The sequence below is a fragment of the Schistocerca nitens genome, chromosome 2 (genome assembly GCF_023898315.1).
Source record: "Schistocerca nitens isolate TAMUIC-IGC-003100 chromosome 2, iqSchNite1.1, whole genome shotgun sequence".
NCBI lineage: Eukaryota > Metazoa > Arthropoda > Insecta > Orthoptera > Acrididae > Schistocerca > Schistocerca nitens.
In genome coordinates, this window is record NC_064615.1 from 658,177,631 (window position 1) to 658,249,719 (window position 72,089).

Sequence of the window (72,089 nt, forward strand, 5' to 3'; positions counted from 1 at the left end):
TCCGAAAAGCAAAATGGTTTGGCATGTCAAGCGATTGTTTTGCCATGGCAGCGATTTATTTCGCTTTCACATGGTGGGATATAGGATAAAAGTAATGGGAACCAATGTCGGAGCCCAACGGAAACAGAAGAAGCAATCAGCAATAAATTTTGGACAGTGTTAGAGTGTATCTCTACATCTGGGGCCACAAATTGGCCATATGATGCACCGTCTTCGCCATTCGGAACAGAAGATCGATAAAGGTGGGTAATTTGAAAGCAAGTGCGTGAGACCAATCACGATTAACCGTCTCGTCAATACATAGTCCTAACTAAAATCCTTCTCGGTGTACTACGTGTTATCTTATAAAATACTTACATTACTACAATACGCCGATGTTTCGACCCAGATGCAGTGGCCTCCTTCAGGACAGTGTCACTAGACGACTGATCTCACAAGCGCTAGATTTTATTATCCCCAAAGCAGTAGTAGTGAGTTTTAGTAAAGAAGGATAAGATATTTAACAAGCTATTTGTTGGTAGCACGTCTTGCTGGCAAGTGGTAGCCCACTACGAATCAGCGAAACACGACTGACGGCCAGGTTTCGCTGATATTATCTATAGAGAAATGGCGCCAGTTGCACATACACTGTTTATTTAGCCGGTCGCGATAATGTTGCTGCACTGCGATCGCACGTGGCACATCGTATCGGAATTACTGGAAGTCAGGACGCCGGTAGTATATAACCTTCTCCCCTGCTGATGTTGTCAGGCTGCTTCAGGAATTAGATTGTCTCTCTAAATTTGCGTCTACCGGTTCACGGCTGTGTTGAAACTACTGGTGTTTTTGAAACTCCGCGAGAGCCCATCTGTTATGCTGCTTCTACTGGACGCAGCGCTCATGCTCAGCTATGAAGTTACCAACAGGCCTTCTGGTTTCTCGAAGACAGGCGTCACCGTGCTCACACTGTATCTCGTATATACCGGCGGCACTGAGCGCTGTTACTGTGTCATTAGTAGACCCCACCAAGTCCTTGATCCTATGTCCACTTCGAAAAACGAGTTTGACGCCTTCTCGGTGAAGTACCTTGTCTATTCGATCACTGACTCCTTTGCCATGATGTAAGTGCGCCACCATAATCCCTTTGTTTCCTAATTTGTATCCCGTTTCCTGCTGAATAAAAAACTATTTTCACTGTTTTATTGTCGTACCCACTGTTTGGTAAGGTATCACGCCACTCCTTCAATTCTTGTTTGATATTGTTTTTCTTTTTTTCAGTAATATGGTGCATTTGAGAGGTCAAGGTGTGAACTAGATGGTGATAGGATACGGATGGAGGCATCGGCTGGTGTGGATGGGTTTCCAATAGATATTGTGTCCTAGTTTCCGTTGGGAGTTCCCTAGACGTCACCATCTCTACTTTCCTGTGTACGCGAACTAGGCGTTCTCATGCAGGCTTTTAATATGACGGTAAAATTTGTGTAGCCCTGTATGTCCATGTGGCGAAACGAAGAATGTGACGTCCACGTATCACAGCCGATGGAATTTCAGGGAGGTTAAGGCAGCTTCCATTACCACTCAGTCTATATGTTCCTAATAGGTACCACGTCAGGTGAAATAGGTTGATTATGAACATAGCCTCACCAGAACACAAATATAGGTTATACTCGTTCTTCAATGATTTTCATAGTCTCTGCCATGTGTATGTTGGTGAAGGGATACTGTATGTCACAGCCGATCAGTATATCGATTTGCTGTACAGCTACCACGATTCTGTGAGTCCCGTAAGAGGACAGTTTTCCAACTACGTACTTAACCTGAGGGGGCACACTTCCTGAAGCATTTGAAGTTCTCCATAAATTCTTGGTGTTACCGCGACTTTGGTAACCTATCCCCCGCCAGTGTCATTGTAAATTCTTGGGCTTGGATTAAGGCTTGCGCCTTCTTAAACACGTTTGCCGTTATATCACTTCTATGTTAGTTGTTGATCAGCAATATTTTATTAATACCGTGGAGTATCCATTACAATATATAGCGGAGTACCCACTAGTCGGGTGATTAGTCCTTGAACTGATGTGATCTGGGCAAAATAGCTAAAGCCAGTAACTGTAACCTCGGCTCTGACATTCCAGTTAAAAGCTTGTTAAGAAGCTTCTATTATGATGGACCTGTAAGCCCTACATATAATATTCTTCCGGGCATCGACACATTTAGTTGTGAGACCTGACATGTGTCTTTCTTAGTCATGAAGCAAGCAACAGTGAATATATTCCTCACAAGGATTCTCTGATGACTGGAAATGATATTTTGTGGTCCACCCAGTATAGTAACAATACAATCTCTGCTCGATCTATTTTTAGGCTCCCAATATTTTACTCTGGAACAAAAAAAAACATATTTAGTTATAAGTTCATTGCACGATTGTGTGGGTGGGCATTCCGGGGTTTTTCCTGTTGTTAATATCGAGGGAAATTTATTCTCTAACTTACGAGTTAATAATATCATGCAAACATAAAAATGCGACTACACTTAGTAAACTCTATGAAGGTGCGCATGTTGGAAAGACTAAGGGTAGGAGGATAGTTGGGAGGATGCTTAGTTCTTCACCCATGCAAAAATTAAAACACTTCTGTCTCATTTCTATACTTACTCTGAAAATATTCTCAAGGGTCCGTAACTGCAGTGAAATAATATGATTAACGCCGTGTAAATATGTTTTCGCCATTTCACAGTTATCAGTTTATTGTAATGGACCACGAAAGCCAGGATCAGAGATGACTGATGGAAGAATCTAGAGAATGCATTTGGTGTCCCTAGCTAAAGCGATAATTAGTTCATAGAAGAAGAATGGATTCGTAATATTGGAGAATCGTTTCAGAGGGCTTTTGTATCGTTTTACGCACACTGCTGCGAACGACAATGAATGACTTTCTATAGTGATTAGAAATACAGATCGCTGTACTGATAGCTAAACGGAGAACAGAAACAATTCTCTTTTGTCTGCCAGTTGACTTGTTGCTGTCTGTAACACGCACGGGGGTACAAATGGGGGTGAGAGACACTTAAACTGGCTTTTTCACTTCTGGATCGTGCGCCCCATCCACTTCACGTACCTGGTAATCCCGCGGCGGTCGTACTGTTCTGCTCCACACTGCAGCTGGCTTGCCTGAAATTATCCATCGAAATATGCAAACGAGTAAGGGAAGCCACTCAACGTTAAGCACAACACTGTTCAGCGTCTGGTAGGAACATCTATGTTTTGAGACGATATGGAAACCACAGGTTGCACTGTTTACACTCTAAGTCGTAAGTGTTTATCCCAATTGACAGTCTTGATGATTATCTGTCCACAATATTACTTGGACGAGCGCGTACCGAACACGGCGCGGATGATTGTTGATGATACAAAAGCCGAATCATCGAACGAAAGTTCTTAGCTCCCCACGCATACACAGATTGCTTTGGGCACCAGTCCTCCTAGACACTAGTAATTATACATCACTGTCCGCAAAAGTTAATTTTTCAATTCTCAGTTCTCACTTGTACGAGCGTGCGCGTAACCGTCGCGGCGCGGCTGATTGTTGATAACACGGAAACGCGATGATCGAACGCGCGCTCTCACGCTCACTACAAGACACTGGCACTTTATTGCGCTCTTTTATGGTAACTAATTTCTACTGATTCACATCAGTTCACTCTGGGAGGCCGAACACGGCGCAGATGATTGATGCTGTGCGACACGCAACGAGAGGATACACAAATACGTTATCAGCAGCACTGTTCATTTTTAAAATACTTCTTGACTCACTTTCCTCTGAATCATTTGCTTATATTATCACTTTACTGTAATAGCACTTGTAGCAATACTTCAACTTCCATACTAACAATGCGTCTCACATGCAGAGCTACACAGAACACAACATAACAATTCCGTGTCCCGTGCTCGACTCTCTACAGGCGTTGCTGCCCGCAAAGATACTCCACAACTAAGCCAGCGATATGACAATACGCTTACATGTCGAAGCACAATAAAACTTAATTTGACTTGGACAGCAGGAAGAATGTCTGACAGCTGTATTACTCCATTTTTCAGAAAAGTTCCAGGACAGGTTTTCTTCAATAAAGCTGTACTTATCAGGTAATGATCCTACGTCCTGTCGAGATAGTGCCCTTGTATGTCTCTACACCGATCCCAACGTTTCTAGAGTCTGGGAAGCAAGCAGTAAAAGTTGCAACTGCGATTCTTGTAAGCTCATATGTGGAAGCCCGTTGGATGTCTGCAAATTCCTTTCAGTCTCCTTCTCACTCACGGGAACAAGATAAAATCGCAAGGCGAGATGTCGGGCGAATATGACGGGTGTGGAATGGCATTAACAGAATGTCTGGCCATATAATCGGTAACAGATGAAACACTATGGGGTCTTACATTGCCATGATGTGACCACATGTCCTGAGAATGCCACAGATCAGGGCGGCGACGTCGAATTCCTTATCGCAAAGGTTTCAAGACATTGATGTATCTTTCAGTAGACATTCAGACAATTAGCAATGCAACATGTGACTAACTGGGGAACTAACTAGCAGTTTCATCTACTTACATTTTGTCACTACACGTTTCGGTGGTTCACACGGTCAGCTTTAGGACTGAAGTTCTTTAGTTATAGTTGTGCTAGGTTAGGTTGGCGTTGTTTAACGTCCCGTCGACAACGAGGTCATTAGAGACGGAGCACAAGCTCGGGTTAGGGAAGGATGGGGAAGGAAATCGGCCGTGCCCTTTCAGAGGAACCATCCCGGCATTTGCCTGAAACGATTTAGGGAAATCACGGAAAACCAAAATCAGGATGGCTGGAGACGGGATTGAACCGTCGTCCTCCCGAATGCGAATCCAGTGTGCTAACCACTGCGCCGCCTCGCTCGGTATATAGTTGTGCTATTTACTTTCACTGTAATTTTATTTGTGTCACGTGACTTTCGATTTTCTATTAATAGAAGTCGATACGCTAGCTGGGCGAACGCCGTGAGAAAGACAGAGTCGAAACTGTGGTGTCACCGCCAGACACCACACTTGCTAGGTGGTAGCCTTTAAATCGGCCGCGGTCCATTAGTATACGCCGGACCCGCGTGTCGCCACTGTCAGTAATTGCAGACCGAGCGCCACCACACGGCAGATCTAGAGAGACGTCCTGGCAGTCGCCCAGTTGTACAGCCGACTTTGCCTGAGATGGATTACTGACAAATACGCTCTCATTTGCCGAGACGATAGTTAGCATAGCCTTCAGCTACATTTTCTACGACGTAGCAAGGCGCCGTATTCAATTGATATTGAGATTCTATTAATGTATCATCAAGAGCGATGTTCTACAAATGTGGATTAAAGTTAAGTATTCCAGAAGCTACGTACTTTTCTTTATAGCATTCATTACGTATCCTGTTTCAGACCTCACGCCAGCCTGCGTGAGTTTAAGCGCGTGCCTTTCGGCTTCCTCTCATTGTGTCTAGGCTGTATTGTCTAGACACAACATATTTGGCGACGAGTCTCAAAAGAGGATTTAGCGTTCGTATTGCCCTAATTTACTTGTGACATGGCTTCGTCACAATCTCCGGATGTACTGTCCGAATTTTATCGCTTGCAGAATCAGCAGACGCAGGCGTTATTGGATGCCCTTGGACACCTCATCCAGGGTCAACGTGCAATGCAAACCGATGCGGCAGCCGCCGCTCCACCGCTACCGCAGCCACAACACCCAGTTGCACCACCTTTTCGTCCATTCGATGCGGCGATGGAAAGCTGGACGGAGTGGTCATGCTAATTTGGATTCCATCTCGCCGCCTACAGAATTCAAGGTAATGAGCGGCAGCCTCCTTTATTATCATGTGTCGGCGTCCAGATGTACCGTGTGATAGTGAAATTGTTTCCCCGACGCGACGTAGCAACTCTGTCCTACGACGACATTTTGTCTGCATTAGATGCATATTTCAAAGAATCAGCCAATGTAGTTGCAAAAATGTATACTTTATTTCGTACCAAACGTACGGCCGGTCAAACTAATCGAGAGTGGGTTGCAACTTTGCAAGGCCTTACTAGGGATTGTGCTTTTGAGTGTGAATGTGGACTCCCTTATTCAGATACTATGGTGTGTGATGCAATTGCACGGAATGTTCCTGATGTTCGTATACGGGAGCAAATTTTGAAACTAGTCAATCCCTCCCTTCAACAAGTGATGGACATATTGGATAGGCAAGACACACTTGACTTTGCTCAGGAATCATTTGAAACTTCGCCAGCCGTGTGTCACATTAACCGGCCCGCCGGGCGAGCTGCACGGAACAGTAAACGGCCCTCGCACTCATCCGCGCAGCTGCCGCCAAGCACTCAACCACGTGTCCTGCGGCAGCAAGCAAATGCAGTGCTAAAATCATGCCCACGGTGTGCAACCAGACATTCGCGTGAAAATTGCCCGTCACGCCAAGCTATTTGCTTTTTCTGTAATAAAAAAGGACATGTTCAGAGTGTTTGCCAGAAAAAGCTCACATCGGACACTCAAAGCGATTCCAGGCCCTTTGCTTCATGCCGGAATCGGAATCGAACCAAGAATACTCAGGCTCTTGAACCTTCGCCCATGGACATTCATGTAGTTAATTCCACTCCGCCCCGTGCCTCTCTCTCTAAAAGTGACTGTGTGCGTCCCACAAAAAGTGTGCATCGCCGCCGCCGGAATTCACGTCAATTAGCAAGTGCTTCTGTACCAGTGTCTGTTCAAATTGCACGAGACAGTCGCTCTTGTCGTCAGCAGGACAGTAAAATTTTTGTAGACTTGTACATTAATGGCAACATGATCCCATTCCAGCTCGATACCGGAGCTGCAGTTTCATTGATCAATAAAGACATGTACAAACAACTGGGCACACCTCCGTTGCGTGCCACAAATGTTACGTTAAATATTTATTCAGGTCAGAATATCCCTGTGTTAGGACAGTGCAGCCTTCTTGCAACATACAAGGGACAAACAAAACTTGTGTCTTTTTACGTCCTTCGTTCTTCTTCTGCAGTGAACTTGTTTGGTTTAGATTTATTTCAGTTGTTTAACTTGTCTATAGTAAATCAGGTCCTATCAGTGAACCAGACTGTGCGTTCAGCCAGTGTTTCTCGTCTATGTGAAGAATTTGCAGACATTTTTGCACCGGGCCTCGGTTGCGCTAAGAACTATAAAGCACATTTGGAACTGAAAGTAAACGCGCAGCCGAAATTTTTCAGAGCGCGCAATGTTCCTCACGCATTGCGTGATGAGGTCGCAAGAACATTAAATGCTTTGGAATCACAAGGTGTGATTGAACGTGTGCAGGCTTCTCTCTGTGCATCACCCTTAGTAATTTTGCCAAAACCTTCCGGAAAATTGAGACTTTGTGTGGACTTCAAGGCAACAGTGAAGATCTTTTTGACAAACTGTGCCCGGGTAAATATTTTTCGATGTTGGAACTAGCAGATGCGTACTTGCAAATACCAGTGGACGACGAATCCCAGCGCGTCTTTGTGGTTAACACGCATCTTGGTTTGTACCGATTCAAAAGACTGCCATTCGGGTGTGCATCCGCCACTGCATTGTTTCAGCAATATCTGCAAACTGTTTGTGCGTCGGTCCCAACTGCAGCAAACTATCTGGACGATATTGTGATCTCCGGAAAGACGGAAGAAGAACATTTAGCCAACCTCCGAACATTATTTCAGGTCTTGCGACAAAATGGTCTTCGCTTGCGGTAGGGCAAATGTGTGTTTTTTGCTCGCGACTTACCCTATTTGGGACATGTAATCAATGCACAAGGCATACATCCCAGTCCCCAGCACCTCCGTGCCATACAAGACTTGCCTTCGCTGCAGAATTTGAAGCAGCTACAGAGTGTGCTGGTAAAAATTAATTATTATCATCGCTATGTGCGCCACGCCTCTTCCATTTCAGCTCCACTTCATCGCTTACGCCGTAAAGGTGTTCCGTTCGTCTGGACGACGGAATGCGAACGCGCCATTCGCCAGCTGAAATTGGCGTTGCTTTCAAATACTTGCCTTACGCCATTCGATCCCCAGAAACCACTTTTGTTGATGGTAGATGCATCGGATTTCGGGATCGGTGCTGTGCTTACGCACAAAGATAGCTCGCATGATCGCCCTATTGCCTTTGCGTCCAAATTGCTCTCGTCTGCGCAAAGAAATTATTCACAGATAGAGAAATAAGCTTTGGCTCTCGTATTTGGTGTTACAAAGTTTCATGATTTCTTGTATGGTCGTCACTTTACCATCATCACAGACCACAAACCTTTGACATCGCTTTTTCATCCAAACAAGCCCGTACCTCCACGTACAGCACAGAAATTCATTCGCTGGTCTATTTTCCTCTCGCAGTACCGCTACGATATCTTGTATCGGTCCACTGCTAAGCACGGAAATGCCGATGCGTTGTCCCGTTTGCCTGTTGCTGAGGATAGAGCATTCGATTCTTCCGAACTTACTTGCATGTTCATCCATGCAGAAACCGATGACGTGATCGAATCGTTTCCGATTGATTTTCGTCGTGTAGCTACAGCCACAGCTGCTGACCCTGTCCTTGCTACCGTTATGCGTTTTGTTGCTACGCAATGGTCCTTGTCAAAGTCACGGATCGGGGATCCGTTGGTTCGCCGATTTTTTGCTCACAAGGAGAGACTTTTTGTACGACGTGGTGTTTTGCTGTTGCGTTCTGATAATGATCAGTCCCGGGTCGTGGTACCACGTTCGTTACAGTCCTCTGTCTTACGGCTTCTCCACCAAGGTCAATGGGGTATAGTGCGACCGAAACAGCTTGCTCGTCAGCACTGTACTTGGTTCGGAATCGATGCTGCGATTATGAACATGTGCTCTTCTTGCATGGCGTGTGCCGAACAACAATCCGCACCACCGCAGAAATTCTTTGCATGGCCAAAAGCCACTTCCCCTTGGCAACGCTTGCACATAGATTTTGCTGGTCCATTTTGGAATGCTCGATGGTTGGTTGTTGTCGATTCATTCAGTAATTTTCCTTTTGTTGTCCGGATGGCTTCCACGACGTCATCTGCCACCATCCAAGCGTTATCCGCTACCTTTTGCATTGAAGGTCTTCCACAGACTATTGTTTCCGACAATGGCCCACAATTCATGTCCGCAGAATTTCAGTCATTCTGCAAGGCCAATGGTATTCAACATCTGACATCCGTGCCGTTTTCGCCTGAGTCAAACTGTGCCGCTGAACGATTTGTCCGGACTTTCAACTCGCAGATATTGAAGTTGAAAGAGTCGCATTCTCCTGAGGACGCGTTATTGCTCTTCTTGTCCTCGTATCGCTCTCAGCCCCGAGATGGTCGCTCGCCGGCTGAGTTGCTCCACGGTCGTCCTCATCGAACCTTGATGTCTTTGCTGCATCCGCCACATCAGGTTCCTGTGCAGCGGCAGCCACCTGCTTTTGCTCCAGGCGACTTTGTATACTATCGCAATTATCGAGGTTCACGGCGTTGGCTCACAGGGCGCATTCTTCGCTGCCTCGGCCGTGCTATGTATCTGTTTTGCGGGGCCTCTGGTGAGGTGCGTCGGCATCTCAATCAGCTGCGCCTCTGTCGTCGCACTGGTTCTGCCGCTCCCCGTCTGCTTTCAGCGACGGTGCTGTCCGGTCAGCGCCCTGGGGACCCATCTACTGGCTCGCCTCATCCCCAGGTGTTACCGACGCTGCCTTCCATTTTGCCCCATGGCGACGCGCCGTCGCCACCGCCGCCGCCGCCGCCACCGCCGCCTGTTCTCCCGCCGGCGACGCCCGCAGTGGACGCTTCGTTGCAGCCGCCAAGCGCCTCCCTGGGTCACGCGCCGCCGATCGCTTCCCGTGACCCGCTGTCCTCCGACATGGAACTCTTGCCCGCTTCAGACCAGATGTCGTCTTCGCCCGTCGGGTACCCCGACGCGATGGAGGTCGAATCTTCGGCCCCTCCTGTCTCTTTACGGGCGCATACACCGCATGTTGGCGTGCACCCTGGACTAGGTTTTCAGGCGTTTCCTAGCTCCCCTCGGACCGAATGGCCGGGTGCGGGTGGCACAGCCTCGCCTGTTGTTAGGCTCCCCACCTCGTCGCATACATCAACATGGGGTCTTCCCCACGGTGGGTGGAAGCCTTATAACACAACCGTTCGCCGATTTGCCGGGGAGGAATGTGGTGTCACCGCAAGACACCACACTTGCTAGGTGGTAGCCTTTAAATCGGCCGCAGTCCATTAGTATACCCCGGACCCGCGTGTCGCCACTGTCAGTAATTGCAGACCGAGCGCCACCACCTGGCAGGTCTAGAGAGACGTCCTGGCACTCGCCCAGTTGTACAGCCGACTTTGCCTGAGATGGATTACTGACAAATACGCTCTCATTTGCCGAGACGATAGTTAGCATAGCCTTCAGCTACATTTGCTATGACCTAGCAAGGCGCCGTATTCAATTGATATTGAGATTCTATTAATGTATCATCAAGAGCGATGTTCTACAAATGTGGATTAAAGTTAAGTATTCCAGAAGCTACGTACTTTTCTTTATAGCATTCATTACGTATCCTGTTTCAGACCTCACGCCAGCCTGCGTGAGTTTAAGCGCGTGCCTTTCGGCTTCCTCTCATTGTGTCTAGGCTGTCTTCTCTAGACACAACAGAAACACACTAAACATAGCAAAATATCAGCATTTAGGGGAAGAGGGTGTAGACTGAACAACATGTTTTTGGCTCCAGTAATGCTTGATTACAGAAGCAGCGTAAAGATGTAAAGAGTTTGGTTCAAATGTTGGACTTGGAGGGACACACTCATGGTGAATTTATCTTTTGCTATCTAACAATTCGATAACAATTGCCTTTGTTCTCGAAGGTTGTCCTTTGACTTTCTCGAGCCTGGCGAACCAGGACTCCGCCATTCAGCAATTTGACGTTTCGTGTGAGAGTCATACTGTTAACACAAACTTTCATCCGCGGCGACAATCTTTGACATAAATGTGGAATCGCTTCTGGCTCTATCCAGTAGTTCAATGGAAATTCTTCGTCTTTGATCTTTCTGTTCGTCTGTTAGTGTGAGAGGGTCGAGTTTTTCATTAAGTTTCCTTCGCATAAAATCTTATGCCATGCATCACGATTCAAATTAGGTTCTTCTGATATCGCTCGCACAGTTACATGACGGTATCCTTGCAATAATTGCAAGGATGCCACACCCCACATTTTCATCGGTAAGTGCTGTAGAAGTGCGACCTTCTCTGGGGTCCTCTGGCACTGAATCTCCGCCTTCATGAGACCCTCTTGAGCACTCTAAAACACGACTCCTCAAAAGTGCCGATAAGAGGCTCTCTTCGGAGAGAAAGAAAAGCTGCAAATAATTTCAGTCCATATGGGTCATAGGCAGCCTCTCATTGATGATTATATTCCCTCACAAACAGTGTTGATGTTGATTGCTACGTCTCACAGGTTCCGTGGCAGTTGATAACCCACATTGGTCTTCAGAGTCGTGCCGTATGTGGTCAACTCATTTAGCTCAGTGTTTGTTGATTGGGTACGAGTTTGCTGAAACCGTGTTTTCTGAACTGGAGGCCTGTAAGAGGCGTCACTCCTCTTTAGCCGTAAGCTCTGAGCTCGTGCTTTAGCAACCACTACGTAGAGCAGCGGTGAAATGTTTTGTGTCCCAGTTAACAGAGATCTCGCTTTTACAGCTCCGATCATGAGAATGATATGATCCTGTAAAAAAAAGTCAATTGGATGGTATGTATAATGAGGACACAAAATAACACATAATGTACACGGTCTAGTCGCATTACTGTGACCACCAACTATGTTCGGCGTGCTATAATCACTCGCAGTGTGTGGCAGCACTATCAATGGCTGTATTTGAAGTGTGCTGGGGGTGCGAGAAACAGTGCAGACGTTGTAATGCGAAAAATGAGCGATTTATCTGACGTCACAAAGGGCATGATCATAGGCTTTCGGACAAGGGAGGAAGTATTTTTGAAGCGGCTAAGTTTGAGAACTGTTCGCATGTCACCGTGGTGAAAGTATACTGTGCATGGAAAAATGGCGCTACCCAAACTCTGCACCGAGGGAACTGTGATGCCTCACGGGCTCACTCGAAAGAACAAAGGGCTGCCAACAGTGTCTCCTCAATGTTCGTCCGGCGAATACTGCAGCCAATGGGCCTCCGCAGCAGGCGTCTAATTCACGCAACTGTCCTGAATGCTCTTCATTGACTGGAATTTGCACACCAATACCGCCGCTAAGTGGTGACAACTGGCCACCAATACCGCGACAGGACGCCCACTGAGTGAGGTCAGGTGGGCCTTTCTGATGAATCACTTTTTATGCTACATCAAACCGTTGGCACGTAATGCGTGAAACGTCTGGAAGCAAACACATCGCAACAATCGTCGGAAGGTTCCTGGCCGCAGGAGGGGGCATAATGGTCTAGGAAACGTTTTCGTGATATTTGCTGGGTGATCTAGTTTTGCTGGAAGGTACATTGGATCAACACTAGTATGCATCTTTACCTGAGGGCCATCTCCACCCCCTGCATACAATTGGTTTTTCCTTGGAACGATAGCATCAACTAGTAGGATAAAGCAACGTGTCATACAGCTTTTGGTGTGCGTGCGTACCTCGAAAAGCATCACGATGAGTTTACCTTACTAACAAGGGCAGCAATCTCCCCCAATTTGCTCACATTCGATTGCGCTCTTCGCATCATGGATCCTGATCCGAGGAACTTACCGCAGCTGGCCGCAGCACGGGAGTTGCCACGGTTCCACATGACTCTCGCTACCTTCCAGAACCTCACTGACTCTCTTCCCGGATGTTTGTCAATTGCCCGCATTGCAAAAGTTGGTTATTTATGCGTCTGGCACTTGGTCATTAATGTGGCTGGGCATTGTGATTGCCTGTCCTACCTGGTGGTACAGGGCAAATTCCTGTAAACGGTAATCTCTGAAATGAATTTTAAGGCTGGAGGTTCGTCTCTTTAGCGTGATTAATCTGAGCACATATCGGCTTTAGCAGCTGCTTTCCATATATGAACGCAAATGTGTTGCACACTATAAGTGGTTTCAAAGTACTTGCCGTTACCCCGTATTTAAGCCCTTCCTTTTGTAAGATAAAGAGTGAAGGAACGTAATAAAGCGTTAAAAAATTCAAGTTTACTCCTATATAGACACATGTTGTTTAGAAATCTGTTAGATGAGATAGCCAGCTGGAAAAGAGATTAAGGACGGGCTTAGACTGTAAAGAATATTTTTCAGCAATCAGCGAGTGATGTCAGAAGACGAAAGCGATTCCCATTTAGCGCTTCTAACTTCATTGCATGGTTATCTCTGGCAAACACTCAATTTACCACAAATTAAAGATATTTTGCCAGGTAGGTATGAGGGGAGATGTCGCTACAGACACACTTTTTACGTTGCTCTGAGGCCGGCGTCACTGTGCTTTATTCCCCCAAGACATTACCAGACCATTGTCTAGAATTGCTTCTTGTTCTTAATTTCTCTCGTGTGCACGCTACAGTTGTTTTAAACAGAAAATGTTACAGTTGTTTTAAACTGAAAATGTTACAGTTCTTTCGTGAATAACACAGCTTCCGGGACGTATAATGGTGTTTAAAATTAAAGCAACAAACGGAGTTTTTGCAAGGTAATATTTATTTTGCCATAAAACAGTGTAAACAAGGGATATTAAAGTATAAACAACAACAACGTAAAGAATACAGAACGTAAACAACTACAGCATGCGTAACGGTAATCAAAAATGTTCTTTTTTTTCAAGTTAACGGATTTCCACATACATTCCGACAGATGATTCCGGGACATGCAGTGAATTTTGTCATCAATCTCATGACAGCTGCTCGCAAGTTTTGGGGAGTGATTGGTGGATGCTGACGTGATGCAACCCGTCTCCGCAGTGCAACCCAAACACTCTCTGTGGGATTCAAATCGGAAGAGCGAGCACTACATGCCATGCGTGCAATATCTTCCGCTGCCTAGAAAACATAAACCACCCATGCTTTATAAGGTCGAGCATTCTTCTCCATCAATACAAAATCTGGACCCACATTACCTTGAGAGAATCGCCCGTGAGGTCCCAAGGCTTCTTCACGTTACCTGACAGCAGTTAAATCGTACCGTTTCACCTGTACAATTTCGTGAAGAGCTGTTCGAGTAGTCAGTATTAACCCTCCAAAACCTTTAGGGATCCTCCTCGATATCGGTCTCTTTCCACAAAGTTTTGGTCCAGAAATATTGCTCCACGTTCCCTCCAGATGCGAATCCATCGAGAATTACTCTCCAGACCAATCCAGAACTCATCTATAAGAAGGACTTTAGCCCATTGTTCGACCGTTCAGGTGGCATGTTTACGACTCCACTCTAGACGATCCCTTCTCTGAAGACGCCTCAAGGGCACAACACACAGTAAGTCTCCGACGACAAAGGCCAGTCTGCAGAAGCCTTCTCTGCGCAGTTTGCCTCGGTACAACACGTCCAGTGGATACTGCGTGGTCAGATATCAGTAGCCGTGCCTTACTAAGGCGTAACCATGGCATCCTTACAGCCAGATAATGGTTTCTCTTTCGGATGTCACACGTGGTCTGCCCTGCCTTGGCCTTTGCGATACAGTCTCTAAAAACTGTTGCCACATCCGCCAAGCAAGAAATGGATTCGCTTGTATTCACCTTAAGCCACCGGGCCACAACAGTTTGCGACTGTCGTACTTTCGTTCCTACCACGCCTCTCCACCACTGTGGAGAGTCTGGCAGAAGCCAACAGGGATTGTGGATGTGGGATTACCCGACAAATATTACCCCGTTTGATGGGTCCCCTGACGTCATTGCTAGCGTGGTTGTTCTTTGACTGCAATGCCATCTTTCGTACACAACACGATCGTACGGACATCTGTTGACAGTTGGTAAAATTATATCGTGACTTAGACACAGGACGGCGAAATAGCGGTTTGTTGCTTTGATTTTGTGCAAAATTTTCAGACACACTCATGGTCTGAAACTGATGTTTGATCCAGCTACAGGACGGATGCATTTCGCATCCCTCACTTGTTTGTTACAGAATAACGAAGAGGAGAAGTATGTATTACGAAACGCTGCTTCTGTAATCCAGCACTACCGGGGCGAAATACGTGTTGTTCAGTCGACGCCCTCTTCCCCTAAATGCTGATATTTTGCTATGTTTAGTGTGTTTCGACTCTGTCTTTCTCACAGCGTTCGCCCAGCTAGCGTATCAACTTCTATTAATAGAAAATCGAAAGTCACGTGACACAAATAAAATTACAGTGAAAGTAAATAGCACAACTACAACTAAACAATTTTAGTCCTAAAGCTGACTGTGTGAACCACCGAAACGTGTAGTGACAAAATGTAAGTAGATGAAACTGCTAGTTAGTTCCCCAGTTAGCCACATGCTGCATTGCTAATTGTCTGAATGTCTACTGAAGTGATACGTATCGTATTTGTTTGGATGCAGCCTTATTTATTGTGCATGTACAGTATAGTAGGAACAATACACTATTAAATTTGTATGTGATTTGAGGGCATACAAAATAAGTGATATACAGAGCTGAATCTCAGACGGTATCAGTGGCTCAAAGCCAGCTGGACTTAAGAGAGAAACTTGACTTCTGTTGCGGATACATCATTCTTGGCTGCTTCAGGTCTGTGCCAGAGTCCTTCAGTAGTAGTGGATGCCGAGGGGTCGGATAGTGGTGCGCCAGTCTCCCGACAACACATGATGAGATGGTTTCATTGGGTAAGAAACCTGGACAACATGCTGGTCACAGAAATAATCGAACGCCCTGTACGTCTAGGTAGGCCACAACAGCACAGGTGACAAGCAGTCTTGCATTATCCTGTTGAAGAATGACGTCATCGATAACTCGAAGAAAGGCAAAGTGAATGGGCTCAACAAGCCAGAATGCAGCAGCTGCTTTCCAAATTACAGCCTATGTGAAACTGAGTATGTTGCGTAGACAAAAGCTCCACATATCACCATACTACGTGCTGGGCTCCTGTATGATAGTGGCGACTGCAATCTGGGAACATTATTTCTTATCGAGGCCTCCAAACATTAATACGTCCATCATGATACTGAACACAGAACCAGAACTCCACTGAACAGACACTGTACCATTTCTATGGATCTACATGACGACCTGCCAAAGGAAGGCGCAAAACTGGTCATTGTGTTGGCAGTCCATGGTCTTCCATAGATACATGGCATGGGTTTACATTTGTCATTCTGGTAACAAGCTTACTTCCTGACTCAAGGTGAGAGACGTGGTCATACTCTCTTGCAAGTCAAGTGACCAATAGGCATGGCTATCCAGGCGATAGCTGCGCTGGGCCATGAAAATCCATGGCAGCACCTATGGTTTGTCTGACATCATTGATTCCTGTTTGGAATGACAACAGTGTGATCATGATCGATCAATGCAGCAATATCATGGAAAGTCGAACTGTAATATTGATAGGCCACGGTATTACCACTGTCACATTCTCACACATGCTCATAGAGGTCTCTCCTACATACTTAAGCCAAATGTTCAATCATTTTACAAAGAAACAAGTCCAATGTGCGATTTCTGAACTGGAACTTGCTGTGTAGTCTCTCCTTATATGCTCCCCGAAGTTTCACTGAAAAGTATATAAAATTATATGGTGTACTTCACTCCAGGCTGACGTTCTTCGCATACCTCTTCGTGGTGCTTCAGTTTAATAACCAGCAGTGAAATTAAAATGAACATGTCAGTATTTGTAATTACTTGAGTCACGAGTGAAACTCATTCAAGAAGAAAGGAAACATATTTTGATGTTGGTTATTATAATTTTCTATCAATGTTCAATTTGTTCTTCGTCAGTGTACCACAAGGAGTTGAGAAATTGACTAAACCAATTGTTTACACTGTAAGTCTACGGTGTTGTAATTCCTGCAGTCAGCTTCTCTCCAACTTCTACAGCATCAGCAAACATCTGTATAGCATTTAAAAGCTTATCAGTTTACTGTCTGCTGAGCAATTTCTTGCGCTGCACTAGCTGCAGTTATTCTCCGGTTCTCCGGACTTAGCACCAAGTATAATCCATTTGGGAGATTGCTTTCCCTACTTTATGTCTCAGTTCCACCGAAACGTACCCCAGGGAACAGATCATTGGCATCAAATACACTCAGTGTAACAGAGGCGGCATTTCGCTGCAACGAGCAGCGATTCGTCAGGTGTCGGCATAATGAGGGGACTGGGGCTTGGGACAGAAGCCCTGCCGCAGGTCGACCAGACTGCGAGTAACGTGGTGCCCCGGCCCTGCGCACATTCGTCGCCCCCCCCCAACCCCCCCAACCCCCCCCCCCCCCGCCGTTTCAAAGGACAGTGTTTACGCAGTGTCTCCGCGCCAAGGCCGGCCATTTTTCGGCGGTAATCCTGCCGGAGCCCGCTATGACCCCAGCGGCTTACGGCTGCTGGGCACCACCTCTCTCCTTCCCTTCTGCCGCTCTTCTAAGCTTCACTTGTTCTCCGGTCACCCTTTTTCTTTTTTAACTGTTTCCTACCTTGCTTTTCGACCTCGCTGCCTGTGTTTCCAGTTTAGCATGGCCGTAAAAAGCATACCAGCGCATATCCTGTTATGCCTGCCACTAAAGCCCGTATTTTTTAAACACTAAGCTTCTCTTACTCAGCGAGGTATTAATCTGCATTTCTGTCTTTGAGGACCATCACATTTGCGAGAGAGTCGTAATAGGAGAGAGAGCTCATGACGTGTTTTCCACTATATGAATGAAGATGAGAAGTGTCCAAAATGTCTTAGTTAAACTGTAGTGTTCCAGTTGTCCGTTAATATCATAACACTACAACGTCTCACTCATTTTACTTATGCAATCTGTGCAACATGTAGTGATTCACAGGCAATCTGCCAGTGCAGAGACTGAATATATTTCTTCAAAAGTTGTTTGTGGTATTCATCATTTGCGGTCAGAAAAAAAATTGAAGGCACTGTGACGGTACGTCACATAAATGGACATTTGGAGAAAGGGAAAAGAAGTTTTTGATGTGCGACGTGTGAAACATAAATTATCTAAAGACTAAGAACGTCTGCGCGATGTATATCAAATAGTAAAGATTGAAAATTATTATTATAAAAACACAAATATCGATGTAATTAAAAAAAAACACAGTTTTTTGTATAATCTCTGTGTAACATAGGCTATGAAGATCAAAGACAATACTTCGATTGAACTCTTTGATTGAACTCTCTCTCATGTTTTTGTTTCGTCTAGCGGTAAGCCGCAATTATATAGCAGGACGGTATTTAATTTAAGTTTGGTTGTAATTTAGTAAAGTATACTTATAATTGTCATTAGAAAGTGTGTATTATTGACTTAGTTGTCACCTCTCATGATAGTAACCATTAATTATAACTAACAAAATCTTTTACAGAACTTCGTAGTGCAGGGAGTTCATCTCCCCTAACATGATTTAGTCGTCCATTACGCTGACTGTGTTATTTAATTAAAATTTCATGTCATAATCTGTGAATGAGAGAAACTTCTCAATTTGGATCTTTCATTAATTTCAAAGTTAAAAAGAGTAGTGATAGATTTCATTTATCAAAATTCACAGCACTGAATGAGTTCAGTATGTTTCATTTTGTCTGTCTAACGGTAGATGAGATTCTCTCCAGTTTTGCATTGCAAATAATGAACAAGAAATATTGAAAATAATTCCATTCAATAAGCTCCGCAATATCTCAGTTAAGCTTTGTGACATTTGGTATATAAATAACCAGCAGCCCCTGAGACCCATATTGATAATTACAGTTTGCGTAATAATACGCATATATTCTTTCCTAAATAGTACCGCTTACGCAAACTAGTTATTAGAAGGCGGTGAGTCGCTCGTTGTGTTTAAAAAATATATCGTACGTACGTCGGGGCAGCCGATTTTCGCACGAGTGTTATTTAAAAGTCTCATGCTAGCTCACAATATTTAAAGCCACCCAAAACAAAATCATGAAATATAATTGTAAAAATAAAAATACATAATTATACAGTGATAACCGGCTCCATACACATATAGTTATACCGCGATAAGTCAAAATCTGTTTGTGGTATTCATCATTCGCAATCAGAACAAAAATTGAAGACACCCAAGGATTAAGTTCAATTTTCGGGAATTTATCCCATCCTCTGTTTTCTGAGATGAACGTTAATAGATGACACCGCAGTTAGGGCCAGTTCTCATGACTGCCTTAAATGCAAATGCTCTAGCACTGTAATTTATCACAGGTCTTTACGACTATCATCTCGTCCTGCTGCGTCAATAGGTGGTAGTATTGTTCTTTGAGAACTGGGGACTCAAAACATATATGATCTCGAGGCACATATAGTTCACATCGAAGGGCACCTTCATCTGCTCTCCAGAGTCTCACATGGACCTCTGATAATTTCAAATTCTCATTCTCTTTAATCATGTGAAGGACCACACACACACACACACACACACAGAGAATGGGTTAATGGCCTCGCAAATGTCGTATATGTAATCCAGTGCCAGTTTGGCAGTATGATGAGGCTAAATAGTGCATGTGAAAATCTGTATTTCACTCTATATTGTGCATGTCGTCTACGAGTGCAGACACCGTTTATGGAGACGAATTCCATTTTAGGAACAAATACGAAGTTTACTAGCAACCTTCCACTTTTTCCACGTCAGCTGAAGTTATGTTAAATTAATTTTCTAGGATCAATGTTATTTAACGCTACCACTTTAACTAGATTTCAGTTCATACAGTTAAAAAGAGTTGAAATTTACAAATCGGAGAAAATTTAGACAGCCGGCCGAAGTGGCCGTGCGGTTAAAGGCGCTGCAGTCTGGAACCGCAAGACCGCTACGTCCGCAGGTTCGCATCCTGCCTCGGGCATGGATGTTTGTGATGTCCTTAGGTTAGTTAGGTTTAACTAGTTCTAAGTTCTGGGGGACTAATGACCTCAGCAGTTGAGTCCCATAGTGCTCAGAGCCATTTGAACCATTTAAAATTTAGACTCTGAGAAGAATTAACACTACAATCACATCTCATACATTGTACATGTCGCGACATTATTCCCTGCAGGATACCCACTAACTAGCTATTTTATGTTCACTCACTGTTCTAAGAGAGTACACCAGTGACTGAAAACAAGGAGATTTTAATCGATCAGTAATCCCCACAGTTCCATTGTCGAAGTTAGTACTGTACCTACGGTGATAACCGTTGTTCGTAACACACAAGCAGTAATATAGGTACCCTCAGACGGTTACTGATGAATCTCAGTGGATATCTGTCGGGAAGCTCACTGGAGTAGATCTCTTCGCTGTTGAAGAATGATTACTTGAAATAGAACACACATGACTGTGATAGGCCACAGGTCTCCAAACAGCTTGCGTTATAACAGCATTTGGAAATCTGATTGTGCTCTTCCACGTATATTCTGGGGATGTGTATTATCTTGATGTACAATTTATCGACAAAAATTACGTCTTATTCTTCAATATTGACCATTTCTCCTGGGACACCTAGTATATTATGAGAGTTGAGATTTGTTTACAGTTTTGCTTGAGTCGCGTCAGGATGTCAATTAGTTATTTTTATTTTACTCTTGTGCCCAAATTGAATATTTGGCAGATATTTATGGTAACATTCTGTTAATTCTACCTTGTTTCCAGCAAGTCCTTGTATTTGTATGAACGAGACTCAGCGTGGTTTATAACTCCGAGAGTATATTTAGTTATCAAGAATATCGAAGACAATCTGTTCGTCTCTGTCTTATTTTCCTGTTTGTGAAATCCGTGCGATCACTTTGTATGTGATTCATACAAAAAATGTATAATACAGGGTGTTTCAAAAAGGTACGGCCAAACTTTCAGGAAATATTCCTCACACACAAAGAAACAAAATATGTTATGTGGACATGTGTCCAGAAACGCTTACTTTCCATGTTAGAGCTCATTTTATTACTTCTCTTCAAATCAAATTAATCATGGAATGGAAACACACAGCAACAGAACATACCACCATGACTTCAAACACTTTGTTACAGGAAATGTTCAAAATGTCCTCCGTTAGCGAGGATACATGCATACACCCTCCGTCGCATAGAATCCCTGATGCGCTGATGCAGCCCTGGAGAATGGCGTATTGCATCACAGCCGTCCACAATACGAGCACGTAGAGTCTCTACATTTGGTACCGGGATTGCGTAGACAAGAGCTTTCAAATGCCCCCATAAATGAAAGTCAAGAGGGTTGAGGTCAGGAGAGCGTGGAGGCCATGAAATTGGTCCGCCTCTACCAATCCATCGGTCACTGAATCTGATGTTGAGAAGAATACGAACACTTTGACTGAAACGTGCAGGAGCTCCATCGTGCATGAGCCACATGTTGTGTCGTACTTGTAAAGGCACATGTTCTAGCAGCACAGGTAGAGTATCCCGTATGAAATCATGGCGAATCGAGGAAGTACAGTACATACTGGCGAAACTAAAATGAGCTCTAACATGGAAATTAAGCGTTTGCGGACACATGTCCACATAACATCTTTTCTTTATTTGTGTGTGAGGAATGTTTCCTGAAAGTTTGGCCGTACCTTTTTGTAACACCCTGTATAATTAGTATAATTCCGTTTTACTTCGTTTAAGAAGTTACTTCTTCTTTGGGGCAGGATGGCTGTAAACTTTTCGATACAGTTTTTGTTAGTTTAGAATAGCATCCGGATCTCTTTTCATGTGAGTGAAGATACAGTTATTGTTGTTGTTGTTGTTGTTGTCTTCGGTGGTCTAGCGGTTCTGGCGCTGCAGTCCGGAACCGCGGGACTGCTACGGCCGCAGGTTCGAATCCTGCCTCGGGCATGGGTGTGTGTGATGTCCTTAGGTTAGTTAGGTTTAAGTAGTTATAAGTTCTAGGGGACTTATGACCTAAGATGTTGAGTCCCATAGTGCTCAGAGCCATTTGAACCATTTTTTGTTGTTGTCTTCAGTCCTGAGACTGGTTTGATGCAGCTCTCCATGCTACTCTATTCTGTGCAAGCTTCGTCATCTCCCAGTACTTACTGCAACCCATATCCATCATGAATCTGCTTAGTGTATTCATCTCCTGGTCTCCCTCTACGATTTTTACCCTCCACGCTGCCCTCCTATGCTAAGTTTGTGATCCCTTGATGCCTCAGAGCATGTCCTACCAACCGGTCCCTTCTTCTTGTCAAGTTGTGCCACAAACTCCTCTTCTCCCCAATTCTATTCAATACCTCCTCATTAGTTATGCAATCTACCCATCTAATCTTCAGCATTCTTCTGTAGCACCACATTTCGAAAGCTTCTGTTCTCTTCTTGTCCAAATTGTTTATCGTCCATGTTTCACTTCCATACATGGCTACACTCCATACAAATACTTTCAGAAACGACTTCCTGACACTTAAATCTATACTGGATGTTATCAAATTTCTCTTCTTCAGAAACGCTTTCCTTGCCATTGACAGTCTAGTTTTTATATCCTCTCTTCTTCGACCATCTTCAGTTATTAGCTCCCCAAATAGCAAAACTCCTTTACTACTTTAAGTGTCTCATCTCCTAATCTAATTCCCTCAGCATCATCCGATTTAATTCTACTACATTCCATTATCCTAATTACAGTAGTTATTAGTTATTAGCTAGAAAGACGTGAATGACTCGATGCACACTGGTAGTCTATGTGGTGTACGCACATAATGCCTATTGAGAAATATATCTTCAAGATTTACCAGAGAAATGCTCAACACCAGAACTAGAGTTCTGAAAGAGCATTTATGACATAGAAGTGGACGAGATTTGCTCACAGAAACTGTATCCGATGTATCCTTTCCGGCTAGGTCTTGCATTTATTATCTCTTAACCCGGCGGTGCACGCACCTGGAAACAAGACGGTAGTACACGCAGCTGGTCTCACAGACACTTGCAGTTTCTATCTTTCTGAATTTGCATTTAGATGGATATTATAGAGGGAAGAGTTATTAAATAAGTAATATCATTAAAAATCAGTTTAGTAAATATATTTAAGGGACAAATTTAATATTTTGGTCAAAAATATTTACACCAATGGACACAGATAAAATTTAGGTGTTACCAAAATAATGCATGTATTCAATCAGATATTTTGTCAATACAGTCTTGGCACACAGCAACAGAATGTTCAAGGCAAATGTATTTCTTGCAGTTCTTACCAATATATCCCGTTTTTCTGTTTTTTCTTCTGCAGTCCACACACTGTCCTCGTGAAGTCGCAGTTGATTCCACTTCAGAAATTTTCACACTGCAAAGCTCTCCAATTCTCTCAGTTATCTTCGTTGGTAATAATTTTGACATTACTCTTTGCTGAAGATGATAATGCAAAAGCGCAAAAGAAAGATGCCTCAAAAACTTTCTTCTTCTCAGTTGTTCTTTCTGATTTGAGTTGAAAATAACAGCAGCATTTATCGCAGCGGTGTTCATGATGCTATAAAAACAACCATTGGCCATCTTCTTATGTTTGTAGCTACATTATATGTTGCACTCATTCCGTATACAACGTCAACTCCACTTTTAGTAAGGTTATAGAAAGTGATAATTTTTGGTTTTTAATCAGTGCCTGTATTTTCGTCAGTATTTCCATTGTGGTGCATCGTTGACAGTGGTAATACGACTCTATTTCATTTCGGCACATAAGAGACTAAGGTGCAGTTTTTCTGAAACCCAAACATACATGACTTTTTTTGTTGGTTTTTAGTGTTAATAAATCCCCTCGGGACTTGTCTCTTGTTCTGTTGTCCTGTCTGTAAGGGCCTTCAGGCTGTTGCCCAACATACACCTCCATGTGTAAAACATTCTGGCATCCACTGCTGCAAAAATCTTTACTGCATACTTGTTTGGCTTATTTGGCATGTACTATCGGAATCTGCATCTTCCAAGGAATGCCTCTGGTTTTTCATCAACTGTCACGTATTCAGAAATTGTATAAGCTTTCTGAAAGTTTTCAACAATTAGATTGAAGACCTGTCTTATCGTTGCCATGTGATCTGATTTCTCCCTTTCCTTTCTCGTTTGTTTCTCGTCGAATCTGAGGAATCGAAGGAGAAAACGAAATCTGTTTATGCCCATTGTCAATTGAAATATTCCAACTCCTGTGCCATCTGTTCGCCACAAATCTTATAGACTTAGTCAATGGACACGCATTACACCAGCGTAGTACAATAATCCCAATAAGGCCTTTATTTCAGCTTTGTTAGAGTGTTGTGCATGTTTTTCCCTTGAAAAGTTTCCCTCGATACTTTGAATGTACTTATTAGTGCAGTCAACGAGTATGTGTATAATGTTTTTATCAAGAACGGTTCCCAGCACTGTAGAGGATTTTTAGCACTTTTCGCTGCACCTTTCACACCTGGTAAATGAGTTATGATGTTATGACAACGTGTGCTGGAGTTCTTTGGCGGAGCACGTGAGTTCCACAGTGTTCCGTCTTTACCGACAAACACATCACTGTCAGCAACACAATCACTGTCTTCTGATTCATCACTCAACGTTTTTTGTTCGGTGCCGGAATCACTTTTCCACTCTGGGTCCTAGATTTCTTCAAAGTCGATTTCTCCATCTTCAGGATCACCAGCGTCAATTTCAGCCATTGCTTCTCCAATCAAGTTCCTAATTCTCTCCTCCTGTGCCTCGTAAGAATAAACCATGTTGCAGTTACAACATTTACAACACACTAAAATAAGGTACAATGGACGAAAAAATCTGTTCTACCACTAAACTAAGCAGATACCGCAAATATGCGCGCTCGTGAATATCCTTGGCGGAGCTAACAATGAACTGACACCAGTGCATGCGGCTCCTATTACACTCACTTAGAGGTACTGAGAAAATCGCTTCTTGGAAACAACTTTCAGACATTGAATTAATGTGAAAACATTCTCCTTGGTCTGACAGACCACCTGCGTGTAGGAACGGGTTAACACTGACGTCAGGGAGGAACACATTTGTCATATCAATTTTCCGATAAAGAATTGAAATTACCTTCGATACGAGGGTGAACGACAATGGACGAAAATAAAAGTTACTGGATCAGAAATTGGTCCATAATATGGGTTATGATTACAATTCTACACAAACATTGGCAGAAAATCATTGGTCCATTAAGGATGCAGTAGGTTTAATTATTAGTTGCCTCTAAAGATTGTAGTTGCAGGAATAAACCGTATGTAAGGATGCTAATTTAATCTTTAGTATCACTCTTTTTCTATGAATTGATTAAAGCATTTAGTATCTCTTAAATATTATCAATCCTTGAACAAACTTTAGTTTGGCGAATAGATTGCAATTTCTGCTACTGTATTAGTTTACTGACCTGTTCTACGAAATACGTATTTCCTATAGCGAATTTTTCGTCCATATTTTTGCAAAACAACATTTACCCCTAAGTATTTCATTATGATTGCTACCTGCATACCTGATTGATTTCCGTCATGAACAATATCTCACTGTGTAACGTCTACTGTCGTGATTATTACGGTGACGTCAATATCTGCTAATCAGTGTTTGTCCGGAACAATGGAAGCCAGAATACAAACAATGTACTTAATCAGTGTGCAGATATGCGTTCTGAAACATGATGATTCATATATATATAATGTTTACTCCTGCATAGAGTTAGGTTACCGCGGCAGAAAATAAAAAAAGGCTATACGCACCTGTACGTACTTCCAAATTTATAGGAACGAGAAACAAGCACTATTACTAAGGGTATGAGAATTCACGTAGGAATAGATATACATAATTTACACCAAATGTTTTCTTAAGAACACAAGATTAGAATACAACCTTATAGGGTCCTAATGGCACTTCATTAACAATATATAATTAAATTTAATAAAGTCAAATGGACTACATCGTCATTGATACAAGAATTAAAAGATGGGTGTGAGATGTTAAGACGGCACGGGGTATGGAGTGCGGAAGTAGCCTTTTCGTGGTCACAGTAAAAGTACAGCATATAGGTAGGCACAGGGATAAGCTACAGTAGGCGGTCAGATACCATGTTGAAACGCTAAATCATGAATCAATGAAGACCGAATATCGGCTGCAACTCAACAAACATTTGGAAGCACTAAGTGAACGGGATTGCAGTGTAGGCCCAGAACTAGTATGGAGAAACATTCGGACCACAGTGAGTGACACAGCTGAGGAAACTATCAAAGAAGACTCAGTTGGCAAGAAGATCTGATAGGGAAAGGAACGTCTTGATGCTTTGGAACGGAGAGAGGGAACAAGGGGAAAATGGCTGAAGGAGACAGATCTGAGCAGTATGAAGCGCAATTTCGGAAGATTCGAAGAGCTACGAATCATTTCTGAGAAGAGCAAAGAAAAGTGACTTTAAGGACATCATCGTTAAGGTGGAAGCGGACGTTAGAGGAACAATACCACCGATTGCTTCCAAAAAGTGAAATATTTTGTCAGAGAGTACCAGACCAGACCCTTTGTCAAAGACTGGGATGAAAAAATCCTGACTAGCGATAGCGAAATCGCCGAAATGTCGAAGGAGTACTTCGACCTGCTTCTCAGCAGTGATGAACCCAAAAAGTACAGTTCAATTTCCAAACACGACAAACCCCATTCACAGTTGATGGTATCGTAATGTAAATCAAACGACTTAAGAGGAATAAGAGCCAAATTGAATATGGAATACTGGCTGAGATGATCCTCGCAGTAGGTGAGCAAGTTGCGAGAAGATTGTACAAGCTGATACAATCGGAATCAAAGATTAACAACCAACATATTAAATACGTGTCTAATATGCCGAGCCTATAAGCAGGGCGACAAAAATTGTGGCATATTTTGTGGTATCGCCTCTGTTAATGTGTGCTACAACATGGTGTCCAACTGCTTTATACCTAGAATTCAACCAGGGAGGTTTTCAGCCAGGACGGTCAACATTGGATTTCATCCTATGCTCTCTGACAGGTCACTGATATACCGACAGACCACAGTAAAGAAGAGCATTTTTTTTGTTGATTTCAAGTACGCTTACAGCCCTAGAGCCTTTTCAGTTGTCTAAAAGAGTTTGGAATTCCACAGAGACTCATCAACCTGGTGAAGATATGCCTGAGTGAAACACGAGGTTAGGTGAAGATAGAAAACCTATTAATGGATGACTTTGAAACTATGATGCGTCTCGGCAAAGAAATGATTCATCCTCTGCCCCGCTCAATTTTGCCCTTGAGAAGATCGTACATGAAGTTTTTAAAGAGAACTTCGACGGAATTCAAGTCGAAGGGAAGAGCCTGACATTTCTACCCATTCAAGATGATATCTTCTTACTCAGCAACTCTGAAGAGTGACTGAAACAAATGAAGAGGCCAATGGAGGTGGCTGCCAGACGTTTAAGGAAACTCGTAAACGAAGCCAATATGGATTACCTCCTTACGACTCATCGACAATATTTTGGACAACTACAGTCACTGCTGATGGGAGATCAGTCCTGCAGGAAAGTCCATGAATTTAAGTGCTCCCTGCCGCCGTTGGACAAGCAGCTGGCAGCAGCAAGTCGTATACTCTTAGCTCAACTATTTGTTACATAGTTTAATTCTTAGTTTCTTTGCGTGTTTTTGGGTACTTTGTTTAATTCATAAATTTCGGGCGTATTATAGTATTTGAGAGTTGTAGCATCGCGTTTTAGTACCTGAATAGTCTAAAATCGCGTAGTCTCCTTCCGCCGCCGAGCAGTGTCAGCAGTGCGCAAGTAGGAGCATTACTGCATTTACTAGGCAACCTTGTATTTTAATAACCATTTAAATTTTGTGTCGAATTGTATGTGCTCTCTGTAGATTACTTGGCTAAATGGTTCAAATGGCTCTGAGCACTATGGGACTTAACATCTGAGGTCATCAGTCCCCTAAAACATAGAACTACTTAAACCTAACTAACCTAAGGACATCACACACATCCATGCCCGAGGCAGGATTCGAACCTGCGACCGTAGCGGTCGCGCGGTTCCCGACTGAAGCGCCTAGAACCGCTCGGCCACTCAGGCCGGCCTGTAGATTAGTTCAGACGTTCTTTGCAAAACAGTTTTTAGCATGGATAGGGAATGCCACTGCTGTGTTCGGATGCGGGCTGAGTTGGCATCCCTTCGCTCGCAGCTTCAGGCAGTCTTGGCTTCGGTCATACAGCTTGAGGCTGTTGCCAATGGGCATCACTGTGGGGGTCCGGATGTGGGTTTGTCGGGGACGGCCAGCTCGTACCAATCATGCCCCGATCGGACTACGGCTGTGGCTGCCCGGGATACTGCCCACATTGAGGCTGACCCCTCACCTGTGGTAGAGTTGGAGGTCGTCTCGAGGTGTGGCAGGGGGCGAAAGACATTCCGGAGGGCTGAACGGAAGGCCTATCCAGTTCATCTGACAAACCGGTTTCAGGCTCTGTCTCAGGCTGATACTGATCTTCAGCCGGACACGACGGCTTGTCCTGTTCCAGAGGTTGCCCCTCAGTCTGCAAGATCCGGGCAGTCGCAGAGGGTGGGCTTACTGGTAGTTGGGAGCTCCAACGTCAGGCGCGTAATGGGGCCCCTTAGGGATATGGCAGCAAGAGAGGGGAAGAAAAACAATGTGCACTCCGTGTGCACACCGTAGGGAGTCATTCCAGATGTGGAAAGGGTGCTTCCGGATGCCATGAAGGGTACAAGGTGCACCCATCTGCAGGTGGTCGCTCATTGGTGCCGACCAATGATGTGTGTCGCTATGGATCGGAGGAAATCCTCTCTGGCTTCCGGCGGCTATCTGCTTTGGTGAAGACTGCCAGTCTCGCTAGCGGGATGAAAGCAGAGCTCACCATCTGCAGCATCGTCGACAGGACTGACTGCGGACCTTCGGTACAGAGCCGAGTGGAGGGTCTGAATCAGAGGCTGAGGAGGTTCTGCGACCGTGTGGGCTGCAGATTCCTCGACTTGCGCCATGGGGTTGTGGGGTTTCGGGTTCCGCTGGATAGGTCAGGAGTCCATTACACGCAGGAGACGGCTACACGCGTAGCAGGGGTTGTGTGGCGTGGACTGGGCGGTTTTTTTAGGTTAAATGGCCTCGGGCAAGTACAGAAAGGGCAACAACCTCAAAGGGTGCCGGTCAAAGTCAGGACATGCGGGGACCAAGCAGCAATCGGTATTGTAATTGTAAACAGTCGAAGCAGCATTGGTAAAGTACCGGAACTTCAAGCGCTGATTGAAAGCACCGAAGCTGAAATCGTTATAGGTACGGAAAGCTGGCTGAAGCCAGAGATAAATTCTGCCGAAATTTTTACAAAGGCAAAGACGGTGTTTAGAAAGGATAGATTGCATGCAACCGGTGGTGGCTTGTTTGTCGCTGTTAGTAGTAGTTTATCCTGTAGTGAAGTAGAAGTGGATAGTTCCTGTGAATTATTATGGGTGGAGGTTACACTTAACAACCGAGCTAGGTTAATAATTGGCTCCTTTTACCGACCGCCCGACTCAGCAGCATTAGTGGCAGAACTACTGAGAGAAAATATGGAATACGTTTCACATATATTTTCTCAGCATGTTATAGTCTTAGGTGGAGATTTCAATTTACCAGATATAGACTGGGACACTCAGATGTTTAGGACGGGTTTTAGGGACAGAGAATCGAGTGACATTATACTGAGTGCACTATCCGAAAATTACCTCTAGCAATTAAACAGAGAACCGACTCGTGGAGATAACTTCTTGGACCTACTGATAACAAACAGACCCGAAATTTTCGACTCTGTAAGCGCAGAACAGGGAATCAGTGATCATAAGGCCGTTGCAGCATCCCTTAATATGGAAGTAAATAGGAATATAAGAAAAAGGGAGGAAGGTTTATCTATTTAGCAACAGTAATAGAAGGCAGATTTCAGACTACCTAACAGATCAAAATAAAAATTTCTGTTCCGACACTGACTATGTTGAGTGTTTATGGAATAAGTTCAAGGCAATCGTAAAATGCGTTTTAGACAGGTACGTGCCTAGTAAAACTGTTAGGGACGGGAAAAAACCGCCGTGGTTCAACAACAAAGTTAGGAAACTACTGCGAAAGCAAAGAGAGCTTCACTGCAAGTTTAAACGCAGCCAAAACCTCTCAGACAAACAGAAGCTAAATGATGTCAAAGTTAGCGTAAGGAGGGCTATGCGTGAAGCGTTCAGTGAATTCGAAAGTAAAATTCTATGTACCGACTTAACAGAAAATCCTAGGAAGTTCTGGTCTTACGTTAAATCAGTAAGTGGGCCGAAACAGCATATCCAGATACTCCGGGATGACGATGGCACTGAAACAGAGGATGACACGCGTAAAGCTGAAATACTAAGCACCTTTTTCCAAAGCTGTTTCACAGAGGAAGACCGCACTGCAGTTTCTTCTTTAAATCCTCGCAGAAACGAAAAAATGGCTGACATCGAAATAAGTGTCCAAGGAATAGAAAAGCAACTGGAATCACTCTACAGAGGATAGTCCACTGGACCTGACGGGATACCAATTCGATTCTACACAGAGTACGCGAAAGAACTTGCCCCCCTTCTAACAGCCGTGTACCACAAGTCTCTAGAGGAATGGAAGGTGCCAAATGATTGGAAAAGAGGACAGGTAGTCCCAGTCTTCAAGAAGGGTCGTCGAGCAGATGCGCGGAACTATAGACCTACATCTCTGACTTCGATCTGTTGTAGAATTTAAGAACATGTTTTTTTTTTTTTTTTGCTCGCATGTCAAGTCGTTTCTGGAAACCCAGAATCTACTCTGTAGGAATCAACATGAATTCCGGAAACAGCGATCGTGTGAGACCCAACTCGCTTTAATTGTTCATGAGACCCAGAAAATAGTAGATACAGGCTCCCAGGTAGATGCCATTTTCCTCGACTTCCGGAAGGCGTTCGATACAGTTCCGACTGTCGCCTGATTAACAAAGTAAGAGCCTAGGGAATATCAGACCAGCTGTGTGGCTGGATTGAAGAGTTTTTAGCAAACAGAACACAGCATGTTGTTCTCATTGGAGAGACGTCTACAGACGTTAAGGTAACCTGTGGCGTACCACAAGGGAGTGTTATGGGGCAGTTGCTTTTCACAATATATATAAATGACCTGGTGGATAGTGTCGGAAGTTCCAAGCGGCTTTTCGCGGATGATGCTGTAGTATACAGAGAAGTTGCAGCATTAGAAAGTTGTAGCGAAACTGCAACGGATAGGCACTTGGTGCAGGGAGTGGCAACTGACCCTTAACATAGACAAATATAATGTATAGCGAATACATAGAAAGAAGGATCCTTTATTGTATGATTATTACTTCTCTAAAATATCTGGGAGTATGCGTACGGAACGATTTGAAGTGGAATGATCATATAAAATTAATGGTTGTTAAGGCGGGTACCGGGTTGAGATTCATTGGGAGAGTCCTTAGAAAATGTAGTCCATCAACAAAGAAGGTGGCTTACAAAACACTCGTTCGACCTATACTTCAGTATTGCTCATCAGTGTGGGATGCGTACCAGATCGGGTTGACGGAGGAGATAGAGAAGATCCAAAGAAGAGCGGCGCGTTTCGTCACAGGGTTATTTGGTAACCGTGATAGCGTTACTGAGATGTTTAGCAAACTCAAGTGGCAGCCTCTGCAAGAGAGGCGCACTGCATCGCGGTGTAGCTTGCTGTCCAGGTTTTGAGAGGGTGCGTTTCTGGATGAGGTATCAAATATATTGATTCCCCCTACTTATACGTCCCGAGGAGATCACGAACGTAAAATTAGAGAGATTCGAGCGCGCACGGAGGCTTTGCGGCAGTCGTTCTTCCCGCGAACCATACGCGACTGGAAAAGAAAAGGGAGGTAATGACAGTGGCATGTAAAGTGCCCTCCGCCATACACCGATGGGTGGCTTGCGGAGTATAAATGTAGATATAGATGTAGATTTAAATACCTGGGAGAGCGTTTCACGGACAACCTGTCATCCAAAGTAGATATTAACGCCGGGATGCGAAGAAGAAACGATCCTTCTACAGACTAACTAGAGACTGTTGAGGATTCGGCTGTATAAAACCTTGATCGAACCTGTGGCACTATATAGCTGTGAGATGCGGATTGCCCGAAAGTAGAGCTTCCATAATCTTCTCGTATTTGAGAGAAACGGTAGATCTTCGGTCGGGTGTTAGACGGAAACAGGGTTGAGGAGTATTAGACACAACCATGAGTTAAACGAATTGTACTGGAGTACCTACATAGGAACAATTATCATAAGCAAGCGACTACAGTTGGCTAGACGTATGATCACGGAAGCTCTTAAGCTTCATTGTCACACCTAGAAGACGCACGGGAAGCTCAATGAGTAGGTGGAGGGATTGGCTCCATGGCGGCCTGTAACAGTCACCGATAGATGTAGGCTGATGCGTATGGGAGCGATGGGCTGAAGACGATGAATAAAGAAACTTGTGACAGTGCGCGGTCCGTTGGCCCTTACAGCGTTAAAGTAAATTTAAAGTCAGAGATAATCTCGATATTGTCTGTGTTATGACTTCCTTTCGTCGCTGTGTTGTTCTTTAGTGGATACAAGAGAGAGAGAAACAGATGCCGTTGACGAACAGAGAAATCAGATATTAAATTATTCTACATCTAAGATCAAATCATACATAGCTTTGCTGCTGAAGCTGCAGCGACAGTTGCTAACAGTACATTCGACTGTAGAAATATATACAAATACGGAAGATTTACAAATGTGCCACACTTCAATATAATGTCTGTTAAGAAGATGTAGATCCCTGGCCACTATAAAAGTCTGTAAATGTTATTCAGTGGCAAACATACAAAAACTGGCTGAGTACTTGTATGTTAGAAATTCAGTACACTCACCAATGGGACTCCGGAGAGGGGATGCTTGCACCTCATTGGCAGCGGCGTAATCGTCCGTGGCACCACCCTCTTGCAGCGGTGACTGCTCTAAGAAAGGGCGGTGCACTTGGTGTCGCGCTTATTTGAAGGTGTGGCCCACCGTTTAGTGACCAATACCACAGTCTATAGGTCAAAAGTGAAGAAGGAAATGAATACAAGACAATAATCAGTAAAATAATGACGTTTAACAAAATCGAATTGGACTCCACACAGAGATAAAACAGCAATTTAATTACACCTTTAACATTGCTGAATGTTCTTTTTTGTCACTTCGTTAATGCGATGTACCAAAGCTGTATATTCGTTAAAGGACGCAGAAGCATTCCACCTCGACTTTTTTAGACAAATATTAACTTTACCACATCTTGCATGACTGGCTGCTTTCAGCCTTACACAACGTATTCAAGTGTGTTAGTGGCATATTTTGATCTGGACTGTACGTGACATTGTAAAAATGGGTGGATGCAATCATCACATTTGGTGCTGAATCAGGTAATGTTTTTCACTGCTGAAGTTTTATTTTCACTTCGAGTTAACGGAATGCTTTCAATTATGTTGCTTGTGTTGTGTTAGCAGAGAAAAACTGTAGAAAAAATTACGAGTAAGTGACTGCAGATCAATGAATTTTAGTTCTAAGAGTTTTAGATGGACTTCCAATGTTTATTCGTTGTAGATGAAACCGTCTTGGTAGTTCTCTGAACAACCCTCGTCATTCCATGCATTAGCAAAAGTGATTTAACTAATCGACTTCTGTTTTAGAAGCCATCAATTACTCCAAATTGGCAGACAGGTCCGTGTGCAGGAAGAACGACGAAAAATTCAACAGATAACACACGGTTCCAGTGATTATATTGTACTCGATGTAATATGTGCTGAGGTGTCCACAACAAAAACCATTTTAGAATACTATTAAAATTGTCACTGCAGGGGAGTTAACGATCACAAGATTTGTTTCTATTCGACTTTGTGACAGAAATTAGCCATAGAATAATTCTATTCGTATTTGCCAAGCCGTTAACATCCTTGTCAACTACGTCAAAATTAACATAAAGTGTGCTCAGGGTGTACTAGCTCACGGATTGCGTCTGCATGGAAGGCGATGGAAATTCCATTCAAATAGGATAACGGCAAGAAACTTTTCTTTTTAATACGCATGCTCCTTCATGCATCCATCAACATATGGACTTGAATTGTCACTTTCGTAGGCCGGAAAGCCGCACTGTTACCTTCTCACTAGCCTACGAACTGAATTACAACACTTTCTGTTGAGACGCCTCATATCTCTGTTTTCAAATTCTTCGGTCTTCTACTAACAATAATGGATAACGTAGTTTTGGAAGGGCTTTGCAGTTCCCTTGTTCTGTCGGCCGATACTTTTAGATGAAATTTAGTATCTTCAATATTTAGTATCCTGAAATTTGTTTCCTCGTAATGAGCTTTCTAAGACTTTGTTAAATATATACTAAAGGCGACGAACTGTATCTGAATCAGTGTGTGCATTTCTTTTCTTATTCTCAGCTACAAATGAGGATACTAACGTCTCTGAAATTTTCGTTATTCTTGCATAATCAGGAGGGCATTCTATCAAGGTCTACTGTTATATTCTAGGTTTTACCTCTACAGGTCCTTCCAGGAATGTAGGAGTTTTTCCCTGGAGTCTAAACACATGTGTATCATGCTGCCCTTCCTCTTGTCAATGTTTTACGTCTGTCCCTTTTTTTAATATTTCCGAGAAGAACAGCCTCATTCCTTACATTGTCAGTCCTCCTAATTTTCAACCAACTTCTATAGCACCGCATCTCGAACTCTTTGAGTCTCTTCTTTTCCAGTTTTCCCACTGTGAACGATTTTCGGCCATACAGTACTGAGCTACAAATTTATATTCTCAGCAATTGATTCCTCAAATTAAGGTCTGCGATTGTTACTAGTCGACTTCTTTTGGCAAGGCATATCCTCTTTGCCAGTGCTAGTAATCTTATTTACGACCTCCTTGCTGCGTCCATCATAGGTTACTTTGCTTCCAAGGTGGTAGAAGTCCTTAACTTTGTCTACGTAGTGACTGAGAATTTGATTTTATGTTCCTCACTGTTTACATTTGTGATACTTATCATTACTTTGTCTTTCTTCTATTTACTCAGTCCATTTCTGTATTCGAAAGACTGTTCATTTTATTCAAAACGTCTTCTGATTCTTCTTATCTTCACTAAGGATTCTCACACTTACCTTCTCTTGCTATTTTCGGAAATGAATGGGTGATACCGTCCCGATAAAGCTGGTAAGTTGCCAGGTTCATGCTTTTACACAGCAACGTGAGTAGTTGTGGCCACTCACCTCACTGATTTTACAAACTTAAAAGCCGGCCGCGGTGGTCTAGCGGTTCTAGGCCCTCAGTCCGGAACCGCGCGACTGCTACGGTCGCAGGTTCGAATCCTGCCTCGGGCATGGATGTGTGTGATGTCCTTAGGTTAGTTAGGTTAGGGTAGTTCTAAGTTCTAGGGGACTGATGACCACAGATGTTAAGTCCCATAGTGCTCAGAGCCATTTCAACCATTTACAAATTTAAATGGAATGTTATTTACCTCTCCTGGTTTCCTTAATCTCGTATCTTCCAAATATCTTTTAAATTTTGACTCTAGTATATGATACCTTCGTCGTCTTCTGACTGGTTTCACGCGGCCTGCCTCTGCTCCACCAACCTCTTCTTGTCGGAGTAGCACTTCTAACGTACTTCCTCAATTATTGGCATGATGTAATCCAATTCCTGTCTCCCTTTACAGTTTTTACCCTCTACAACGCCCTCTAGCACCATGGAACCTATTCTCTCATGTCTTACAAGGTGTCCTATCATCGTGTCCCTTCTCTTTGTCAGTGTTTTCCACATATTATTTTCCTCTCCGATTCTACGCAGATCTCCTCATTCCTTAACTTCTCAGTCCACCTAATTTTCAACATTCGTCTGCAGTACCACAGCTCAAATGATTGAAGACTCTTCTTTTCCGGTTATGCACAGTCCAAGCTTCACTACCATATATTGCTATGCTTCAGACGTGCAGTCTCAGAAATTTATTCCTCAAATTGAGGCATATGTTTGATAATAGTAGACATCACTTGTCCAGGAATGCTCTTTTTGACAGTACTAGCCTCATTTTCCTCTCCACCTTTCCGTCATGGAATATATTGCTGCCTATGTAGCAGAATTCCATAACTTCATCTACTTCGTGATTTCCAATCCTGATCTTTAGTTTCTCACTATTCTCGTTTCAACTACTTCTCATTATTTGCATCTTTCTTAGATTTACTCCCAGTCCATACATTATACTGGATATACTGTTCATTCCATTCAGCAGATCCTGTAATTATTCTTCACTTTCAATTAGGATAGCAGTGTCATCAGCGCATCATAGGATTGATATCAAATGGTTCGAATCGGTCTGAGCGCGGTGGGACTTAACATCTCAGGTCAACAGTCCCCTAGAACTTAGAACTACTTAAACCTAACTAACCTAAGGACATCACAAATCCATGACCGAGGCAGGATTCGAACCTGCGACCGCAGCGGTCGCGCGGTTCCAGTCTGAAGCCCCTAGAACTGCTCCGCCACCAGCGGCCGGCTTAGCATTGATATCATGTAACCTTGAATTGTAATATCGCCCTTGAACCTTTCTTTTATTTCCACCAGTGCTTCTTCATTGTTTGGACTGAATATTAGGGGTGAAAGACTACATAACTGTCTTACATTTTTTTTAACCGAGCACTTCGTACTTGGTCTTACACGCTTATTATTCCCACTTGGTTCTCGTACATTTCGTGTATTGCCAGACTTTTCCTATAGCTGACAGTTATTGTCCTCAGAATTTCGTACCTCGTGCAACGTTTTAAGTCGCCGTACGCTTTTCCCAGTTCGAGAAATCCTATTAACGTACCTTAAATTTTCTTCCATCTTCCTTCTATTATTAACTCAAATATACGAACTACCTTTCTGGTGCCTTTACCTTCCCTAAAGCCAGACATCGTCGTCTCACACATCCTCAGGTCTCTTTTCCATCCTTATGTTGGGGTTGTTTTTGGGGAAGGAGACCATACAGCGAGGTCATCGGTCTCATCGGATTTTGGAAGGACGGGCAAGGAAGTCGGCCGTGCCCTTTCAAAGGAACCGTCAAGGCATTTGCCTGGAGCGATTTAGGGAAATCACGGAAAACCTAAATCAGGATGGCCGGACGCGGGATTGAACCTTCGTCCTCCCGAATGCGAGTCCATTGTGTTAGCCACTGCGTCACCTCGCTCGGTCGTCCTTCTGTATATTATTATTGTCAGCAACTTGGACGCGAGGCACGTTAAGCTGACTGTGGCATAATTCTCACAGTTGTCGGCTCTTGCAATATTCGGAATAGTGTTGCTTTCAGTTTCAGCGAAGGTTCTTTTGACATTCCTATATGATGAGCCAGTCCTTCCGACAATCTTTTTTTTCCATTCCTTCACATTTCTTACGCAGCCATTTCGCCTCAGCTCCCCTGCCCTTCCCTTTTTATTTCAATCCTAAGTGACTTGTGCTCCTGTATTCCTGAATTTCTTTGAATGTTTTAATAATTCCTTCTTTCATCTATCAATTGAAGCATTTCTTCTGTTACCACTATTTCTGTGAATTTACCTTCTTTGCTGCCCACGGTTTTCTTTTCAACTTCTGTGACTGCCCTTTTTAGAGATGTCTCTTCCTTTCCAACTGAACTGCCTTCATTATCGCACTGTCTGTGGCCCTAGAGAACTTCAAGCATAGCTCATCATTCCTGTATTTCAGTATCACATTACTATGCATGTTGATTCTTCCTGACTACTTCCTGACGGCATGCGTACTTGAACTATAGCTGTCTGTGTTGGTTTGCTGTCGATCCCGATGAGAACAACGGTATCACTAAACTGTTCACAGTAGCTCACTCTCTGCCCTACCTTCCTATTCATAACAAATCGCACCTCCGTTATAAAACTTTTCTTGTCGCTGTACTATACTCATCTGACCAGAAATCCTTATTTTCCTTCCATTTCACTTCGTTTACTGTACCTAGATTGAGCCTTATCATTTCCCTTTCAGATTTTTTAGTCTCCCTACCGTTTCAAGCTTCCGACATTCCACGCCCCGACTCAGACAACGTGATCCTTTCGTTGGTTGTTTTCATGGTCACCTCCCGGTTGGCAGTCCCTCCCGGAGATCCGAATGGCGATCAAGTCCGGAATATTTTGCAGATGGAGAGATCATTAGAACACATTTTTTAGTTAAAGGCCACATGTCTTGTGGATTGACATTATGTTCCGGCGCAACATCAAGTGCCGGCACGTCGGCCTGAATGATACAGCAGAGAAGGCTGTGAGACGACCTCAGCCAATAGTAGGCTGACTAGGACCGCTCCACGACAGGAGCGCTACCTATACGAAGAGAATATACGCGCCACTAAAGCTAGCCACGGACGCAGTAGAGGAGCATCACCAGTTGACGAGTCGTGATCCAAACGATTTAGCCGTGACTTGTGATCTATAATGATTGCATGCATGGAAATCTTATACATCGAGGGACACTGATTATTTGCTTCTCGCACTTTGCTTGCGACTCATTATTGTAAGAATGCAAAGTTAAGTATTGTCTGTTTAATTTACTGTGATAAACTCATTTAATAAGTCTTGCTTGAATGTGGTCTAGCTATCCGAGAAAACAGTTTCCTAGGCCTCCTCTGTTAGACGAGTGGGCAGGATTCCACACATTATATTTCTTCAATGCAGTGGCTTCCACTGTCTTCTGCATTCTCATACCATTGATCATTGCTTTTTTCTGCCTTGAGCGGCAATATGTCCCCCCAAGGGCAAGGGTATGTTCGGAACCTCTGTCCGTTCCTCCGCTCTCTTTGATAAAGATGTTGCCTGAATGAAGGGTGACTTCTCATTCCGGAAATCTTCTTCCGCCATTGCTGATGATTTTCATTCAAAATTTCGGTGTGGTTCGAAAACGGGGCAGAGCACAGTTAAATTACCAATGAAAAACGCTGTTTCTACACCACAGATCATTCATGCGATATCATTCTCTGCACTAGATTGCTTTCGTCAGAGAATGAAACGTGCTTCCGACCCTTCTAAGTGAAATGTCGCTGTTTCTTCGATTTTCGTAACGATACTTATTTTTGATGCAGGTCATCAAACCATCTTAAGAATACAGAATATTAATTTTTTCTGGTAGTTAATGGACATTAAGGTGTCTTAATCCTTCTCTTTAGGATTTAGCATTCTGTAACCAATAGTTGCGCTACGGTTAACGTGCCACTACATGAACGCTGAATTGATGTACAATGACAGCACAGAGTCCGCACTGAGACCCAGTATAGGTCGTTACTCTTCCATTATATAGATAAGTCATGATCTCATCTCAGCTAGTTTTTATTTTGAAATAATCAATTTATTCCATGATTTCACTATTACGTAAATTCGTCCGCTTCTTTATAAAAACAATAAGAAATCCTACAGCAGCTTCAAAAGCAGACGAGCACTAACGTAAGAGACAAACGTATATAAAAACTTACTAAACACTGTTACCTGCAATACAGCAAAAAGTTATTCACATAAGATATTATATTCCAATAACAACTCACGGCATTCTTAATTAGCGCTTTGTAACGCCGGAAATGCATATCCTTCTATTTCCATCTATTGTACTATAAATTTTTTTCCTTATTTTGTTACCTGAATATATGAAATTTCTGTGCCTTTATATATTGTAATTGTTTTACTATATATATATATATATATATATATATATATATATATATATATATATGTCGATGTATAATTGGTTTGTTTTGTAAATATTATTTGTATTTTCAGCTGGGTCTTGCCTAGGAAAAACTATGCTATCGAACGAATACATCGATAGGTCGTGTGAAGAACGAAAGTGTGTAGGATCTTTGGTGGTGTTAACTCTGCCGCGTGGAGCGCGGGCTGAGCAGAGAGAGTCTGGCTGGAGTAGCGAGTTGAGCAGGTGTGTGTGTGACGCCCCCCGCGAGTTGCCGCGCTTTCGGGGTTTGGCAGCATGTAATTGCGCTCGACTTGCGATGATAGTTTCTGACATGGTGTCGCGGACGGGAAGCATTAGCTGGCGCACATCAAGAGCCCGTTTCGTCTGGTGACCGTGTCGAGAAGAAGGCGCGCCATCATCCAGCTTCTGCAACAGCGACGGCCGACAATGAGTGACTGTCACCACCTCCTCGATCCACGACTTCAAACCTTCAATCAACCAACAGGGAAGACTAAAAGCACGTAAAGTTTCAGAACTGTATGGCAGACCTCAGCTTTTCAAACTGTTCCATTTGCCTCGCAAAATTACAGCAACTTAGCATGAACCTTTGTTGCTCATTGTCCCAATTGCATTACCAAGCAGGGTCCCTTCCTTTTCCGAAATGAACCCGAGTGTCGTTGAAATTCAGATGCCAGCATTAAAGTACAATCATTCCATTTCACTGCTTTAATTTCAAAGTTCAGTTTAAGTATTCATAGCTGGCTACAATATTTAGATTACGCAAGCACAAATTAAGAGTGCGAGTTTTGTTACCGTATTTTAGCTTACCTGTGACTGCAGCTCAGCTTGGTACGTACTAAATTTTACTATTGTTAATTGTTCAGAATCATTTAATTCAAGTTCAAAGGTAAATCTCTTATTTCTAATTTGCGTAGATTCAAGTAGCTTTTGAAATGATTGTTGAGGTAGTCCAAGACTAACCGTATTTTACTGAATTTCGATGTGCTTAAGAAAGAAAGCTTCTTATTAATTTCAGTCACTAAATTAACTTTCAATTTTCCGGTTTTATTAATTCTTTTGCTAAATTAAGTGTAGCGAAATTTATTACTTCTGACAAACTTTCAGTTTTCACACTACACTTGTCAACCTTCAGTTGCCACGCTTCTAGTGCTAATTATATGTGTAATAATATTTCTTTTTCAGTTGCTTTAGTAATTGTCCTTAGGACTGGCGACCGTAATTTCCCCCAAATCTCAAATATCTAATTACCGCTAGTTGATGGTTAACGTAACGGCCGCAAATTTACTTTCTTTATTAACTTTACCCCTATTTCAAAATTAATTTCCACCAGTTTCATTAGCATTTTTCCTTTCATTTAGATGTAACCCTTTCCTCCCTCTTTACCGACAAATTAACCTCGGTGACGATTGCTTTTCCCAAATTTCCATTAGGTACACGCGGTTTAATTTTTCACTGTCATTAAGGTCGATAAGTGAGGGGGAGGTTACAACTTCTTCTGACCAAGATAGTTACGGGAGGAACCTGTATATTCATCGCTATTTAGCATAATTAACATTAAAAATGAAAGGAAATATGTATTTCATACGTGAAAAGAGAAAAGCACCACACTCATGAGTGTTATGTCGTCGTGCCAGCTTGCGTTACCCTAACATTTAAAATAAATCTATACATGGAAGGTCTCCGTCTGAAAATCAAATGGAGTCCAAGTCAACGAATTCAGAGGGCACGACTGTGCCGTCAGGGATATAAAATAATATGCAAAAAGAAATACACGATTTGCCGACGATACTACTACATCAACTTAATATAAAGCTTTACAGGAAATGTCGTAACCGAAACATAACTATATCGCCGACGTGTGGATCTTAAAAGTGAGGGGGATGAGGATTGTACAAGACTTTATTATGTGGGTATAGAGCAACGACCAAATACAATACAAATAATGATACAGTATAAGTACTACAACGTAGATTCATCACAAAGCAGTTATAATACATGTATAGAGCGAAAGTAAGTATCATCCAATCTTCTGCCGGCTCGAAAGGCAACTAAGTGCAATATTCCCACATTCAGTGAGACCATCTCATACCTTGCAAAGTATATCTTATACTGTTTTTGGTAGTATGATTCATTATAAGCACAAAGGAAAAAATGAGCATATAGCTAAAAGGGTTTCAATTTCATATAAATTGGACTAAAAACAGTTTGTCTTTCACCTCTGTCTGCTCGTTTAACGTCTTCTCTAGGTATTTATTAGACTGGCTTTAAATTTAGATTTCTTCAAAAATATTCATGAAGTGGCCCTAATCAGCTTTAAGTAATATCTGCAAATTGTCCTTAGTTTCTATGGCCACAAGTCACCCAACATGCAAGTGGGACTGAAATGATGAAACGTTGGTATCGATACGAAGAAAGCGTTCCCCGAATCTCTAGTTAAATGACCTGCTCGCAATTGTCCCAGGTGCAACAGCTGGTTTTGTAAACGAGAACCTGCGTAAACGGGTAACTTTTCTGTGTGGTGTTGCGGATTATCTTGCCTTAAGAGTTGTTGGAGTGAAAAACGTTGTGCATTACCGTACTGCAGAAGAAGAAACTATTCTTTCAGGTACTTTTAAAAAGATTCAATGAGACATAGTAACAACCTTTCAGCAATAACGAATTTTAACTGTGCCTGTAATGGTTGTAAGTAATGTCAAAACATATTATGTAAGAATTTTAATAACAATTGACATGTACCCAAGACTGTGATTGCATGACTAGAGCTCCCTGTGGCGATAACACTGGATCTCCAAAATTACAGGGCTTCGCATACTCTGTGGATGATACTTGTTTCCCGCGATTTATGAGAGTGTAATAGCACATAGCTATCAAGCGAATATCAAGCTGCAGTAACCTAACTGTCTGTAAGGTTTTTTATCTATATCACCTGTTGTAAACGTTGCGCTTGTAAGGTAATTGGTATGTGCAAGACTACATTTGTTATATTGCATGTACGTTCGGGAACAAGTGCCTGGCCCTTCATAACTCGAAACAACTTTCTTTAAATGTGACATACACATCGTTAATATCATGTAAGTAGTTTAAAAATCAATTGTAATATACACTGAAGAGCCAAAAGGAACTGCTACACCTGTCTAATATCGCGTATGGCCCCCGCGAGCACGCAGAAGTACCGCAACACGACGCGGCATGGACTCTACTAATGTCTGAAGTAGTTCTGGAGGAAACTGATATCATGAATCCTCCAGAGCTGTCCATAAATCTTAACGAATACGAGGGGTGGAGATCTCTTATGAACAGCACGTCGTAAGGTGTCCCAGATATGCTCAATAATGTTGATGCCTGGTGAGTTTGGTGGCCAGCGTAACGTGTAGACCCAGAATAGTGTTCCTGGAGCCACTCTGTAGCATTTCTCGACGTGAAGGTGACGCATTATCCCTTTGGAATTTCTCAAGTCCGTCGGAAAGCACAATGGACATGAACGGATGCAGGTGATGAGATAGGATGCTTACGTACGTATCACCTGTCTGAGTCGTACCTAGACGTATCAAGGATAACATATTAGTCGAACTGCACCCACCCTACACAATTACAGAGCCTCCAACAGCTTTAACAGTCCCCTTCTTACACGTATGATCCATGGATTCATGGGGCCCTCTCCATACCCGTCATGTCTATCTGTTCGATGAAATTTCAAACGAGACTCGTCCCACAGGGCAACATGTTTGCAGTCACCAACAGTCCAATGTCGGTGTTCACGGGCCCAGGCGAGATGTAAAGCTTTGTGTCGTGCAGTCATCAAGGGTGCACGAGTGGGCCTTCGGCTCCGAAAGCCCATATCGACAATGTTTTGTTGAATGTTTCGTACACTGACTCTTGTTGACGACCCAGCATTGAAATCTGCAGCAATTTGCGGAACGGTTGCACTTTGATGACATTGAAAGATTCTGTTCGGCCGTCATTGGTTCCTTATTTGAAGGATCTCTTTCCGGCCCCAGCGATGTCAGAAATTTCATGTTTTACCTAAGTCCTGGTATTCACGGCACACTCACGAAATAGTCGTATGGGAAAATCCCCACTTATCGCTACCTCGGAGAGGCTGTGACCCATCACTCGTGCGCCGATTATAATACACTCCTGGAAATGGAAAAAAGAACACATTGACACCGGTGTGTCAGACCCACCATACTTGCTCCGGACACTGCGAGAGGGCTGTACAAGCAATGATCACACGCACGGCACAGCGGACACACCAGGAACCGCGGTGTTGGCCGTCGAATGGCGCTAGCTGCGCAGCATTTGTGCACCGCCGCCGTCAGTGTCAGCCAGTTTGCCGTGGCATACGGAGCTCCATCGCAGTCTTTAACACTGGTAGCATGCCGCGACAGCATGGACATCAACCGTATGTGCAGTTGACGGACTTTGAGCGAGGGCGTATAGTGGGCATGCGGGAGGCCGGGTGGACGTACTGCCGAATTGCTCAACACGTGGGGCGTGAGGTCTCCACAGTACATCGATGTTGTCGCCAGTGGTCGGCGGAAGGTGCACGTGCCCGTCGACCTGGGACCGGACCGCAGCGACGCACGGATGCACGCCAAGACCGTAGGATCCTACGCAGTGCCGTAGGGGACCGCACCGCCACTTCCCAGCAAATTAGGGACACTGTTGCTCCTGGGGTATCGGCGAGGACCATTCGCAACCGTCTCCATGAAGCTGGGCTACGGTCCCGCACACCGTTAGGCCGTCTTCCGCTCACGCCCCAACATCGTGCAGCCCGCCTCCAGTGTTGTCGCGACAGGCGTGAATGGAGGGACGAATGGAGACGTGTCGTCTTCAGCGATGAGAGTCGCTTCTGCCTTGGTGCCAATGATGGTCGTATGCGTGTTTGGCGCCGTGCAGGTGAGCGCCACAATCAGGACTGCATACGACCGAGGCACACAGGGCCAACACCCGGCATCATGGTGTGGGGAGCGATCTCCTACACTGGCCGTACACCACTGGTGATCGTCGAGGGGACACTAAATAGTGCACGGTACATCCAAACCGTCATCAAACCCATCGTTCTACCACTCCTAGACCGGCAAGGGAACTTGCTGTTCCAACAGGACAATGCACGTCCGCATGTATCCCGTGCCACCCAACGTGCTCTAGAAGGTGTAGGTCAACTACCCTGGCCAGCAAGATCTCCGGATCTGTCCCCCATTGAGCATGTTTGGGACTGGATGAAGCGTCGTCTCACGCGGTCTGCACGTCCAGCACGAACGCTGGTCCAACTGAGGCGCCAGGTGGAAATGACATGGCAAGCCGTTCCACAGGACTACATCCAGCATCTCTACGATCGTCTCCATGGGAGAATAGCAGCCTGCATTGCTGCGAAAGGTGGATATACACTGTACTAGTGCCGACATTGTGCATGCTCTGTTGCTTGTGTCTATGTGCCTGTGGTTCTGTCAGTGTGATCATGTGATGTATCTGACCCCAGGAATGTGTCAATAAAGTTTCCCCTTCCTGGGACAATGAATTCACGGTGTTCTTATTTCAATTTCCAGGAGTGTACTTCGTTCAAAATCACTTAAATATTGATAACCTACCAATATAGCAGCAGTAACCGATCTAACAACTATGCCAAACTTTTTTTTCTGATATAGACGTTGCAGACGAAAGTGCTATATTCCGCCTGTTTACATATATCTGTATTTGAATATGCATGCCTATACGAGTTTCTTTGGCGGTTCAGAGTACCTTCATCGTTTAAAAACCTGCGGCAAATGTTGTGTACGTTCCTGCAGCAAGTTACTACAACCACCAAATCGTCGATGTAATAGTATACATATTTACATTTCATATCAGAGAACGTGACAGCCATGAGCTGCGAGAGGACGGCAGCATCTGTCGCCAAGCCAAGAGGGACATGGTTAAACTCGAGTAAATTATAGTCAGTTATGAAAGTATCTGTAACTCTATTTGCTCCTATGTTCTTATGATTGAGATCTGGTTGTGAATGAGATCTGAAGTGGTAAACAATAGCATTTCCTTTAACTACTCAAAATAAGAATGCAAATCATGAGGTGGCACTGATCTCAATGCAAACTTCTCGTTAATTCCCGGTAGCCCACTTCCAGGTGGTGTTCACCATTCGATTTAGGTACCAGAAATATTGGAGTAGTATGTAGAGATTTAGGCGGTAGTATTACAGTTTTTCTAATATCCTTTACACATTCTCTCTTATCAGTTTAATTCTCGATGGTGACAAACTATAGGAATGCTCAATAACCGGAACCTAATTAGTTAATTCAATATGGTATTATGCTACTCTGATGACACCCGGTTCCTCAGCCAAAAAGTTCGTGAATTTACCGCACAGTTCTTATCTTTTAGAATTTGACCTCCCCACATTAGTTGCTTCATTACGGGTTTACATAGGCCACCGTTATCATTACCTCTTGGCCTCACCAGCAAAACTGAAATTGCATCTGTGTCTTAAACTAGAAACAAAATTGTTGTCGGAATGAATCGGGACTCTCATCCATCTTAAGAACAAAATCTTCCCCAAAATAAGTTCAGTGGCAAAATTCTCAATGATTTTCATGCTATCCTTCCAAGACTTTGAACTCTAAACAGTCTTTCACAACCAGACTCGGGTAATCCGCAGTCGTGTATTGCCCGTTATCTACTACCAGCCTTCCCCACCTACAGACTCCCTGATGCTCCCCAAACGATTTACATTTGTCGGTCGGGATCGTACTGCCTAAATCAGTCAAATGTAAACTCGTTCATTATTCACTGCCACGCATACAAACAGCAGATGTGAAATTCCTTATCCTCCGTAGCAGTAATAACTTACTCTGTCCTTGCTGGAATTATTATAAATCTTGTACTCGGCTCTTCTCCCCAATACATTCCCCGATTCCATGTCCAAGGTTACCACAATTACAGCGCATTGCCATATATGAGCCCCTTCCCATTTGCCGTTATGAATTACTCTATCCTTGGTGTGTCTCTCGACACAGACTTCGCCCACTTAACTCTTTGCTCTCCGAAGCTGTTCTCACTGAATAGTTATCGTTGTGCGATTTCATAAGGTCTGTTGCCTCTATTTGCAGTACTGCTTGATCTAGTTCGGCAAACTTCTTGAGACCCCACAAAATACTGCTCTCTGTATGCTCTCGGGGTTCAGTGTCCCTAAAAATGATGTAATACCTGCACTTCTTATAAATCAAATCCAAGGCAACCACTCTCCCTTGAACTTGCTCTATATATTTTTTTTAGGATTCTTCAATCTCCTATTCCTTAAAGTACTGGCATTGGATTAACTTCTGTAGAGCTCTGGGTGGAATTAATTTGCAAAATACTGGCCCTGAATTATCTCCAAATATAATTTTCTGTGTTTCTTGCAATATTTCCTCACAATATTTCTTTTATAACATGCAATACAGCAAATAATTCCATTCACACATCATCTTTTCCGTACTCGTCACTTCTAACTGCACATACTGCTAATAATCCCATTCACACCACTTTGTCAATTCACATGCCCCCGCATTTTACCTTATTTCAGATACTTATGGTTCACTTGCACACTTAAAATTTTGCTCTTTATATTAATTACAGTTGTTTCATTACTTTATATGCCTCACATTGCACCTGTTTTTATTAACGGATATTTTAAGAAAAATTTTATCTTGTTCTGTCACCCGCTTGGATCATGTCACAAAATTTTTGCTATGTATTGTTCAACTTATTCTTCCTCTCAAAACTACATTTGTAAAGTCAAGTAGTTCATTATTTAATGTGTCACATATTTGATGTAACTCAAATTTCTTACATTGTATTTTGATGAAATAATCACTCTCGTTTTACTCCTAAATCATAAATCAGCAACTGGGACACTTTGCACTGTTTTACAATCTTTGATCTTAAAAAATCTTTACAGTCACACATTCGTCTTTGTGTCTGACGATGGTGCAACAGCCGAAACCAGGTTTGTGAAATAATAATTAATGTATAATATTACGTAAGAGTTCTGCGTTTTCTCTGAAGTATTTTATAGTGAAACAACGGGGGATAGCTTCTTCGTATAAATTCTTAGCTATATGTCTTTATAATTTTTTTCATACCTGTGTTCTTGCTTCAAAATTTAGCTTGTTAACTGCACTGAAGTTTCAAGTGACCCTAATTTACAACGTAACAATGCAACGTCATTATGAACTTCTCTCACTGGTAGTAGGAATATTACACACAGTCGCTCATCGGCTTCCGTTCCATACATCTAAACTAATAACAAAAAGGGAAAATCGTCGTGTGTGTACACTGAAAATCTTTGCCAAATATTGACTTTGATTATGTGGAGAATGTATCAAAAAACACTAAGATTATTCTGAAAAACTTTCTCTCTTCGCTGTTTCAACAAACTCGTCTCCAAAATTTCTAAACGTATTTCCATAGGGATTTCACAGGTAACCAGACCGTAGCTTGTGACTACATGTATGCTTTATTTAATCAAAATCGGATCACGAAAAGAAACAAATACCGCAAGTTAAGGTTTTAAGAATCTGTTCAGCTTATTAGTTTGAATGTTTACCTCACTAACACTATCATCACTGCATAATTCACCAAAGAACCAGTAACTGGCTTTATTTGTGTCTTTACCCCGGCGATAGGTGTTGTGGCGTAACAAGCTAGTCACGCCACACTGAGGAGGAAGCCGAAAGGCACGCGTACACACACGCCGACTGGCGTCAAGTCTGGAACAGGATAAGTTATGACTGCTATAAAGAAAATACGTAGCTTTGGAATATACTTAACTTCTAATCAATCCTTGTGATACATCTCTCTTGACTATACAAATGAGACTCGTAAGATACATGCACTGATACAATTGGCGCCTTGCTAAGTCGTAGCCATTAACTTAGCTGAAGGCTATTCTAACTGTCTCTCGGCAAATGAGAGCAAAGGCTTCGTCAGTATAGTCGCTAGCAACGTCGTCGTACAACTGGGCGAGTTCTCGTACGTCTCTTGAGACCTGCCGTGTGGTGGCGCTCGGTCTGCGATCACACAGTGGCGACACGCGGGTCCGACATGTACTAAAGGACCGCGGCCGATTTAAGCTACCACCTAGCAAGTGTGGTGTCTGGCAGTGACACCACATTCCTCCCCCGCAAATCAGCGAACGGTCCTGTTATAAGGCTTCCGCCCGCCGTGGGGAGGACCCCATGTTGACGTATGCGATGAGGTGGGGAGCCTAACAACAGGCGAGGCTGTGCCACCCGCACCCGGCCCTTCCGTCCGAGGGGAGCTAGGAAACGCCTGAAAACCTAGACCAGGGTGCACGTCAACAGGCGGTGTATGCGCCCGTAGAGAGACAGGAGGAGCCGAAGGGTCGACCTCCATGTGGTCGGGGCACCCGACGGGCGAAGACGACATCTGGTCTGGAGCGGGCAAGAGTTCCATGGTGGAGGACAGCCGGTCACGGGAAGCGAGCGGCGGCGCGTGACCCAGGGAGGCGCCAGGCGGTTGCAGCAACGCGTCCACTGCGGGCGGCGCCGGCGGGAGAACAAGCGGCGGCGGCGGCGCGTCGCCATGAGGCAAAATGGAAGGCAGCGTCGGTAACACCTGGGGATGAGGCGAGCCAGTAGATGGGTCCCCAGGGCGCTGACCGGACGGCACCGTCGCTGAAAGCAGACGGGGAGCGGCAGAACCCAGGCGACGACAGAGGCGCAGCTGATTGCGATGCCGACGCACCCCACCAGAGGCCCCCAAAACCAAATACATCGCGCGGCCTAGGCAGCGAAGAATGCGCCCTGCGAGCCAACGCTGTGAACCGCGATAGTTGCGATAGAAAACAACGTCGCCAGGAGCAAAAGCAGTAGTCCGCCGCTGCACTGGAACCTGATGCGGCGGATGCAGCAAAGATATCAAGGTTCGATGAGGACGACCATGGAGCAACTCAGCCGGAGAAGGACCATCGCGGGGCTGAGAGCGATACAAAGACAAAAAGAGCAACAATGCATCCTCCCTAGAATGCGACTCTTTCAACTTCAACATCTGTGACTTGAAAGTCCGGACCAACCGTTCAGCGGCACCGTTTGACTGAGGCGAAAACGGCGCGGATGTCAGATGTTGAATACCATTGGCCTTGCAGAATGACTGAAATTCTGCGGACATGAATTGTGGGCCATTGTCGGAAACAATAGTCTGGGGAAGACCTTCAATGCAAAAAATAGCGGACAACGCTTGGATGGTGGCAGAAGACGTCGTGGAAGACATCCGGACAACAAAAGGAAAATTACTGAAAGAATCGACCACAACCAACCATCGAGCATTCCAGAATGGACCAGCAAAATCGATGTGCAAGCGTTGCCAAGGGAAAGTGGCTGTCGGCCATGCAAAGAATTTCCACGGTGGGGCGGATTGTTGTTCGGCACACGCCACACAAGAAGAGCACATATTCGTAATCGCAGCATCGATTCCGAACCAAGTACAGTGCTGACGAGCAAGTTGTTTCGTTCGCACTATACCCCAATCTCCTTGGTGAAGAAGCCGTAAGACAGAGGACTGTAACGAACATGGGACCACGACTCTGGATTGATCATTATCCGAACGCAACAACAAAACACCACATCGTACAAAAAGTCTCTCCTTGTGAGCAAAATATCGGCGAACCAACGGATCCTCGATCCGTGACTTTGACAAGGGCCATTGCGTAGCAACAAAACGCAAAACAGTAGCAAGGACAGGGTCAGCAGCTGTGGCTGTAGCGACACGACGAAAATCAATCGGAAACGATTCGACCACGTTATCGGTTTCCGAATCAATGAACATGCAAGCAAGTTCGGAAGAATCGAATGCTTTATCCACAGCAACAGGCAAACGGGACAACGCATCGGCGTTTCCGTGCTTAGCAGTGGACCGATACAAGATATCGTAGCGGTACTGCGAGAGGAAAAGAGACCAGCGAATGAATTTCTGCGCCGTACGTGGAGGTACAGGCTTGTTCGGATGAAAAAGCGATGTCAAAGGTTTGTGGTCTGTGATGATAGTAAAGTGACGACCATACAAGAAATCATGGAACTTAGTAACACCAAACACGAGAGCTAAAGCTTCTTTCTCTATCTGGGAATAATTGCGTTGCGCAGACGAGAGCAATTTTGAAGCAAAGGCAATAGGACGATCATGCGATCCATCTTTGTGCGCAAGCACAGCACCGATCCCGAATTCCGATGCATCGACCATCAACAAAAGGGGTTTCTGGGGATCGAATGGCGTAAGGCAAGTATGTGAAAGCAACGCCGATTTCAACTGGCGAAAGGCGCGTTCGCATTCCGTCGTCCAGACGAACGGAACACCTTTACGGCGTAAGCAATGAAGCGGAGCTGAAATCGAAGAAGCGCGCGGCAATAACCTGGCATAGTAGTTAATTTTTCCCAACACACTCTGGAGCTGTTTCAAGTTCTGTGGCGAAGGCAACTCCTGTATGGCACGGAGGTGCTCTGGACTCGGATGTATGCCTTGGGCATTAATGACATATCCCAAATATGGTAAGTCACGAGCAAAAAACACACATTTGTACTTCCTCAAGCGAAGACCATTTTGTCGCAAGACCTGAAATAACGTTCGTAGGTTGGCTAAATGTTCGGCTTCTGTCTTTCTGGAGATCACAATATCGTCCAGATAGTTCGCACCAGTAGGGAACGACGCACAAACAGTTTGTAAATATTGCTGAAACAATGCAGGGGCGGATGCACACCCGAATGGCAGTCTTTTGAATCGGTACAATCCAAGATGCGTGTTAACCACCAAGACCCGCTGGGATTCTTCGTCCACTGGTATTTGCAAGTACGCATCTGCTAGGTCCTATTTCGAAAAGTTCTTACCTGGGCACAGTTTATCAAAAAGATCTTCCGTGCGGGGCAAAGGAAAAGTTGCAGTCACAAGTTGTGGATTCACAGTTGCCTTGAAGTCCACGCAAAGCCTCAATTTTCCGGAAGGTTTTGGCAAAAAGGGTGAGGCCCAGAGAGAAGCCTGCACACGTTCAATTACACCCTGAGATTCTAAATCGTTTAATGTTCTTGCGACCTCATCACGCAATGCGTGGGGAACATTGCACGCTCTGAAAAATTTCGGTTGCACGTCCACTTTGAGTTCCAAATGTGCTTCATAGTTCGTAGCGCAACTAAGGCCCGGTGCAAAAATGTCTGCAAATTCTTCACAAAGACGAGAAACACTGGCGGAAGGCACAGTCTGATTCACTGATAGAACCTGATGTACGATAGACAAGTTAAACAACTGAAATAAATCTAAACCAAACAAGTTCACTGCCGTATAGAACGAAGAACGTAAAAGGACACAAGTTTTGTTTGTCCCTTGTATGTGGCAAGAAGGCTGCACTGTCCTAACACAGGTATCTGCTGTCCTAAATAACTATTGAGCTGAACATTTGCGGCACGCAACGGAGGTTTGCCCAGTTGTTTGTACGTGTCTTGATTGAGCAATGAAACTGCAGCTCTGGTATCGAGCTGGAATGGTATCACTTTGCCTCCAAAGTCTAAGTCTACAAAAAGTTTATTGTCCTGCTGACGACAAGAGCGACTTTCACGTGCAATTTGAACTGATACAGGTACAGAAGCACTTGCGACTTTACTGGATTTCCGGCGACGTCGACGCACACGTTGTGTGGGACGAACACAGTCACTGTTAGATAAAGTGGCACCGGACGCGGTGGAATGAACTACATGAATGTCCATGGGCGAAGGTCCACGAGCCTGATTGTCCCTGGTTCGATTCCGGCGCGAAGCAAAGGGTCTGGAATGGTTTTGATTGTCTGATCTTAGCTTTTTCTGGCAAACACTTTGAACATGTCCTTTCTTATGACAGTAAAAGCAAATAGCTTGGCGTGACGGGCAATTGTCACGCGAATGTCTAGTCGCACACTGCGGGCATGATTTTAGAACTGCATTGGCATGCTTACGCGGCACACGTGTTTGCGAGCTAGGCTGCAGCTGCGCGGACGTGCGCGAGGGCCGGTTAGCGTCCCGTACTGCGCGCCCGGCGGGCCAGTCAATGCGACACACTGCTGGCGAAGTTTCAAATTATTTCTGAGCAAAGTCAAGTGTGTCTTGTCTATCCAATATGTCTTTCACTTGTTGAAGGGAGGGATTAACTAGTTTCAAAATCTGTTCCCGTATGTGAACATCAGAAACGTTCTGTGCTATTGCATCACGCACCATAGTATCTGAATACGGAAGTCCACATTCACATGCAAAATCACAATCCCAAGTAAGTCCTTGCAATGTTGCAACCCACTCCCTATTAGTCTGACCGGCCGTACGTTTGGTACGAAAGAACGTATACCTTTTGGCAACTACATTAACTGTTTCCTTGAAGTAGGCATCTAAAGCAGACAAAATTTCTTCGTAGGACAGAGTTGCTATGTCGCGTCGGGGAAACAATTTCACTATCACACGGTAGGTGGACACACCGACACAAGAAAGCAAAAACGGCTGCCGCTCATTACCTTGAATTCTGTAGGCGGCTAGATGGAATCCAAATTGTCGGGACCATTCAGTCCACGACTCTTGGGTTGAATCAAAATAACGGAAGGACGGTGCAACTGCTTGGTGTGGCTGCGGTAGCGACGAAGCGGCGGCGGCCGCATCGGGGTGCAGTGCACGTTGACCCTGGACGAGCTGTCCAAGGGCATCCAATAACGCCTGCGTCTGCTGATTCTGCAAGCGATAAAATTCGGACAGTACATCTGGAGAATGTGGCGAAGCCATGACAAATAATTCAGAGCAAAGCAAGTAGAAAGAACCCGATCCTTTAATCCTCGTCGTCAATCTGTTGTGGCGTAACAAGCTAGTCACGCCCACTGAGGAGGAAGCCGAAAGGCACGCGTACACACACGCCAACTGGCGTCAAGTCTGGAACCGGATAAGTTATGACTGCTATAAAGAAAATACGTAGCTTTGGAATATACTTAACTTTTAATCAATCCTTGTGATACATCTCTCTTGACTATACAAATGAGTCTCGTAAGATACATGCACTGATACAATTGGCGCCTTGCTAAGTCGTAGCCATTAACTTAGCTGAAGGCTATTCTAACTGTCTCTCGGCAAATGAGAGCAAAGGCTTCGTCGGTATAGTCGCTAGCAACGTCGTCGTACAACTGGGCGAGTTCTCGTACGTCTCTCGAGACCTGCCGTGTGGTGGCGCTCGGTCTGCGATCACACAGTGGCGACACGCGGGTCCGACATGTACTAATGGACCGCGGCCGATTTAAGCTACCACCTAGCAAGTGTGGTGTCTGGCAGTGACACCACAATAGGATTTTCTGAAATTTACGTCAGTAACAGAATTAAGCGTCACCGTCTTGTCTTTAAAAATAAAAAGTAATATTGAGTTTATTTGGCTATGATATACGGATCTAGTGAATTTGTTATGTGTAATAAAAATTTAAAGAAATTGCTTTGCTTCTTTCGATAGGTACTATTTATGACTGACTTCTTGGCTAGGAAAAACGAATGTATTGATTTGGCTTTGTGATTTAGGTGATTCTTTATAACATTTTCATTTCGATTTGTTTATGATTAAAAAGCCTAGAAAATGATCTAGTCTTTCTCATTGTACTAGAATGGCTAAAAATCTGAGTAGAATGTAGTCTCCTGAATTCTGTGAGGATCGTGAGGTAAGACTAGATGCGGCTCGAGAAAATCGGGCTCTGCTTCGCTCTTTGGAAACTCCTTCTGCAACCTAGATGTGAGGTAAATCTGATCGAAAGTGTCCTTCGCTATCTCGCTCGTCACTACATGTTATAAACAGGCCATCGTGCCGTGGATAAGTAATGCTATTCATGCGAAGCTGAGGTGGGCTGCTGGTGTGCTATAACAACTTTGTGATCGAGCATTGTTGTATTTTTGTTTATGTCTGATGACCACTGTTAGTAGTTTCATGTACTGAGGTCTGTTTCGGGATTTTACTAGCTCTTTGTTCTGTACTCCCCATCCTCCCTTAGTTTAAACCTCACATGTTGACGAAATAATTGTATTTCTCTTACGATATTTTCTGTAAAACTTTTAGGCTAGACATATATCCTAATGTCATTTACAAGGTGTGTTTTTCTTTTTGTGTAATATTTTTAATATCTTTAACGACGTAGTCTTGCTGCTCCATTTGATTTGAAGACGTAGAAGCCGCCGTGTCTAGATTTATTTTCAATGTTTCATTGACATATTTTAATACGTTGTACGCTTGCACAGCAAAACAGTTTCAATCGTCCCACATGTACAGTTGCCGACCTGGTGGCATTTGAATCTTGGCCTTTACCAGTGATGTAATTTCCAAAATTTGAAATGGCCCTTGAAATCTTTCACTCTGGAGTGTAAGAAGTCGATGACATTACCGACTAACCAATATTCTTTTGCAGATCCTTGTTGTATGACTCACAGTTTCCTCTTGTTTTCCTGGTGCCCATCTTTTCCTTCTGCACCCTGTTCCACATCTCCTTTATCTCTCTTCTATCCTCTTTAAAAGATTCTCCAGCGTTACCATGCTCAGTTTTTTACGCACTGAATGACGACAGCATCTTACGACCATATACTATTATATATGTTGACAATCCTATATTCGTTTGCTGCTCAGAGTTGTGTCCTGAGACTACATCCCAGTTGGTGTGGTGTGCATCCGCATCATGTTCTAACATCTTTCCTATGATTCTGTGGTCCCTGTCTGTTTTCCATGAGCCTGAGGACCTAGACGACTTATTCTCAATATTCTCACACTTAGCAGTATACAGCTTTCATTGAACGAATCTGTCATAAAGTTGGTTCCTTAATACGTTATTATCGTTTATTATAGCACTCTGAACTTGGGAATCCAATTGTTTACCAGTGCTTGCACAACTGTTGCTGCCTGTTGCTACGGCGCTGCGACCATTTCTATGTTTGTTGCAAAATGGTCTATAATCTTGGGTGTGTATTTATTATCCACAGATATTTTGTTGAAGGGATCTAAGACACCAATCGCTAGCAGCTGAAATGGCGCTAATGCCACAGGTAACCTCTCCTGTCTGCTTTTCTTCCACCAGTACCTCTCCGATACCCACCCTACATCACCCACGACCTACATCACTCATGGTCTCAACTTGCTTTCTGAGTGCAGTAACCTATAAATCCATAAAAAACCTGATTCCACTCGCCATTCATCTTCTGTGCTACCTGCCATTCCTTAAACTCATTACCACATCTTTGCAACACTGCTGCTTTCGTAATTAAACACCTGTGTTCCCATATTTCTTTCCAGTTCTAGGTGCAACCTAAAAATAAAACTCATTCAATTATCGTAGTCATTGTGCCAATTTACTGCATCAGTCCTTCAGCCGGAGCTAACATTTCAATGCTTCATGTTCCATTATCACTGCCGGCCGGAGTGGCCGTGCGGTTCTAGGCGCTACAGTCTGGAGCCGAGCGACTGCTACGGTCGCAGGTTCGAATCCTGCCTCGGGCATGGATGTGTGTTACGTCCTTAGGTTAGTTAGGTTTAATTAGTTTTAAGTTCTAGGCGACTGATGACCTCATAAGTTAAGTCGCATAGTGCTCAGAGCCATTTGAACGATTTGAATCCATTATCACTCAAAACTTTTCCCCATGGAGATAAAACTTGAAATAAGTGATTTCATAGATACGGCTCAAGTGTTCTTTTTCCCTCGCAGAGTAATTCCTCTCATTTGAGTTCATTTGTCTTGATGCATAGATTACGAGGTGCTTCTTGCCCCCTGTTTCCATTCACGCAACAGAATCCTGGTGTTCCTCTACTGAATTTCTTCGCTTTGCAAAAGTGGCAGATGTTATCACCGATCTGATTACGACGTGTTTGTGTTTGTTATATTCTTTCGTCGGATGGTAGTGGATTGCTTCATTCGTTAGGTTACACGTTCTCGTTCACGCTTCTCGTAGGGTGATATTTTCATGGCTGACTTGAGTTCGTACTTTTTTATTCTATGATTGAGTTGCAATTCTTGAGAATTCAATCCGTCCATTTAACTGTTCCTTGGTTTCTCTGCTTCTCTTCGTGCTCATTCTCGTTCTTTGGAAACTTTAAGCTGCTTTGCGCTCTTCTTCTGTTTCGTTTTTCCGCTTTTTGTTTTTGCCATTTTACTTCAAAGCGGGCTACATCTCTCGCTCTCCTACGATATAAATCAGATGAACTCTTTATTAAAAAATACTCTAAGTACACTTTACACCCTTTATTTTCGATTTATAATTAGTCACTGTATCACTTTGACTACTGACGCTTCACTGTTTGTTATTATTGACTCACTGCACTACTTTTTCGGTTCCTCCCTTTGCCACGGATAAGAAACTGACGTTCGAATCCACTACGGGTCTTACTTTATACACCCCAATCAATGGGCACCCCTACAAGTGACTAATTCCAAAAAATGCCAAAAAGGCTTCGAACGGTCCACGATGTTCCGGAGGATGTTCTGAAATGTTCCATAGTGATCTGCGATATTGCCGAACATTCTTCGCGAATGTTCTAGACTACTCGCGAACATTTCCGAACATCCCGAATCATTGTGTACATTCCAGAACCCTCTGCTCTCGAATAGTCCCGAATGTACTGGAATCTTCGCGAATACTCTCGAATGTTTTGGAATGTTCAAGAAATTTCTAGAGGGCAAATCTTCCAAGTCCTTATATCTTCAAAAGCACGCCCTTCTATAGAAAACGGCAACCTTCTTCATAGATGGGGGATGGAGAGCTACCGCACCACATAACTACCTTGATCGTACCGGAACTCGTTTCTGACTTTCATCCGACGCCTACTGCGCATTTACTTTTTAAGATATATATTGATTACCCGTCTTTCCCTATGACTTACGCTTGTTTTTCTCACAATTTCAAACATCTTGAATCATTTGACCTTGTCGTACGCTCTTTACAGGTTGACAAATCCCATGAACGTGTCCTTATATTCCTTTAATCTGGCTTCCATTATCAACCGCAACTTCAAAATTTCCTCTCTGGTGCCTTTTACCTTTCCTAAAGCTAAACTGATTGTCATCTGACAGATCCTCATTCTTTTTCCTTTTTAATTGTATTATCCTTCTCAGAAACTTGAATACATGAGTTGTTAAGTTGACTATGCGATAATTCTCTCACATGTCAGCTCTTGCTATCTTCTGAAATATGTGAGATTAAGTTTTCCCGAAGGTATTTTGTTAGTCTCATGCATTCTATTGTACAGTCGTTTTGTTGCAATTAGCGCGACTGGCTTTACAAATTATAATGGAATATTATCTATGTCATCTGCCTTACTTGATCTTCAATTCTCAAAAGCTCTTTTATGTTCTGATTCTAATAGTGAATTGCTATTCGCTTTCCACCTATCCGCTCTCACCTGTGCATTTAGCACTGGAAATCCGAGTGCCCACTGAATGTACTACTCTTGTATTTCATTTCACCGAAAGTTTTTTTGAACTTTCTATGTTTTGCGAGAGTCCTTTCGTCAATCATTTCTTTCGCGGTTCCTTCAAATTTTTCATGCAGACATTTCACCTTACCTTCCCTGCACCTCCTATTTATTTCATTACTCAGCGACTTGTATTTCTGAATTTTTTGAGCACTTTTCTACTTGCTTCTTTCTTCAATGAGCTGAAGTATTTCTCAGTTTACTCGTGGTTTCTTTGTAATTACCTTCTTTGTATCTATGTAGTCTCTATTGAGGTCGGAGTCGAGTGTGGCAGTAAGGTCATCAGGATACCAGGTCTACTTGAAACCATGTTAATTGTTGCATTTTTTATTGGCCACCCGATTCTGCTGTGACAGCTCTAGAGTCATTCAAAGAATGTGTATAGTCAGTGGCGTGTAAATATCCAGATCCTGCATTGGTAATTGGAGGCGGTTTTGGCTACCGATTGTAGACTGCAATGTCTATGCATTTATTGCAGGGGGTACAGACAGACAGTCATGCGAAGTACTTCTCAACACGTTTTCTGATTACTCTCTTGAGCAGTTATTTTGGCAGCCCTACCCAACGGAAATATCTTAGACATTGTGTCTGCAAACAGGCTGGAGTATCAACAGCGTCAGTATAGAGACGAGGATTAGTTGATCATGACATCAGTATAGCAACTATGGTTACGAAAGTTAATAAACCAGTCAAAAGTTTAAGGGAGTGTACCTGCTAAAAATAGCAGATAAGCAATTGTTATCCTGTCACAAAGACAACTGACATCATTTTTTCCAGTAAGATGGATGTAGAGTATTTGCGATCCGTACCAGATCGGATAAAAGGAAGACATCGAAACAATTCAGTGGTGGGCTACTTGATTTGTTACTGGTAGATACGAACAACACGTGTCAGAGAGATGCTTCGTAAACTCAAATGGGAAGCACTGGAGGGAAGGTGACATTCTTTTCAAGGAACACTATTGAAAAAATTTAGAGAATCAGCAATTGAAGCTAACTTCAGAACGATTCTATTACTTCCAACATAAACTGCGCTTAAAAACCACGAAAACAACTATGAGAAATTAGGGATCGTACAGGGGCAAGCTATTTGCTAGTGGAACAGAAAAGAAAATGACTAGAAGTGGTACAGGGTACCCGCCATCACAATCCATAAGATGGATTGCGGGGTATCGAGGTAGATGTAGATATGTTTTTCTTTCCAACTTCTGTGGTTGCCCTTTTTTAAGATCGTTCCTCTTCAACAGAACTGCCTAGTGAACTATTAACCATCGCCATATCAATAACCTCAAAAACCTTTAAGGCGACCTCTTCATTCCTTAGTACTTCCGTATCAAACTTCTTTTACGCATACTCTTCCTGACCAGTCTCTTAACATTCGGCAAACTCTTCATCATCACTAAATTGTGATCAGCGTCTTCATATGCTCCTGCGTACATTTTACAATCCAATATCTGATTTCGGGATCTCAACCAGACCATGATGTAATCTAATCGAAACCTTGCTGTATCTCCGGACTCTTTCCAAGTATACCTCCTCCTCTTGTAATTCTTGAGCAGAGTATTCGCTATTACCACATGAAATTTAATGCAGAACTAAATTAGTCTTTCTCGTCTTTAATTCCTAGTACAAAGCCCTTATTGTTTCGTAACCGTTTCTGCTGCTCATTCCCCTGAAACAGCATTCTAATCCTCCATGTCTATTAGATTTTCATCTCCCTTGGGGTACTGCATAACTCGGTCAATACCCTCAAATACTTTCTCTGTCTCTTCTGCTTACGACGTCGCTAAATATACCTGAACTATCTTTATCTGTGTACGTTTGCTGCCTACTGTGATGAGAACAACACTGTCAGTGAACTGTTTACAGTAACTCACTCTCTTCCCTACTTTTCTATTCATAACGAATCCTAATCCCGTTGCACCATTTTCTCTTTCTGTTGTTATTACACTATACTCATCCGACCAGAAATCCTTGCTTCTTTCCATTCCACTTCATTGGCCCCCACCATATCTAGAATGAGCCTGAGCATCTCCATTTTCAGATTTTATAGCTTCCCTACTACGTTCAAACCTCTGACATTCCATGCACCGACTCGTAGATCGATATCCTTTCTTTTTCTCTCGATCATCTCTCCCTTGGTAGCCCCCTCCCAGAGATCCGAATGGGTGACTAATGCGGAATCTTTTGCTAATAGAGAGATCATGATGGCATGTTCTGAATTTAAGGCAAGAAGTCCTGTGGATACACATTATGTGTGTTTGATGCAGTGGCTTCCAGTGCTTCTGCATCCTCATGCCGTTGATTATTGCTGATTATTCCACCTTTAGGGGCAGTTTCGCACTCCAGGGGAAAAAGAGTGCCCTGAACTTCTGTCCGCCTCTGTTCATCTTTAACAAGGCTGATGCAGAACGAGGGTGACCTATTATGTCGGAAGTCTTCGGCTGCCATTTCTGACGACTTTTATCGAAAATTTAAGCAGCTACGACGTTGGAACCTGGGACTGAGGACGATTTGATTGCCAATCAAAGACACTATACCTTGACCATATGTGCTGAAAAAATCTTCATATGTTCCAGCCCCCTTGAAAGTCTCTGTGAACCCCACAAAGCTTTTGCTTCTAGCTCCAATCTTAGTTTTGCTAATGAAAAAAGGTACGTATCAGACAATCCTACCATCCCTACCAGTTTCCTAAGATCCTCCATAAACGCTTCCACATCCTTAGTTGATTTACCAGGAAAAGGAGCAACTGAACATTCGGGGTCACAAATCTATACTTCGCGGGGGCTACTGTTACTCCGCTAGACATTGCAACTTCATATTATACTGTATTATTTGAATGAGTGGTGGTTGTGCCTTTATATCTGACCGAACTGATTCCCCTTGTTGGGCAATGAATCCATCGCCTTCAGTGTAATGCACAATTACGTCTGACCTCCTGTGGGAAGATGAAAGTAGCGCTTATAGAGGACATGGACGGGGAATACGGATAGGTGGTGCTAGGTGCAGGTATGGTATGGCCGAGAGGCTTGCAGAAATAGTCCAAGCAGTTGCGTTGAACACTGTGCGTGGGTGGTTCATTGGTTAACGTAACTGCCTGGTAAGTCGGAAACTCACGTTTGAGTCTCGGTGCAGCACACTTATTCATACATCACTAAAATAGTCACTGCTGATTCGGCATAAATTCCCGCTGCAGCTAGTATCAATGGTCCCTTTTCTTCCTTTTCCTTCCGCCCCTCCCCACCCCTCCAACCTCATTTCACATAAAAAGAATAAAAAAGCCATATTGTTTACTTTCAATTGTGTTGCCTTTTCCAGGAATATGCGAAATGTCTGTGGTTCCTTTACACCTTGCGTCTCTGACTTCGTAAAAGGCTTGCCCTTCTTAGGACTCATTTTGAAACACCAACAATTACACACCAAACATAGTACATTAACCTAACACTTACGTCAAATCAACAACCATTTCGATACTCGGCGCTGTGCAGCCATATGTCCATGATGATTACATGAGTATATTCTGTATGAGGTTCTGAACGACCTTAAAAATTACTCTGCCTTTATCTGACAGGTACCAGCCACTCGTGACCTCCGTTTCCTCAAAAGTGCGACAAATCCACTGACTCCTTACCGTCAACAAAGTTCACATTACATACGGCACGACAGTCAAGCCTTTTGCCCGTCACCATAACAATTAAATATCTTGACCAACAGTACAGTGGGCTATAGGTTCAGACGTTGTGCTGAAAGGCGATATCAGTAGTCTGATAACAGTGGAGAATTCCTGTGTAAAAGTGGTGCAGGGGAGTACGTGCATGGGACACATATCAGTAGATGTGACATACATGTACAGACAAACGACTACGATATCAGAATAACTGTACGATTTATGCAATGGAAAGAGCTCCAAATAGCGGCCGAATCGGTAACGTGTTGGTCCACCTATCCACCTATCCACCTATCCTTATTCGCATTGGCATTGGTAGTTATCGATTGATTCAATGTCCTCCTGATGGGTATTGTGCCAAAGACTGTCCAACTGCGGCGTTAGATCATCACAATCCGGAACTGGTTCGAGAGCCCTGCCCATAATGTTCCGAACGTCCTCAGTTGGGGAGAGATCCGTCGACCCTCCTGACGAAACAAGGTGTTCCAAGCACGAGGATAAGCGGTAGAAGCTCTTGACACGTGTTGGTGGGCAGTATCTTCCTGAAATACAAGTCCAGGCCGATTTGACATGAAGGGAAACAAAACAGGGCGTAGAATATCGTCACATACTGCTGCTATGAAAAGGAACGCTCCTTGTTGTCGGGCGACAGTGAAATTGGTATCTCCTTGCTGCCCGGGGCGTCTACAGAAGCATCTCCGGCCTCGAAACAGATTGAGTAAAGTAGAATGAGACCCGCTACGAACAGAGCCTGGATGACCAGTGAAGTGTCTGCAGATTGCTTTTAGTGTGGTTTGTATTAGGTCATGAGATACATAATGCTTCTAACTTCAAATTTTTTAGAAGAGTACGAAACCTTACTACCGTCATGTTTTCTCAATCTGAGCTTAACATACTCGATAAGGGTTTTAAACGTAACTTAAAACCCAGATTTAAGAACAGCAGATGGAAAACAAAACTGCAAACAGAAAAGTGTCACCTGACATGGCTCACCAGCCGTTTTGCCAGCAAGGAGACATTACAAGCAACTGAAGAGCATCTTACATGCGACACCAATACAAAACAAAATGTGGACTACACAAACAAGGTGGTATAGGATGTAAACAGTAAGTTGTGTCTGCACAATGCGATGACGCTAAAAGCATATAAAAGTAAAACATTAGTCATCATACATCAATAAGAATATAGCAATAAGGTACATGAGATAATTTGATATTACAATGTTACCAGTCTTTAAAAAAATCCAAGTAATAGATTTACTGTGTTGATTGAAAAAGCTCCGAATATCAGACATCTGTTTTCAGGACAGTAGGTTAGGGTCTCTATAGTAGTGAACCTCAGAATTCCCATTCTAAGATGTCAAACTATTATTCCCAATAATAATGATCCAGAATAGCTGTCAACTACATTAACAGGCTTGCAATTAATCAAAAATTAAAACCACAAATAACCGAATAGCATGATAAGATAACTACTATTTGACACAAATTACTGGTTCAAAAATCTATCGAATATGGTGAAATAAATAAATAATGTATACATCCCCGATGGTGCAAAATTCGTCTCATTTGATACTGATATCGCCTTTTCAGCACAACGTCTGAACCTGTAGCCAATGGTGGAGATACTATCCTGAACGATAACGTATTTTCTTCATAAATATCAGGAATATCTTTAAATATAAGATTCAGGGAAAGCTTTCTTCCTACTGTTAGCAAAACTTCATCATTTTATTCTGACCTGCATGTTGACTGGTACGTCGCTATGTATGTTACCGACACACTTCACATATTATTTACGGGTTCACCATTTTATTATTTACACAGAAGAGACATTAAGTGAACAGACAGAGCTCAAAGATGGATTCCTTTTAGACAAATATTACACAAACTTCAGGCATTTGTGGGTATATGGTGATTCTTTTCCATCTGCGTTTAATGAATCTTAAGGGGGGAAACGACATTAGAAGGCAGTTTGACACTGATTTTTTGAGATTTTTTGGGGCTGAGGATTAATTATAATTAATGAAATTTTGAGATCATTTCATTCATATTTCAAAAAGTTTAGTGAATATTTTTGAATAATTTCAGGCATAAATATCAAAGTTACGCTTTGATGTTCGCTGATGGTTGTGAGTATAGTTCTCTATGCGTGCATTGTATCCATTTGGATTTTCATCTGAAATCAGAAAGGTTATGATTTACATTAATAACTTCTTTTCTAAGAATATGAATATCAATTCAGGTGAAAATAATGAAAATTAAAAGTTTTGCAGGCGTTGTAACAATTTACTTCGATTTTCACGATTTTGTTTCTCTAATTATGCAAATAAAAATACTCTTAAAACCATGATATCATCTCACAAGTTGGTTCATGTAATTTCTTAATTTTATAAAGAATCAGTTTTCATAATGATCGGTCCTATACTCATTTCATTAAAATGCACGCAAATGTGAAAAATATCATTAAGAGGTAACCACTTTTGAAAAGTAAATTGTCGGAAACTAGAAATTCAAGTAAGTTAACAATAATGTAAAATGCTTACCGATTAATCTGCGGTTCCAGCACCATATAGAAATCCTACTTTTTCCTCATAGAGTTCATTTTGTGCTTCCAGCAGTGCCTTCCGAGCTTTCCGTTGTTCCTTCGATTCCAATGAATAACGTCCATTCTGCCGGCTCGCGCTGGTTATCCATTTGTTCGGCATAACTGAAGCTTAGCGTCCTTACTACAACTCCTGCCTCGTTCATGACCATCACAAGAGATGAATATCCTTCGTTGAATAAGCCCGCTGGTAAATACGATGCCAATTCAACGACTTTTCGTCAGGAGTGCGTTTAGGAGCCAATCGTCAAATAGTGGAATTAAAACTTTCATTCCCATATTGTGTATGACCAGCTAAACATCTCTCCAGCAATTCATCCCTTGATAAATCTTTATATTTATTTCCTTCTCTACGTCGGGGTACAATGGAGCAGGGTGTGATTCATGTTCCATTGAAAGGTCTCTCCGTTTCTGCCACTCGCACCAGCTGTCTTCTCCCTCTGGGCAAAAATCATGTTGAGGATTTTCATCCGTGGAAATCATATGATAGTATGTCCAATATGCACTCGGTTCTTTGCTCATAGAATCTAAACAAATGCGAATTTCGCTTTGAAATGCTGACAGCATATTCTTGGATATTTAAGCTAACGACTTGTCTAATTAAAAAATCGTATTTTTTGAATCACCTAATGTGGTTTCCCCCCTTAATGCCTAAATTTAAAGAAGATGTAATTCTATTCCTTTTCAAAATATGTAAGTGAGCGATGTTTAAAACCATTCATATAAATAAAAAAAAAAAGGATTTTACTCTCACAAATAGTATAGGATACATTATTTACAGGATGATTACTTGATGATATTACAAACTTTACCACCTGGTCACCTGATAATAATGCCAAAGGGAAGAAAGTTAGTTAATCAGAGAGAAGTAAAGTTTTATATCAAATTAAAGTAACCTCATGTGTAAGCAAATTACGTCTCTCGAGTGAAGGAAGTATAATTGACATGATTTTTCTTTTCTTTTTTTTTATAATCAAGACCAATTTATAGGTCGACAAGCATTTTTTCTATTTCATTTTCATCTAACAAGTTGGGCGTGACATTCTACTTCAGCCCTTTTTCAAGTAAGACAGTTTCAATCTGCGTAAAAGTAATGTAAGTCTTAGTTAAAATTCTTTTGTAAAATACGTCGATGCATTCCTTGAATGTCTTGACTGTAACAAATTAGATAATTCATGTCAAACTAGAACTGCTTAAGACTTAGCAAACTTCGTCAGTAAAAACACAGTCTCTCTTCATATTGGTATGCATAATAAACTTAAAGAAGCTCTTACTTTAATGTCAAAGTCTGACAAAAGCTGCTGTTTACTTATAGCCTACAGTTTTGAATATATTTCTAAAACCTTAGATTATTTTAAAGAAAATAATATTTGGGAACTGCATGAGTATCCGACCCCGGAATTATAAAAGAAAGACAGGTCAACCATCAACAACGCAAAATTTCTAAACAAACATATTCAGAAGAAAATTCTTATCATCATGAACCATCAGCACCAACAATTTCGGACTCACTTTAAAACTCACAAACCTAACCATCCCATACGGCCGATTTCTAACAGTATGAATAGCGAGTCCCATGATTTACCCAAATTTCAGCATGAAACTCTGAAAAGATCATTCATTTAGGAAATAAATGGTTAAGATGGTTCTAAGCACTATGGGACTTAACATCTGTGGTCATCAGTCCCGTAGACTTAGAACTACTTATACCTAACTAGCCTAAGGACATCACACACATCCATGCCCGAGGCAGGATTCGAACCTGTGACCGTAGCAGCAGCGCGGTTCCTGACTGAAGCGCCTAGAACCGCTCAGCCACGATGGCCGGCATTCTACTCCGTGAAAAATTGTTCCACCGTCAATGTTTCTCCATCTAAGTCAACTCATAATTTTTCGATATTTAAGTGGTTTATATTGTCTGCACTTCGTGTTATATCGGTTTTCTACAGGTTGTGTCATTCAGCCCCCTTTGTATTTTCTATAATGGTGTTTTCATCCATTAAACTGTCCTTCTAAGCTCCGATGTAGACAAAATGTTACCTTACCTGCTGCTGTCAAACAAAACATTGCCTTTCACGTCATGTACTCAGTAATGTTTATCATAATATTCGTCTGTGTTTATTTGAATGTTAGGCAGCGAGGATGCAGTTGCGGCTACCAGATGGCACTCTTGGTGGAACGTTCACCTGCCCGCAGTTGTCAACGTGGGCACCTCAGTCTGATGCTACACGTAGCTCGACATATGCGAGCAGCCCGTAGTGGCTTGCATTCTACGCTTAATACTTTAAAACTGTGACTAAAGCTTTTCCGCTTAGTATTTATTTTATACGTGACTTGTAAGTACTGTTTCTCTTTGTTCTGTTAATCAATTTTCAGTCTTAAAACTATATTTCTAAGTCTTTACATAAACAAAAAGTTACCGTGTCTGCTGCTGTCAAATAAAACTTTCCCTTTTGGTACATATACTAAATACTGTTCGTCTTAACATTCAATTGTCTATATTTTAAATATTAAGTAGCCTACTTATATTTATGGCTACTAGATGGCACTCTTGGTATAATGTTCACCTTCCCGCAGTTATTAGCGCGGGCGCCTCAGTCTGTTGCTACCTGTAGCTTTATGTGTATGAGCAGCCCATAGTGGCTCGCCTTCCACATATTCTTTTTGAAATTTTTTGTGACTAAATCCTTTCTCGCTAGATATTTATCATATACATGATATGTTAGTACTTTATTTCCTGTACTGTTAGTCAGTACTTACACTTTTTCATAAAAAAAATTCAATAATTTTTATTTACTCTATAGGCCAGTGAGAATAATTAATTTCTGATGAAGACACTGATACAAGTGTCGAAACCTTGTCAAAAGGGCAAAATTTTGTGATCAAGAGCTGTATTTACTGTTAACTGACTACGCAGCCAGACTCAAAACTTTCTGTTTATAGGCCACAGTTAGAAATGCTGGAGTTACGCACACAATAAATGCGTATTTAACTGCCGTACGCTAATAAATATGGAGAAAGTCGTATATTTGCAATAAACCATAAGTGTGCCACCATTACGAATTTTTATCGAAATTTAAAAATTGGCTTTATCGCGTTCACCCTAATTTCGTTGTTACTTCATCAACAAAGGTGCCATAAAAGTATCGCCACATGAGCCAGTCATTACTACCTCATATTACATTCGGCTATGTTTTACATTTCACAACGATTTTACGTCTCGCAACGACGAGTAGCGAACAAAAATCGGTAGCTACGTTTTAAATTTATGTTTTGATGAGTTCAGCTGAGTCACAGATATAAATAGAGGATGGTGAAAAATTACCATGAAATATAAATATAACGGAAAAGCTGTCTTTCAGACTGACACAATCACTTGTAAATTATCTTTTGCTGGTGGAGAGCGTATTTAGTGACACTATAAAGTACCTAACTTAGTACTTGTACTAGTAATATTTTATGAAGGAGGAAATGTAGAAGAATATCCACAGAGTTAGAGAAATGGTGATTCGATCTTAATGTAAGACAGACACCTGTAAAGTGGACACGACAAATACAGATTATGAAGTTGACGTATGAGCTGACGAAAATGGGAAAACGTAATGACAACGGCTGTGAATAATGCCGTCTCCTACAAATTGCACACCTAAGAGAGAATATTTCTTTACAGACGAGAATCCTCCACTGGGATAGTAAAAAATGTGTTCTACCAGTTCACGTGTGCTGAAGTGGTTCGTACGTACGGTAGTGCGGAGACTGGTCTGCTTTCAAACATGAGTTTTCGCTTTAATGACTGTTCGGGCAAGATATTTGGCACAGCACACAGAAACGTAACCCGTTCACGCAGTCGTGCATTTACAAAATCACCTGCTTCATCTGGGGCAACTTCTTCATCAAGAAATGGGCATGTCTTCTAACACGAAATTCAGGGAACAGTTTCTTTCTATCGATAGCAACCTTTCATCATTTTAGTCTCACTTGCTTATTGCGTGGCACGTCGATAACGAGTTGACGAAGCACTGCACATCTTATTTACTGAGCTCTAGATTTACAACCATTTCAGTGTTTTACCAGAAACGACGTAAGCAAAGTGAGGTGAAAGATGGACTGATTTTAGGCAACTTGTAGGCAAAGTCGAAACATTTGAAACTATATGCTGACTGCTTTCTTTCTGCTTAACGCCGGCCGCGGCGGTCTCGCGGTTCTAGGCGCGCAGTCCGGAACCGTGCGACTGCTACGGTCGCAGGTTCGAATCCTGCCTCCGGCATGGATGTGTGTGATGTCCTTAGGTTAGTTAGGTTTAAGTAGTTCTAAGTTCTAGGGGACTTATGACCACAGCAGTTGAGTCCCATAGTGGTCAGAGCCATTTGAACCATTTTTTTCTGCTTAACCTGAATATTAATGCCAAAACTGACATAAGATTCAACTTTATTCCGTTTCAAGTTCTGGAAGTGAGCAATGTTTACAGCTATTTAAATAAACACAGAAAAAATACTTTACTGTCTCAAACAGCAGGGGTTACTATTTTTGTACAGGGCGATTCCGTGATAATGTTACAAACTTTCTTACCACCTGGTCACCTGATAACACCCAAGGGAAGAAAATTAGCTAATTGCAGGGAAGTAATAGATTTACATCAAATTAAAAGCAACCTCAAAGTAGGGAAATTACTTCTTTCAAGGGCAATAACGATCATATCGCTCTGAGAACTAAAATTCCATGGATTTCAGCCGGATGGAATAGTTCCACAAATTAATGGAAAACTATCACTAAAGTAGCTCTCTATACAACATTCTAGGAACAGACTCACCTAACTTAATCTTCAAGTCTTGTGAAACATCACGATCTGTTGTAGCTGAAGAAAACACCTCCTTGATAAATGCTTAGCAGTCTACAACATCCTTCTTGGGAAAAATTCGCATTGCTAGATTCAGTCAGTGCATGTTGCCTTAGGATATTTATGACACATTCTCGCCTTCATACAGACAGCTGATTAACGTGTTTGGTCGTCACCTCACGTCAGTATTTCTTCTCTCGTGGGGCATTACTTGCTCCTACTATGACTGTTTCCTGTTCTCGACAACACTAGCGAGAAAAGTATATCAGTACGGGTCCTGCTTATGACGCCACAAGAGGCATGTTACGTGAATTTTTGTAGCAGCAAGTTTTCAGTCTGCCCGCCATGAGTCCTACGTAGAAAGGCAGAGGATGTATTACTTGGTAGTTGGCTCTAACGTATCGAAGAGGTGAATTTCCAGCAACATTCAACAAAACATTGACACTCATCCTGACCTAATATTCAACACTCAGCCTCATCTAAGCTTCCGCAGGACTGGTAGATGAATCAGATTATGGTAATGTAAGGCCCTCCTCTGGAGACGAAAGCGGATGTGGCCACGGAATAATATTCGCGACAGTCAGCTCCCTGCAGTCGTGGAACTAACCGCACCGGTAAGGCAAATGACTACCAGCAGTGCAGGGAATGCCTAAGGGTATTCTGGTATTAGGTTACCCTTAATTATCGAGATGCGACAGTACCACATTACTGTTAACACAAGTTTCTGTCGCGCTTCAGGGAACCTTGGATGACGGTGTTTCCGAAAGGTGGGCAAATTAACCAGGCTACATAGTACTGAATGACACCCCACTGCATTAGTTAACAGAGCTTATATTGAAATGCCAATTCGAAGGGTCGCGAGTTTCCTCAGCCGTCTGATAGGAATTTGGAGGAGATCGTCGTAGCTATTCCCAAATCCGGGAAAGGGAAGAGATTTAGAAGAAGCAGCATGACAGGAAGGACAAGGTATTTCCATCTGAAATAGAGGGCTTTGTTCTTGTTCCGAACCAACCAAAGATCATATAAAGAAGACAATTGCATAGCATACAGCTCGAATCTGCTAGAGGATTTAGGAAACAGATCTTAAAAAGATTTTGACAGGGTAAGAGTACTAAGAAATACGTCAGCTGAATAAAAAAATACTGACCAATGTAAATACTCCAGTCTTGTCCTTCACTTGTGCCATACAAGACTTGTAGATCAAGATTCATATTTCATTAAGTGTCTAGTTTTCTAAGTGTTGTCTCAACGACAGTATTAAGAACTGAGTGCTTACATTACGAGTGTCATTTTTATTTTGGATGTAGCTTAAGTCTGAACCGAAATTATTACACTACACAGACTGCTGCAAAACCAAGTTCTTTAGCTGTAAAAAAAGCGACAGCGCCACTGGAAGAAAATCCAGTAGATTCAAACTAGATGTTTGTTAATTTCAAACATCTAAGGGTTGATGTCTCACTGGGTTTGCATTTGTTGTAGGTGATAGTAGACAAAGACCTGAACCCTGTAGCACTGTCCTGAGTTCGTGTTCACCACCATAATGTGACTGAAGCTAGTCCATCTCCTTCATAGAGGGCTGCGTGAGTTCATATTGTCGGATCTACCAGATGAGCACGGCTGGACTGTTCAGGTAAAGTGCCATCTGCAGGTGCAAACTACACAGATGTTTTATCAGTTCAAGTTTACGGAATACTACTGCCTAATTTCTTTAATTAAACACGATCTCTACAATATTACCTTGGCCTTTTGAGCCTCTTGAGAATCACTACTTATTTTAACATTAATGTAATTTGAAATGAAATGGTACTGTTTACGCTTTTGTTGAACTTTAAAAAGTTTATAGGCCTTTGGAGTTGGCTAAGAGTCGTTATCTCTATTTTGTCGAAAGTCGACATGTTGAGAAACGTGGCTGTTGTACTTAAGGTTTATAAGTTGTATAAAAAACAGCTACCAGCCACATGTATGATTTAAAAAGGTTTATTATCTTCAGACCATACTGAAGATAATAAACTTTTTTAAACCATACATGAGGCTGGTAGCTATTTTTTATACAAATTATAAACCTTCGAGTCGTTATCTGTTTCGTAGTTTGCGATGGAAATGCTTGACAAGCAGTAATAATATTGTTAATACTTGCAGCAGTTTTCCTCAGTTGCTAATAATAAACTCAATTATGTCTTATCGTAAAGGTAAGAAGACTTCTGTCTATTGCAACTGAAATTTATTCTTGAATACGAGACATTCCTTTTAGGCATCTCCAATGCATGTAAAATACAAAATTATTGGATTATACATATTTTGGTGTGAGATTTGCAGAGTTTCTCCTGGAGTTTCTTTGGATTTAGCTATTTATATTTGCAGTTACATGCCTGTTATTTTTTTTAGCTTACATTCATTTTTGTGTGTTGTTCTTGCTGTCATTTTTTGCTCTATATTATGTGCTACATGAACATGGTATTGGTTTCTTCCTGTAAATATTTATTTGTAATAACGTAGACTCTAGAGAAGTATTCATACTTGCACTGATTCCCCTTATTTAATGTTTATGTGTACCGGCTGGTAAACTTTTGAGATAGAGGAATGGGCTTATACCAGTGGAATGGATGACTAAATCATACCTGTTTCAGACTCAGAGCCAATGAGGGCAACAGTTGTAATGCTATGTTTTGAGATGTGGAAGTGTGTATGCTCTTAGCCTTCAGATAAAGAAAAACAATTTGTTTTAATAAAAAATCTGTTCCTGGCTTTATAGATTCAGAAGCCTTTGATAACGA